The sequence below is a fragment of the Cervus elaphus genome, chromosome 22 (assembly GCF_910594005.1).
Source record: "Cervus elaphus chromosome 22, mCerEla1.1, whole genome shotgun sequence".
In the NCBI taxonomy this organism is placed as follows: Eukaryota; Metazoa; Chordata; class Mammalia; order Artiodactyla; family Cervidae; genus Cervus; species Cervus elaphus.
The window spans coordinates 21,274,571-21,346,659 of NC_057836.1; the positions used below are offsets into that span (position 1 = coordinate 21,274,571).

The 72,089-nt window shown below is 38.3% G+C and overlaps 6 protein-coding genes and 2 pseudogenes across 6 annotated transcripts; 1 reads left to right on the forward strand and 7 right to left on the reverse strand.

Moving 5' to 3' along the window:
- Window positions 1-2,387: 2,387 nt before the first annotated feature.
- Window positions 2,388-3,304, reverse strand: LOC122679849 (taste receptor type 2 member 19-like). The gene is given in 2 exon segments (XM_043880633.1): window positions 2,388-3,229; window positions 3,232-3,304. Coding segments are annotated over 2 exon segments (915 nt in total).
- A 3,441-nt stretch (window positions 3,305-6,745) lies between these two features.
- On the reverse strand, window positions 6,746-7,663 carry LOC122679871 (annotated as a pseudogene).
- Window positions 7,664-14,747: 7,084 nt separating this feature from the next.
- LOC122680801 lies at window positions 14,748-15,942 on the reverse strand (annotated as a pseudogene).
- An 8,131-nt stretch (window positions 15,943-24,073) lies between these two features.
- On the forward strand, window positions 24,074-26,253 carry SMIM10L1 (small integral membrane protein 10 like 1). Its single transcript, XM_043881716.1, has one exon. It carries the CDS (start codon window positions 24,277-24,279, stop codon window positions 24,472-24,474), a length of 198 nt encoding a protein of 65 aa, XP_043737651.1. The 5' UTR covers window positions 24,074-24,276; the 3' UTR covers window positions 24,475-26,253.
- A 9,288-nt stretch (window positions 26,254-35,541) lies between these two features.
- On the reverse strand, window positions 35,542-36,480 carry LOC122680596 (taste receptor type 2 member 42-like). The gene has a single exon (XM_043882143.1). It carries the CDS (start codon window positions 36,478-36,480, stop codon window positions 35,542-35,544), a length of 939 nt encoding a protein of 312 aa, XP_043738078.1.
- A 7,996-nt stretch (window positions 36,481-44,476) lies between these two features.
- On the reverse strand, window positions 44,477-45,415 carry LOC122680827 (taste receptor type 2 member 42-like). Its single transcript, XM_043882544.1, has one exon. The coding sequence runs from the start codon at window positions 45,413-45,415 to the stop codon at window positions 44,477-44,479; it is 939 nt and encodes a 312-aa protein (XP_043738479.1).
- Window positions 45,416-52,510: 7,095 nt separating this feature from the next.
- LOC122680826 (taste receptor type 2 member 42-like) lies at window positions 52,511-53,495 on the reverse strand. Its single transcript, XM_043882543.1, has one exon. The coding sequence runs from the start codon at window positions 53,482-53,484 to the stop codon at window positions 52,546-52,548; it is 939 nt and encodes a 312-aa protein (XP_043738478.1). The 5' UTR covers window positions 53,485-53,495; the 3' UTR covers window positions 52,511-52,545.
- An 8,703-nt stretch (window positions 53,496-62,198) lies between these two features.
- TAS2R42 (taste 2 receptor member 42) lies at window positions 62,199-63,128 on the reverse strand. The gene has a single exon (XM_043882545.1). The coding sequence runs from the start codon at window positions 63,126-63,128 to the stop codon at window positions 62,199-62,201; it is 930 nt and encodes a 309-aa protein (XP_043738480.1).
- Window positions 63,129-72,089: the final 8,961 nt, after the last annotated feature.

Below are 72,089 nucleotides of genomic sequence, written 5' to 3' on the forward strand. Positions count from 1 at the left end.
ACAGTATGCCCCACACCTTTTTCTCCCAGCTTTCTTGTATGGAAATAACCCCAAGTGGATCTTAGAAACCGCATGATAAAGATGGTAAACTTGATTGGCCTGATTCCTGTTATTCAACTGTCTAAAGAAGGCCACTCAGACATACCAGTACTCTTCAAAGGGCAAAATGAAATGTGCACTGTGTTTGAATCACTTTATGCTTGAGAACCTATTTGTGGCAACAGTTTGTCTACTCAGTCTAATTCAGAAACTGGAATTGAGATTGTGTAGATTTTGTAGAGGCAATTGAATGGTGAGGAACAGAACTAGGAAATCCATGTGACCTGCAGAGTTTGTGATCAGTTTCATTTTCATTGGTTTTCCACCCTCATAGTTTATTCATCCATTTAGTGACTAAAATATCATTTGGATGAATTCTTCTATAGACTGTTTTTTATGTCCTAAGATGGGGTAGGAAACAGATAAACATGATCCCCACATTGTAGGGTTTACATTGTCCTAGGACAGAGAGATAATTAAAAACAATGAATAAATCAGATGTGGAAATGATTTACCTTAAGTTTAGATCATGTTGTTATAATTTCACAACTAAGAATTAATATAGACATGTAAATTCAGTTGTTGATCAAGGTTATACATTTCTTTCCTCTAGTGAAAATTGTTATCAATACTGTGTCAACACACTTTTTCTATTTCATCATTTTCCATGAGATTACTATAAAACAGATCTTGAAGACATTTCCTATAATTATTGCATAAACAGCATAGATACTACTTTAATACATGCAGAAAAGCCATTCAATCATATAGCAAAAATTTTTACTATTCTTATACCAAATGTATTTTTTAAGATAGGGAAGATCTGTGTCTTCTTGTCTCAAGGTTAAAAGGAATTTTTAGGTAGGAGGAGATGATTAGCATTTCAGAGGAAGTCCCAGGTGGTTTAGGGGGAAAATGAATAATCTGACATCAGATCTCCATTTCAACATGTCTTCTTAGTTAAAAATTGTAAAAAGTGACTTTCCTTACTGCATGTGGAAATATAGCAGCACTGAAAACAAGTCATGATGAATATTTTCTTCTTCATCCATATAACAGAACTGATTCTTTTCTAAGTTTTTTTGTCTGTATATTTAATAGTCCTCTATAGAGTTGATTGTACACATATGTAAAATTTATCTAAATATGATTCTTGAATTTTATTGTGGGCATCTTTTCCTAACAATGTTGCTAATTACTCTTGAATAACCATAAAGTAAGTGATGGATGGAAGTAAGTGATGATGGAACAACATCTATCTCAAATATATATCCTCAATGTGTGATCTAGAATTGAAGATCATTACCATCCAAACAATTAGAGGCTCAAGCAATAAAATCTAAACACACTGTGGTGCCACTTAGAGTGGAAAATAATGATGAATTCCTAAGTTGTCGGTTCTTTAAAATTCATAACTGTAGATTATAAATTTTTCAATTGGAAGGCGATAACATAGAATATGTAGGTGAAACACACATTGCTTCATAATCCTGAGGAATTTCACATAATATTTTATACAGTTAGAATATTTATCTGAAATACATTGGTTAATAGTATGGTAATCTTAATATCTTCAGAGTCCCTTGGACTGCAAGGAGATCCAACCAGTCCATCCTAAAGGAGATCAGTCCTGGGTGTTCATTGGAAGGACTGATGCTAAAGCTGGAACTCCAATACTTTGGCCACCTCATGCGAAGAGTTGACTCATTGGAAAAGACCCTGATGCTGGGAGGGATTGGGGTCAGGAGGAGAAGGGGACGACAGAGGATGAGATGGCTGGATGGCATCACCGACTTGATAGGCATGAGTTTGAGTAAACTCCGGGAGTTTGTGATGGACAGGTAGGCCTGGCGTGCTGCGATTCATGGGGTTGCAAAGAGTCGGACACGGCTGAGCGACTGAACTGAACTCAACTGAATCTTAATATCAGGGCTTCCCAGATGGTGCTAATGATAAAGAACCCACTTGCCATTTCAGGAGACGCAGGAGACTAGGATTCAATCTCTGGGTCGGAACGATCTCCTGGAGGAGGAAATGGCAACCCATTCCAATATTCTTGCCTGGAAAATTCCAGAGACAGAGGAGCCTGGCGGGCTACAGTCCACAGGGTCTCAACGAGTCAGACATGAACGAAATCACTTAGAATGCATGAATGCAATTTTATCATCTTTCTTATATCTTTCATAAACACACACAAAGACACTTTTTGTGATTAGCTTGGGTAAAAGACTTTTCTAGGTAAACCATTGGGTATTTACAAAATTATAACACATTTTTTCAAAAAGCAGAAGAAAGTATAAAATGTAACAGACTTCATCCTTTAATTTTCTGTGAGAAGACATATGTCTCTACCTAGTTCCTTTTATTTTTAGCAAGCATCTTGGCTGCCACAGAAATGACAGAAAGGTCTGTTTTAATTTCCTGTTTGTCCAAATCAGGAAAAATGAGTGCATTGAAGGATAGGTGATTGCAAAAGCCTGGAAAAGCATTCGGACCAGTTCCTTCTGCAGCTCATTAGAATTCCAAATTGTTAAAATTACAGTCAGAGTGTAAATGGCAAACAGGAAAAGAAAGGAGATGACAGTTTGCATGGCTTTTATGTGGACCTTGGTGCTGGGATCTTGGGACCCTTTGTGGTTGAGCTTCATCTTCCTGAGATGTTTCCACAGGGAAAAGATTAGCAGCAGAAAAGATGTCAGGGACACAGTGAAGGGTAGGAAGTTTGTTAGTGTGAGCAGGGTCATATTTGAAAGGTGTAAAATGTCCCTTAATTTGGTCTTCTCAGTGATGTTTCTCTCATATTCACTTGTCTGAATAGTCTCATCTATACTTGACACTGCAACTTCAAAAAGCAAAATCACTGAAGCCCCCAACATCATCATGAGAACTACACTTTTAATTCTTCACTTTAGGTGAGAAAAAATTAGGCTGGAGAAATTAGCTATCTTGAGCAAATAAAATATACTGAGGCTAGTAGCAAGCCAGTTACTAAAATGGTTGCTTACTGTCCAGGCAACATGGATAATAATTCTTAAACTATATAAAGCTGGATTATACATAGTTGCATACCAATTTATTAATATTTTCCAGAGCAAAAAAATTCTGCAGACTGCCAGAGCAGTGAGAAGCCCATCAGCTGAGGAGATCTTTTGTCTCCTGACCCAGTCATTGCAGTTCACCAGTGCTATTCGCCATTCGCGAAATTTCCCAGAACAAATTCTGTCACTGATAGAATGGAAAGAATGCTCAATACTAAAGTTATCATGTCTAAAAAAATCCAAGTCTAATGTCACTGTTGTGATTCCTTCAATATTCTGACCTTAAATTCTTTATGAAGTTGATTTCTGGATGTGCAGTGAAGTTCTTATTTCTTTCAAACTCTGTGATGAATGTCAAGCAGAAAAGCACAAGGAAATAATATTGGAAGAGTTCAATGACATCTTGATGAAAAACACTGCTATTCCCTAGCAGCTCAAATTAGCTCTCTTCATATACTTTGTGCCCTCCCATGGGATGGATCACTTCATAAGTGACTTTGAAGTAAAATACGAATTCTCATCATTTGCCAGATGCAAATAAGGACTCATCGTTTTACAAAATTTCCCGTCTACCTCTTCATAATTTGTGTTCATCAACTTTTGTTGTTAGTGAGGAAAACTTTGAAACCCAATGCAGAGGAAGCACAGTGAAAGCTTAAATGATTTGATCAAGCTTGATCATAACTATGCTCTATGTTATTAGGATAATCACTAGGATCTTGAGGTGATTTGTAATGCAAAACAGACACCTAACATAGTGTTGGAAACTTTCTTTTTTTAGACAGAATCAGGACTTTTTGTAAATTTTACATGTGGAATAAAGGATAGACATTGGAGAGCTGAATAAGTGGGCAATATTGGACAATTGCTTCTATTTTTAGTCATCCAGGAACTGAGTTCTATTCCTGAAACCATGCACTATGAGATCTAGCTCTCATTTTAAGAAACTAAATTGAAATACTTTCTGAGCCTGCCTTGAAATTACAAAAGCTGCCACTTTAACCACAGAATAAGAGGTTGGGAAAAGTAGCTATCTTCAGGAAAGACAAGATGCTGAGACATATGTCAAACAAGACACTCAAGTGGAGGATCATTACACAAAACTGAATATTATTTTTCCCAGTTTGACCAGTGTTATGTAGCTCTGCATAAAGCATCAAAGTAGATATTAATCAATCAGTACTAAGATTAGGAAATATATCCTAGTTATGGGTAAGCTGGTGAGAATGAGATTAATGAAGTTGATTTCCCAGTGTCTTCCCAGTTGGTTCAGTTCTTTATTCCAGTCAATGCATTTCCCCTAGTGCCAACTATGAATTTCATAGATTAAAAAAAATAGAGTCCTTATCTTGTGTGCTTCACATTTCTTCTGAGTGAAAAAAAACTCCCATCCCAAATACCACTATTGATGATTAATGGGTTGAAAACTATTCGTTTCGAAGTACTTTTTTGTTTTTATTGTGGTTTCCTTTCCATTTCAATAAATGCCATTTTCTATTATCACACTAGTCCTTACCTAACATTGTGAAAAACATTTCAATTCCTTTAAAATGACTTACTATGTGATTTTTCTGCCAACAAGAGTGACTATTTCTTCTTTTATTGTAATATCTGATATGCTCTTTTATTATAATATGTATAAAAGAATAGAATTCAGTTTGCTTAAATGGTGATCAAGAAAGATTCTCTACCAAAGTTTCACCTCTGAGTTCCCTAAAATAATTTTAAGAAGCATGAAAACCTCTAAGAGCCATTTTTCAGAATTAAAATTGTGATTTTAAGAATGAAATTTTATCATCATCTTTAAAATCAGCAGCCTCAATTGACTATAGAACCAAAGAAGAAAACAGATAAAGAGTAACAATAATTGAACTTGGTCTAGATGAAGGAAGGTAGGTAACTGAAAATAATTCATAAATTAAAAATAAATTTGTACAAATGAATGGCAGTAATTGAAGTTTAAAGGAAACATACTATTTTTACCAGAATAATCTTCATTTTGATGATTATAATAATAGTAATCAGTATTTGCTAGATATATCCCTATATATTACAAGATATTCTTGTCTTTGACATCATATTTGCTTCTCAAAAACCTCATTTACTGGAGATAATATGAGTAACTTTTCTTGGATAACAGCTTATCTGTTATTATGGGGAAAGTCAAGGAACAAAACTTGATCTCAAAACACCATTCAAATGAGCAAACTATAGTACATCAATGACAGTGACACCATCCAATATGCATACTTCACTTGCTCAATTGTTTCGGTCATGTCCAACTCTTTGCAACCCTATACACAATACAAAAATTCTCTAAGGTACCAAATTTCTATTATATATTACATGTATTAATATTTCATTACATAGTTTTAATCATAATACAAAAATTGTAAGAAATGATTTTCTTAACTGAGTGTGGTAATGCTACAGCATTAAAAACAAGTCATGATTATTTTTTCTGCTTCACCCCTATCGTGGAACTGTTAGTCACTCAGTCATATTTGACTCTTTGCGACTCCATGGACTGGGGCCCGCCAGGCTCCTCTGTCCATGGAATTCTCCAGCCAAGAATACTGGAGTGGGTTGCCATTTCCTCCTCCAGATGATTTTCCAGACCCAGGAATCAAACATGGGTCTCTCTGCATTGCAGACAGATTCTTTACCATCTGAGCTACCAGGGAAGCTCACCCCTATCATAGGACTTCATTTTTTTCTAAGGTTTTAGCCTACTTATAAAAATCTAATATTCTTCAGTGAAATTTATTACACACATATATAATATACACAAAATCCGTTTATTACATTTGAATTTAAGGTGGTTCTTTCTTAACCACATTTCTAATTACTCTCTATTGACTATGAAATAAAAATCCATGATGAAATAATATCTATCCCAAATATACATCAGTTCAATTCACTTCAGTCACTCAGTCGTGTCTGATTCTTTGCGACCGCAAGGACTGCAGCACACCAGGCTTCACTGTCCATCACCAACTCCCAGAGCTTACTCAAACTTATGTCCTTCAAGTCAGTGATGCCATCCAACCATCTTATCCTCTGTTATCCCCTTCTCCTCCTGCCTTCAATTTTTCCCAGCATCAGGGTCTTTTCAAATGAATCAGCTCTTCCCATCAGGTGGCCAAAGTATTAGAGTTTCAGCTTCAGCATCAGTCCTTCCAATGAATATTCAGGACTGATTTTCTTCAGGATGGATTGGTTGGATATCCTTGAAGTCCAAGGGAATCTCAAGAGTCTTCTCCAATACCACAGTTTAAAAGCATTAATTCTTCAGTGCTCAGCTTTCTTTACAGTCCAAATCTCACATCCATACATCCTCAGTGTGTTTAAAATTCAGAGTCATTACCATACAAACAGTGGATGTATGTGAAAAACACAATGCTTCATCATCCTGATAAATTGCACAATATTTTGTAAAAATATATTGTTTACCTGAAAAATCTTAGTTAATGGTAAAGTAATCACCATTTTCTTAAACACATACACATATACACTTTTTGTGACAAGCTTAGGTGAAAAACTTTTCTAGGTAAACCTGTGGGCATTACTCAACGACATAAGAATTAAGAATTAAGAAAGGAGTAGAAAGTATAAAACGTTACAGATTCCATCCATTCATTTTTTTCTAGAAGACACATGATGCCCACCTATCTCCCATCTTTCAGCCAGCACCCCAGTTGCCACAGAAACAACAGAAAGGCCTGTGTTAACTTTCTGTTTCCCCAAATCAGGATAAATGAGTGGACTGAAGGATAGAAGACTTCAACTGTTGGGAAAAGCAAGAGAAACAGTTCCTCATGCAACTTTTTCGGACTCCAGATTGATATAATTAGAACCAGGAAGTAAAATGCAAATAGCAAGAGAAAGGAGATGACCGCTTGCATGGCTTTTATATGGACCTTGGTACTGGGATCTTGGGATTCTTTGCCATTGAGCTGCATCTTCCTGAGATGTTTCCACAGGGAAAAGATTAGTAGCAGAAAAGATGTCAAGGACATAGTAAAGGGTATGAGGTTTCCTAGAATGAACAGGGTCACATGTGAAAGTCAAAAAATATCCCTCAGTTTGGTCTTCTGTGTGAAGTTTCCTTCATATTCACTTCTCTGCATAGTCCCACTTACGCTTATAACTACAACTTGTAAAACCAAAATGAATGAAGCTCCCAGAAGCATCATGAGAACTACACTTTTAACTCTCAACTTCAGGTGAAGAAAAGTTCGGCTAGAGAAATTAGCTATCTTCAACAAATAAAATATACTGAGGCTAGTAGCAAGCCAGGTGCTATAATGATTGGTTATTGTCCAGGTAACATGAACAATAGTTCTTACTTTTAAACTATATAAAGCTGGATTAAGCAAAATTAAATACCAATGTATTACCATTACATAGAGCAAAACAATTCTAGATACTGCCACAGCAGTGACAATCCCATCAGTTGAGGAGATCTTTTGTCTTTTGACCCAGTCAATGCAGTTCACCAGTGCTATGAAGCCATTGGCAAAATTTCCCAGAACAAATTGTATTATTCCTAAGATGGAAAAAATGGTCGATAGTAGAGTTATCATGTCTGGAAAGAAAAAAAAAAAAAAAGCCAAGTCTAATATCACTGTACTGAATCCTTCAATATTCTGACCTTAAATTCTTTGTGCAGCTGATTTTGGGATGTGCAGTGGAGTTCTTGGTTCTTTTAACTTCTCTGACCAATGTCAAGCAGGAAAGTACCAGCATATGTAAATGAAAGAGCTCAGTGCTGTCTTGATGTAATAATTGCTATTACCTAACAGCTCATATTGACTCCTCCTCATGCATATTGTGTCCTTGCACTCACATTTGTGGGATGGGTTTTCTCTTACCTGATGTTGAAATGAAATAAGAATTCTCATTTGCCAGCATGCAAATAAGGACATATTGTGTTGCAAGTTTTCCCTATTTAACCTCCCCATAATTTGTGTTCAACAGATTTAGTTGTTGGTGAGTAAAATTTTTAAACCCAATACACATGCCAGATTTACAAAGAAAGAATTCATGATTTTCTTATCAAAAACATCTAAGATTTTCTTGGGGACACCAGGAAAACCAACACACCATAAAAATTGGTTGCTGATAACCAATACAAAAATAAGACCAAGAGCTGACTGTGACTCAGATAATGAACTCCTTATTGCCAAATTCAGACTTAAATTGAAGAAAGTAGGGAAAACCACTAGACCATTCAGGTATGACCTAATCAAATACCTTACAATTATACAGTGGAAATAAGAATAGATTCAGGGGATTAGATCAGGTAGACAGAGTGCCTGAAGAACTATGGACGGAGGTTCATGCCATTGTACAGAAGGTAGTGATCAAGAAAAGAAAAAGGAATGCAAAAAGACAAAATGGTTGTCTGAGGAGGCCTTACAAATAACTGAGAAAAGAAAGGATGCAAAAGGCAAAAGAGAAAAGGAAAGATATACCCATTGAATGCAGAATTCCAAAGAATAGCAAAGAGAGATAAGAAAGCCTTCCTCAGTGATCGATGCAAAGAAATAGAGGAAAACAATAGTATGGGAAAGACTAGAGATCTCTTCAAGAAAATTAGAGATACCAAGGGAACATTTCATGCAAAGATGGGCACAATAAAGGATAGAAATGGTATGGACCTAATGGAAGCAGAAGATATTAAAAAGAGGTGGCAACAATACACAGAAGAACTGTACAAAAAAGATGTTCATGACCCAGATAACCACGATGGTGTGACCACTCACCTGGACCAGATATCCTGGAATGTGAAGTCAAGTGGGCATTAGGAGGCATCACTGTGAACAAAACTAGTGGAGATGATGGAATTCCAGTGCAGCTATTTCAAATTCTAAAAGATGATGCTGTTAAAGTGCTGCATTCAATATGCCAGCAAATTTGGAAAACTCAGATGTGGCCACAGGACTGGTAAAAGTCAGTTTTCATTTCATTCCCAAAGAAAGGCAGTCCCAAAGAATGCTCAAACTACTATAATTGCACTCATCTCACACACTAGCAAAGTAATGCTCAAGATTCTCCAAGCCAGGCTTCAACAGTACGTGAACCGTGAACTTCCAGATGTTCAAGCTGGATTGAGAAAAGGCAGAGGAACCAGAGATCGAATTGTCAACATCTACTGCATCATCAAAAAAGTGAAAGAGTTACAGAAAAACATCTACTTCTGCTTTATTGACTATGCCAAAGCCTTTGACTGTGTGGATCACAACAAACTGTTGAAAATTCTTCAAGAGATGGGAATACCAGAGAACCTGACCTGCCTCTTGAGAAACCTGTATGCAGGTCTAGAAACAACAGTTAGAACTGGACATGGAACAATAGACTGGTTCCAAATAGGAAAAGGAGTACCTCAAGGCTGTTTATTGTCACCCTGCTTATTTAACTTATATGCAGAGTATATCATGAGAAACTCTGGGCTGGAGGAAGCACAAGCTGGAATCAAGATTGCCAGGAAAAATATCAGTAACCTCAGATATTCAGATGACACCACCCTTATGGCAGAAAGTGAAGAGGAACTAAAGAGCCTCTTGATGAAATTGAAAAAGGAGAGTGAAAAAGTTGGCTTAAAACTCAACATTCAGAAAACTAAGATCATGGCATCTGGTCCCATCACTTCATCTCTAATAGACAGGGAAACAATAGAAACAGTGACAGACTTTATTTTGAGGGGCTCCAAAATCACTGCAGATGATGACTGTAGCCATGAAATTAAAAGACACTTGCTCCTTGAAAGAAAAGTTATGACCAACCTAGACAGCATATTAAAAAACAGAGACATTATTTTGCTGACAAAGGTCCATCTAGTTAAAGCTATGTTTGTTCCAGTAGTCATATATGGATGTGAGAGTTGGACTATAAAGAATGTTTTGAGTGAGCTCTGGAATTTGGTGATGGACAGGGAGTCCTGGCATGCTAAAGTCCATGGGGTCACAAAGAGTCAGACTTGACTGAGCGACTGAACTAAACTGAGCTGAACTCCTGTACAGTGTTACGAACCTCTGTTCATAGTTCTTCAGGCACTCTATCAGATCTAATCCCTTGAATCTATTTGTCTCTTCCCCTTTATAATCATAAGGGATTTGATTTAGGTCATATCTGAGTGGTCTATTGGTTTTCCCTACTTTCTTCAATTTAAGTCTGAATTTGGCAATAAGGAGTTAATGATCTGTGCCACAGTCAGCTCCTGGTCTTGTTTTTGCTGACCATATAGAGCTTCCCCATGTTTGGCTGCAAAGAATATAATCAATCTGATTTTGGTATTGAGCATCTGGTGATGTACATGTGTAGAGTCATCTCTTGTGTTGTTGGAAGAAGGTGTTTGCTATGACCAATGGGTTCTCTTTGTAAAACTCTGTTAGCCTTTGCCCTGTTTCATTTTGTACTCCAAGTCCAAACTTGCCCTTTACTCCAGGTATCTCTTGACCACCTACTTCTGCATTCTAGTTCCCTATGGTGAAAAGGATATCTTTTTTTGTGTTAGTTCTAGAAGGTCTTGTTAGTCTTCATCGAACCGTTCAACTTCAGCTTCAGCATTAATGGTTGGGTCATAGACTTGGATTACTCTGCTGTTGAATGGTTTGTCTTGGAAACAAAGATCGTTCTGTTGCTTTTGAGATTGCACCCAAGTACTGCATTTCAGACTCTTCTGTTGACTATGAAGGCTACTTCATTTTTCCTAAGGAATTCTTACCCACATTATGAGATACAATGGTTATCTGAATTAAATTTGCTCATTCTGGTCCATTTTCGTTCACTGATTTCTAAAATGTCAATTTTCACTCTTGCCGTCTCCTGTTTGACTACTTGCAATTTACCTTGATTCATGGACCTAACATTCCAGGTTTCTATATAATCTTGTTCTTTACAGCATTGGACTTTAGCTTTATCACCAGAATCATCCACAACTGGGCATTGTTTTCACTTTGGCTCAGCCTCTTCATTCTTTCTGGAGCTATTTCTCCACTCTAGTAGCATACATATGTGGAAAAAGCCCCACTGTAAATTACCCACAGTTGAATGAATCTGGCCACAGCCAAGCAGAAAGGATGAAAACTGCTGATGAGATATTCCCATTCTTCACCCACTCGATGCAGTTTACAGTTTACCAGTCCAGTGAGCCCATTTCTCAGCACTCCTAAGACAAGTTGCCACTGCCAGAAAGAGACCTTAATTCCAATTGACATTTTGATGAAATTGTGATATTGTGCTTCACTGAAAACTTTATGATCAAACAGCTTCAGACTGAAATCCATTTGTGATGCCTTCTTTAAAGTGTTCATCATAATTCCAGAAAGTACAGCCAAAATTCTGCTTTGATATAGTTTCAGATCTTCACTAAAACAGTAGCTTATTCTACTTATATTGAAATTTCAGTGTTAAAGCAAATAATTCTGTTAACAGATACAAAGCTTCATGAAGTCATATCTTTCTTATGTAAGTCATAAGAAAGTCAGTTATGATATAATTTCTATAGTAAACATTAACAATGTCCACTTATCCTTGATACCAGTGCAGTTTGCCATTTCTGAACATGACTAAAAGGATGAAGTCAGTACGTAAACAGGCAAAAATGAGACAAACTGGTTTCCACTAATTTGTACTTTCGTCTCCTCTGAGCCGTATGTGCTGCGTGTGTGCTGTCACTACAGTCATGTCCAACTCTTTGCAAACTAATGGACTGTAGCCCACCAGGCTCCTCTGTCCATGGGATTCTCCAGGCAGGAACACTGGAGTGGGATGCCATGCCCTCCTCCAGGGGATCTTCCTGACCCAGGGATTGAACCTGTGTCTCTTATGTCTCCTGCATTGGCAGACAGGTTCTTTACTACTAGCACCACTTGGGAAGCCCTGTGAGCAGCATATTTGAATGCAAATATTTAAGATTTTGACTAGTAATTGCTAGAAAAAATTATATAATCCAGCCTTTATTTGTCACTCATCAATAAGATCCTTCTACCTAAAAGGTATTTTGTTGATTTAATTTCACTTATAGAAATAATGTGGTGGTTCAAACAGTAAAGAATCCACCTGCAATGTGGGAGACCTGGATTCAATTCCTGGGTTGGGAAGATCCCCTGGAGAAGGAAACGGCAACCCATTCCAATATTCTTGCCTGGGAAGTCCCACTGACAGAGGAGGCTGGCGGGCTACAGTCCATGGGGTCACAAAGAGTTGGACACAACTGAGTGACTAACACACACACACATAGAAATAATGTAAGGAAGTTATTTATAGTTCAAACTGCACACCCAAGTGCCAGGAAATATAGCTAGAAATATTAGTACAGAATGTCATTAGTAGTTAAGTCAAAAACTGTAAGCAAGTTAGGCTGGAAATACACATTAGGAGGCTACAAGTACTATAGTGCAGAGTCAGTTATGACTTTATGAAGATATAAATATGAAGTGTGAACTTGAATCCTTTGGAATTTATGAAGAAACAAAAAAAAAAAACTCAGGACTGATGTAAGGGTGTATGCATATTATCAAAATGACATGAAGATACATCATGCTTCTAAAGTGAGGAACTTCTTTTTCTTTTACAGTAACTTGTTGCTATTTCAGGTGAAATATGACTAAATGCTCTCCCACTTCCATGTCCTCAATTCCATGTTCTTCTCTTATTTCTGGGCTAGAGAGTGAGCACATTTCCCAGCCTCCCTTACATTCGGTTGTGGCAAGGTGATCAAAACCTGAACAATGTTATTTAAGTGAAAATTTTGTGCAATATTTTAGGCCCATCCCCAATACTCTCCTCAGGGACAGTCCTTCCTATGTCTTTTTCTCCCAGCTTTCTTGAATGGAGAAAACACCAAGCAATCGTCCAAAACCACATGTTAAATATGACCAACTTCTGATCAGCCTGATTCCTTGGATAACTACCTAGAGGAGTGTGCTCACGCATATCAGTACCCTTAAAGAACAATATTAAATGTACACTGAATTTGAGTCACTTTATGCTTTGGAACCTATTTGTCTACTCTGTCTAATGCAGAAACTGAAATTGAGATTGTGTAGATTTGTGTAGAAGCAATTAAATGTTGAGGAAACAGAACTAGGAAATCCATGTGACCTGCAGAGTTTGTGAAGAGTTTCATTTTCACTGGTTTCCAGCTTTCATGTAATTTTTTTTATCCAATTAATCATTAGAATATCTTTCATATAAACTCTCCTGTAGACTGATTTTTATGTCATGGAAAGTTAGCATAAATCAGGATAAGCATGATCCTCACATGATAAGGCTTATGTTCCACCAAGCAGACAGATGATTAAAAATAATAAGTAATTCTGATGTGGAAATGATTTATCTTAACATTTAGATAATGTTGTTACAATATCATAACAATATCATAATTAATAGAGTCATAGAAATTCAGTTGTTGAACAAGGTTATAAATTTATTTCCTATAGTGAAGCTTGCTATCAATCCTACTATATGTCAACACACTTTCTATTTCATCATTTTCCACAAGATTGTAATAAAACAGATCTTCTAGACATTTCCTATAATTATGACATAGACATCATAGATACCATTCTATCTATGCAGAAAGATCATTGAATTAAGCATCATTTTTTTTTTTTTTTTTACCATTCTTACACTGAATGTATTTTTAAGATTGGGAAAACCTAAGTCTTTTGTCTGAAGTTTAAAATGAATTTTTAGGTAACAAAATGGAGGAGAAGATTGGCAATTCAAAGGCCCAATTTTGGTTTTGGGGGAAACTGAGCAATTTTTTAAAAAATATTTATTTGGCTGGGCCGGGTGTTAGTTGCAGCATGCGGGATCTTCAGATCTTCCTTAAGCTATGTCAAATCTTTAGTTGTGGCTTGAGTGCTCTTAGTTGTGGCAGGCTAGATGTAGTTCACTGACCAGGGATGGAACCCAGGTCCTTTGCTTTGGGATCACAGAGTCCTAGCCACTGGACCACTAGGGAAGTCCTGAAAACTGAGTAATTTGACACCAGATCTCAACTTGAAAATAGGTCTTCTTAGTTTGAAACCTCTAAGAAATAATTTTCCTAACTGCATGTGAAATATAGCAGCTATGAAGACATCATGATTATTTTTTTTCCTTCATCCTTACTGTAGTATTTGATTTTTTTCCTAAATTTTTTTACTACTAGTAAAAATCACATATTCTTCAGTACAGTTAATTATACACATATATAAAATTTAATCTAAAAATATTTGTTACATTTGAATTTCACTGCAGGCATCTTTGCTAAGCACATTGTGGTACTAATTTCAGTGGAAAATAGAAATAATGTCCTGAGATAAGCTCAATTCTTAAAAAGACACAAATACAGATTATAAATACTTCATTTGAAGATAATAGCTTAGAATATACATGTGAAATACACATTGCTTCATAACCCTGAAATTATACAACATTTTGTAAAATTAGATTGTTTATCTGAAAAATATTGGTTAGTAGTATCATAATCTTATCATCAGTTTTATAATATTCATAAACACATATATACTTTTCATCATAAGCTTGAGTGAAAGACTTTGCATGTTAACCTTTGGAAATTACTCTGTTATATTCACATTAGAAAAAGCAGCAGAAAGTATAAAGTTTTATAAACACCATCAGCTTATATTTTGCTAGAAGACACATGATGTCCACCTATTTCTTTTCTCTCAGTCAGCACCTTAGCTGCCGCAGAAATGACAGAAATGCCTTTGTTAACTTCCTGTTCCCCCAAATCAGGATATATGAGTGGTTTGAAGGATAGAAGAATCCAAGAGCCTCAAAGAACAAAAAGACATGTTCCTTCTGCTGCCTTTTAAAACTCCAAATGGATCCCATTAGAGTCAGGAAATGAATGGCAAGCAAGAGAAAGGCTATCACAGTTTGCATGGCTTTTATATGTACTTTGGTGCTAGGATCTGGGGATCCTTTACCACTGAGCTGCATCTTCTTGAGATGTTTCCACAGGGAAACAATTAATAGCAGAAAACATGTCAGGGACATAGTAAAGGATATGAGGTTTCCTAGCATAAGCAGGGAGAAGGCAATGGCACCCCACTCCAGTGTTCTTGCCTGGAAAATCCCACGGATGGAGGAGCCTGGTGGGCTGCAGTCCATGGCGTCGCTAAGAGTCAGACATGACTGAGCGACTTCACTTTCACTTTTCACTTTCATGCATTGGAGAAGGAAATAGCAACCCACTTCAGTGTTCTTGCCTGGAGAATCCCAGGGACGGCGGAGCCTGGTGGGCTGCCGTCTATGTTGTCGCACAGAGTCGGACACGACTGAAGTGACTTAGCAGCAGCAGCATAAGCAGAGTCACGCGTGGAAGCCATAAACTGCTCCTCAATGTGGTCTTCCGAGGACTGTTTCCTTTGTATTCATTTGTCTGGATAGCCTCATCGTCTCATATCACTGCAACATGAAAAACCAAGAAGAATGAAGTTCCCAGAAGTACTGTGTGCAGTACACTTTTAACTCTCCACTTCAGGTGAAGAAAAATTAGGCTGGTGAAGAAAAATGGCTATCTTCAACAAATCGAATATACTGAGACTAATAGCAAGCCAGGTGCTATAATGGTTGCTTACTATCCAGGCAATATGAACAATAATTCTTTTACACTATATAGAACTGGATTCAACACAACTAAATACCAATTCATTAACATTACCCAGAGCAAAACAATTCTGCAGACTGCCAGAGCAGTGAGAATCCCATCAGCTGAGTAGATCTTTTGTCTCTTGACCCAGTCAATGCAGTTCACCAGTACTGTGAAGCTGTTCGCAAAATTTCCCAGGACAAATTCTGTTAATACAAGGATGGAAAAAATGGTCAATGGTAAAGTTATCATGTCTAGAAAAAAGCCTCGTCTAATATCACAGTTGTGATTCCTTCAGTAGTCTGACCTTAAATTCTTTGTGCAGCTGATTTCTGGATGGGCAGTGAAGTGCTCCTTTCTTTTAACTTCTGTGACCAATGCCAAGCAGGAAAGTACTAGCATATGCTAATAGAGGAGCTCACTGCTATCTTGATGAAATAATTGCTATTCCCTAACAGCGCAAATTGACTCCTCTTTATGCACTCTGTGTCCTTGCCATGGGATAGATTACTTCATAATTTTCTTTAACAGAGAGGTGAAATCTCATTTGTCAGCATGCAAATAAGGACATATTGTGTTGTAACTTTTCCCTGTTTAACCTCTCCATAATTTGTACTTAACAAATTTAGTTGTTAGTGAGTAAAATTTTAAAAACCAACACCTAGAATGTACAGAGAAAGCCTAAACTATTAGATGGAGCTCAATCATAACTAGGACCATCATCACAATGGATTTTTTTCCTAATACTGGATTTATGTAGAAAAAATTCAAGCTTTTCTTATCAAAACTATTCAAGATTTTCTGGGGAAACCGAAGAAGACCAAAACACCCTATAAGCTGGTTGCTGATAACTAGCACTTATATATAACTTTATTGCTTATAAGCTTATAAACACATTAACTCAACTAAACACACATCCATCTCACTGATGAAATTATTTTCCTATAATTTCCAAAACTGAAGTGAGTTGTGGGGAGGTCATCTGGTTGTAATCCCTTTTCCCAGTAGGCTTTTCCTTCCACCATTTAAAGCTGTCAAAAATAACTCTCATGCTTAGGTCTTTAATAAAGTTAATATATTAACTATTTAATATAGTTAATATTTAAATATTAATCTTTAAATAAAATATTAATTTCGTCAATATTTCTTGGGTACTTCAAAAGAACATGTGTTTTTCATTGCACATTCCAAACTTTTCCATATACGAATAATCAGTCTTATTTTTCTCATTTAATTCATTTTTGACTGCTGAAATTTTTTTAGGAAGAACAGATGTTGAAATCAGATGTACTTTTGGATTCTCTTGTTTCAGTTTTTATAGTAGAAGTTTTTCAGGAGAGGATCCTGGAGTCGGACTGACAGGATGGAAAATCCAGATTCCCTGCTACCGATCTCTGATTTTTTACTCTGTTTTAAAACTACTGTCTGCTTCAGTATACTCCTCAGCAAAATGCAGATAATAACGATATCCTCTTCCAGAGATTGTTACTTATTCATTTGATCCTGTGTCATTTGATACTTCACAGTTAAGCCGTTAGAACTTCCACTTATGAGTAGAAGAGAGCAAGTGCAAAAAGACAAGATTTTCTCCTACAATGACCAGGGTAAGGGGAATAAATTGCCAAATTACATTTTAAATTGATAAAAGAGCTGTACAAGGAAAGAGGACAACTGAACTAAAATCTGGAGTGAGGAGACTCTTTCCAGGTCAAGAGATTATCTGTATATTCAGGACAATCTCTATCAAATCCCACAAATCCTTGCAGAAAGCTGAAAAACTATTCTTAAAATGTATATGGAAATACAAAGCTCCCAGAAGAGACAAAGCAATTTTTTAAAAAAAGGAACATAATTAGACAATTGCAGTTCCTGATATCAAAGCTAACCACTAAATGACATCAATGAAAATAGAGTGGTACTTTCATGAAGACAGACATATGTAATAATGAGGCACAATTGAGAATCCATCTTAACATTTACATTCATGGGCAATTGATTTCAAAAAAGGTATCAAGGCAATCAAGGGAGAAATAACCTTTATTTTTCCAACAAATGAAGCTAGGACTTCATTAGATACCCACATTCATAAAGAGGCATTTATACCATTATTTCTTACCACATAAAGATTAAGTCTAAATTGATCTTAGACCTAACTACAAATGCTAGAACTACAAACTTTAGCAAAAAAAAAAAAAAAATAGCAGAGAACTTTTGTAAACTTGAGTTAGACCTTTTAGACATAACACCAGGAACATGATTCAGAAAATTCTAAACTAATCAATTAGAATGCACCAAAATTGAAAACATACTCCCCATGAATACTGCTCCCTGATTGTCATACCCTATATAATTCCCTCCACCTCAGTGTGGTGGCTCAGATGGTAAAGAATCTGCCTGCAGTGTGGGAGACCTGGGTTCAATCCCTGGGTTGGGAAGATACCTTGGAGAAGGAACTAGCAACCCATTCCAGTATTCTTGCCTGGAGAATCCCATGACAGAGGAGCCTGGCAGGATTGAGTTCATGGGATCACAAAGAGTGAGACTTAGTGACTAACATACACACACACACACACACAATGTGAAACAGACCTGCGACTTATAATTCTCTCCCCTTCAGTTTGACAAAGACTTTCTAACTTGCAGTATTTGGCAAGAATGAAGGGCTTTTGCAGTTGACTTCAGTTCAGTTGCTCATTCGTGTCCGACTCTGCCACCCCATGGACTGCAGCACACCAGGCCTTCCTGCCCATCACCAACTCCCAGAGTTTGAGTCGGTGATGCCATCCAATAATCTCATCCTCTGTCGGCCCCGTCTCCTCCAGCCTTCAATCTTTCCCAGCATCAGGGTCTTTTCAAATGAGTCAGCTTTTTGCATCAGGTGGCCAAAGTATTGGAGTTTCAGCTTCAACATCAGTCCTTCCAATGAATAATCAGGACTGATTTTCTTTAGGATGGACTGGTTGGATCTCCTCGAAGTCCAAGGTACTCTCAAGAGTCTTCTCCAATACCACAGTTCAAAAGCATCAATTTTTCGGTGCACAGTTATCTTTATAGTCCAACTCTCACATCCATGCATGACTAGTGGAAAAATCATAGCCTTGACTAGACAGACCTTTGTTGACAAAGTAATGTCTCTGCTTTTTAATATGCTGTTGCTGTCTAGGTTGGTCATAACTTTTCTTCCAAGGAGTAAGCGTCACTGCAGTCACCATCTGCAGTGATTTTGGAGCCCCCCAAAATAAAATCTCCCACTGTTTCTCCATCTATTTGCTTTGAAGTGATGGGACCGGATGCCATGATCTTAGTTTTCTGAATGTTGAGCTTTAAGCCACCTTTTTTACTCTCCTCTTTCACTTTCATCAAGAGGCTCTTTAGTTCTTCTTCACTTTCTGCCATACAAGTGGTGTCATCTGCATATCTGAGGTTATTGATATTTCTCTTGGCAATCTTGATTCCAGCTTGTGCTTCCTCCAGCCCAGTGTTTCTCATGATGTACTCTGCATATAGGTTCAATAAGTAGGGTGACAATATACAGCCTTGATGTACTCCTTTTCCTATTTGGAACCAGTCTGCTGTTCCATGTCCAGTTCTAACTGTTGCTTCCTGGCCTGCACACAGGTTTCTCAAGAAGCAGGTCAGGTGATCTGGTATTCCCATCTCTTTCACAATTTTCCACAGTTTATTGTGATCCACACAGTCAAAGGCTTTGGCATAGTCAATAAAGCAGAAATAGATGTTTTTCTGGAACTCTCTCCCTTTTTTGATGATCCAGTGGATGTTGGCAATTTGATCTCTGGTTCCTCTGCCTTTTCTAAATCCAGCTTGAACATCTGGAAGTTCGCGGTTCACATATTGCTGAAGCCTGGCTTGGAGAATTTTGAGCATTACTTTACTAGTGTGTGAGATGAGTACAACTGTGCGGTTGTTTGAACATTCTTTGGCATTGCCTTTTTGGGATTGGAATGAAAACTGACCTTTTCCAGACCTGTGGCCACTACTGAGTTTTCCAAATTTCCTGACATATTGAGTGCAGCACTATCACAGCATCAACTTTGAGGATTTGAAATAGCTCAACTAGAATTCCATCACCTCCACTAGCTTTGTTCATAGTGTTGCTTCCTAAGACCCACTTGAATTCACATTCCAGGATGTCTGCCTCTAGGTGAGTGATCACACCATTGTGATTATCTGGGTCATGAAGATCTTTTTTGTACAGTTCTTCTGTGTATTCTTGCCACTTCTTCTTAATATCTTCTGCTTCTGTTAGGTCCATACCATTTCCGTCCTTTATTGAGCCCATCTTTGCATGAAATTTTCCCTTAGTACCTTTCTTGAAGAGATCTCTAGTCTTTCCCATTCTATTGTTTTCCTCTATTTTTTGCATTGATCATTGAGGAAGGCTTTCTTATCTCTCTTTGCTATTCTTTGGAACTCTGCATTCAAATGGGTATATCTTTCCTTTTTTCCTTTGCTTTTCACTTCTCTTCTTTACACAGCTATTTGTAAGGCCTCCTCAGATAGCCATTTTGCTTTTTTACATTTCTTTTTCTTGGGGATGGTCTTGATCCCCGTCTCCTGTAGAATGTCATGAACCTCCATCCATAGGTCATCAGGCACTCTGCCTATCAGATCTAGTCTCTTAAATCTATTTCTCACTTCCACTGTATCATCAAAAGGGATTTGATTTAGGTGATACCTGAATGGTCTAGTGGTTTTCCCCACTTTCTTCAATTTAAGTCTGAATTTGGCAATAAGTTCATGATCTGAGCCACAGTCAGCTCCTGGTCTTGTTTTTGCTGACTGTATAGAGCTTCTCCATCTTTGGCTGCAAATATAATCAATCTGATTTTGGTGTTGGCCATCTGGTGATATCCATGTATAAAATCTTCTCTTGTATTGTTGGAAGAAGGTGTTTGTACTGCCCAGTGCCTTCTGGTCAACTGCTATGACCAGTTGGCAAAACTCTATTAGCCTTTGCCCTGCTTCATTCTGTACTCCAAGGCCAAATTTGCCTGTTACTCCAGGTGTTTCTTGACTTCCTACTTTTGCATTTCAGTCCCCTATAGTGAAAAGGACATCTTTTTTGGGTGTTAGTTCTAGAAGGTCTTGTAGGTCTTCATAGAACCGTTCAACTTCAGCTTCTTCAGCATTACTGGTAGGGGCATAGCCTTGGATTACCATGATATTGAATGGTTTGCCTTGGAAAGGAACAGAGATCACTCTGTCATTTTTGAGACTGCATTTCGGACTTTTTTGTTGACTACAATGGCTAATCCATTTCTCCTAAGGGATTCCTGCCCACAGTAGTAGATATAATGGTCATCTAAGTTAAATTCACCCATTCCAGTCCATTTTAGTTCACTGATTCCTAGAATGTCGACATTCACTCTTGCCATCCTGTTTGATCACTTCCAATTTGCCTTGATTCATGGACCTAACATTCCAGGTTCCTATGCAATATTGCTCTTTACAGCATCAGACCTTGCATCTATCACCAGTCACATCCATAACTTGGTGTTGTTTTTGCTTTGGCTCCATCCCTTCATTCTTTATGAAGTTATTTCTCCACTGATCTCCAGTAGCATATTGGGCACCTACTGACCTGAGGAGGTCATCTTTATGTGTCCTATCTTTTTGCCTTTTCACACCACCGTTATGGAAGAAAGTGAAGAAGAACTAAAGAGCCTCTTGATGAAAGTGAAAGAGGAGAGTGAAAAAGTTGACTTAAAGCTCGACGTTCAGAAAACTAAGATCATGGCATCCGGTCCCATCACTTCATGGCAAATAGATGGGGAAACAGAGGAAATAGTAGCTGACTTTATTTTCCTGGGCTCCAAAATCACTGCAGATGGTGATTGCAGCCATGAAATTAAAAGACACTTACTACTTGGAAAGAAAGTTATGACCAACCTAGACAGCATATTAAAAAGCAGAGACATTACTTTGTCAACAAAGGTCCGTCTAGTCAAGGCTATGGTTTTTCCAGTGGTCACGTGTGGATGTGAGAGTTGGACTATAAAGAAAGCTGAACACCAAAGAATTGATGCTCTTGAGCTATGGTGTTGGAGAAGATTCTTGGGAGTCCCTTGGACTGCAAGGAGATCCAACCAGTCCATCCTAAAGGAGATCAGTCCTGGGTGTTCATTGGAAGGACTGATGTTGAAGCTGAAACTCCAATACTTTGGCCACCTGATGCAAAGAGCTGACTCATTTGAAAAGACCCTGATGCTGGGAAAGATTGAGGGCAGGATGAGAAGGGGATGACAGAGGATGAGATAGTTGGATGGCATCACTGACTCGACGGACATGGGTTTCGGTGGACTCCTGCAGTTGGTGATGGACAGGAGGCCTGGTGTGCTGCCGTTCATGGGGTCACAAAGAGTTGGACATGAGACTGAACTGAACTGACTGTTCATGGTTTTCTCAACATAGTATAGAAAAGTCCTAGCCATAGCAATTAGGCTAGATAAAAAATAAAAAGTGCCCAAATTGAAAAGGAAGAAGCAAAACTGTCTTTATTTGCAAATGGCATATGTTAAAAAAAAAAAAAAAAAAAAACCTAAAAACTCCACACACAAAACAAGAACTGCTAGAACTAATAAATTCAGGAAACTTACAAGATATAAAATCAATATCCAAAATTCAGTTGCATTTCTGTACATTAACAATGAAACATCAGAAAGATTAGAAAAACAATCTCATTTATAACTGCATCAAAAAGAATAAAACACCTCAGAATAAATTTAACTAATCAGGTGAAAGATCTGTACACTGAAACCTGCAAGACATTCAAAGAAACTGAAGAAGGTGAAGAAAATAATAAGTAGAAAGCTATTCCATACTCATGGATTGGAAGAATTAATATTGTTAAAATATCCATACCACCCCAAGAGAGCTATAGATTGAATGCAAGCTCCATAAAAATTATGAGTTTAATTAAAATATTAAATAAATTAATTAATATAAGAATATTCTTATAAATTTATAATTTAAAATTTTTTATTTTTTTATTTTTATTAGTTGGAGGCTAATTACAATATTGTAGTGGTTTTTGCCATACATTGACATGGATCAGCCATGGATTTTCATGTGTTCCCCATCTTGAACCCCCCTCCCACCTCCCTCCCCACAAGAATGGTGGAAGAGAATGAGTCCACATAGATAGTCGATAGTTTTAGATAGTTGGAAGAGGAAGATTCAGGGATTTAATGATTTGTGTGACACTAATACCCACTATTGTTCTTTCAATTTTCAGAAAAGACAAATTTTACTTCTATACCAAAAATTTACATCTTCTCTTGGTTCTGAATTGTCATTATCTTACACTTCTCTTCAGTCTCCAAATCAGCATTTTATAAGTTTCCCTAAGTGAGCAGTAATAAGTTCCTTTAGGTGCTGTCTAGTTGATGGGTTGGTACTGGCCTAGCAAAATAGCAAAAGAAACTAGTTGGGGATACACAATTCAGCTTTACAAATTGCACAATGGCACGTTATTTGTACCAATCTTATCGTCAGTAGGCTGTACAAAAACAATAAATAAATAAATTGTGCTTTGAACAGTTGCTACAGTTATTCAGTGCAGGGTGAATTCTGAGATATTGAAAGAACGCTTTTCAGAACTAGACCATAATCTGAGCTATAATCAGAGTTACATGTCTGAATAACTCACGAATGTAGAGGTTGTGTATGAGGAAAAATACAGTGCTTACTAGTTAAAATAGATTACAGAAGTTACTGAAATGGGCATCACTTAAACACCAGAATACGGACGATCCATTAAGACGCTACCTTAAGGGTATTCGGGGCTTGGAAGTAAATGTTAATATTCCAAGCCTTCCCCTCCTAACCACATATTTCACAGGTGCCCATGAAGAAATGATAGAGGCCTTCATACCTAATCTGAACGTTTCATGGGTTTACATGAGGGAGAACTTGATATTTGCATATAATATGTACCTCCAGAAATAATAAACAATGTGTTTGCTTTATGTGTGTTAATTTCCGGCACTTGCAACTGAAATAGTCCTAATACATAGGAAATTCATTGCCTGAGATTGTGACCCTTTAAGTTTTAGTAGTATGTTGTGAATACAGAGACTCTGTGCCCTAATTGGCTTATTTAAACAGATAAATGTTATGAAATCGAACGGACCAGGCCAGAGCAGACTAACCCGAGCTTTAACGCAAGCTTTGGACGGGGCTCTAGGGCAAATTACAGAATTTTACTTAGTTTCTTTTCTTCATTTTAAAGTGAAACGAGTATCTGTAAGGCTGTGTGTAATTGCTGTATAAAATAACTGTGTGGCATATACGTAAACAAGTAACCCGTTCCGGAGCTACTAAGAGTTAAACTCTAAACGCTGAATGTCATTTTAAGCAGCAGACAGGAAGGGGCGGAGCGCCAGCCGCAACCCCAGCCCCACCGCGGCACAGAAACAAGTGGCGGCTGCGTAAAGCTGGAGTGCGCGCCCGGCGGCTGCTAAGCCCCCGGCCCCTCCAGGTCATCGCCATCAGTTGGGGGTCCTCGGGGTCTGCGATCACCCTCGGTTCCAGGCACCGCACCGGGCGAGCGGCAACTTCGCGTCCATGGCCACCGCGGCGGCTCCGTCATCTTTGGCCCTCAGGGCCTCGAGCCCGGCCAGCTCGTACGGGGTCTTCTGCAAGGGGCTTTCCCGCACCCTGCTCGCCTTCTTCGAGCTGGCCTGGCAGCTGCGCATGAACTTCCCGTATTTCTACATCGCGGGCTCAGTGGTTCTCAACATCCGCTTGCAGGTACATTTTTAGAGCCCTCGGGATGCCGCTGGCGTACCGGGCCTGCATTATGGCCGACTCCCAGGAGGCGCCGCGGCGTCGTGGAGCTCCGGGCGAGGAGTCCCTCTGTCTCGCGAGAGTGCTTGGTCTGCCTCCACCGCTGCCCTCTCGCCTCTCCGCCGTCTGCTCTCCTCCCAGCCCCTGAACTGGCACCGAGACCTCCCGAGTTTAGGAAGAGGAAATAACGCGATTCCGGGAACCGAGAACTTCAGTTAAGACCCACGACAATATTTAAGAAGCTGTGTATCCTTAAAAACGTGGCGAACAGGATGTATTATAACAACGGATGGCTATCAGAACTTTCAGGACAGACGTGTACAAGCTCATGGTCCGTGTTAAATTTCGGGAAATGAGACTGGGTTATAAACAGGATGAGTCAGAAGCTGACGCTCTTAAGGATATGCATGGAAGGCAAACATCTCTTCACTCCGCAAGAGAAAACTATGACGATCAGAAACTTTAAGTCAAAAAACAAACAAAAAAACGTTGTAAGAGAAACACATCCTGCAGATAACCAAACAGTGTAAAATACTGCAGGGTTTTGACAGAGGGTTGGAGTGTGAGAAGGTGGACTCAATTTCAGCGTCGCTGTAATTAGCATGTGGTTCAGAATCTTGGAGCCAAAGAAAAGGAAATCCAATGATAGCACAAAGCTTGGCCGTTTATTGAATAACATTAATTATAATGTAAATGCTGTTATGGTTTTCATCTTTCTAAGAGAATGCTTAATTACGGTTACAGAGTTGAGTGCCAATATTATCAGCCCTGATGGCATAAAAGTGCAATTTACAAGGTAGGATGATGGGGAGGGTGCCTGGAAAAGTAATGGTGTCTTTTAAAGTGGGAAGTTGACAGGTAGACTCTGTTGTCAGTGGGGGAAGAGGTCATTTTATTTTACTTAAAGAGTAATGATAAAGTTGCTAAAATATAACCATATGAAAGAGAGAAGGGAGAACAGCATGAGGTCAACAAGAAATGCCTAAAGATGATAGTTAAGGTGGAATGTCTCAGAAAGAAAAACGGATACATTATCATGTGTTTATAAATATTGGGTCAAGAGGTTTTTAGGTTTTAAAGAGTCTGGAGACGAATTAGTGGTCTGCATATTTTTTTCTAATTAAGGAAGCAAAATTGAGGCAATTATGAGCCTCAGGAAAAATAAAAGTTTTCAGCAGTTACACTGCATTAACTCAACTGTGAATACTCAACATCATAGTCATCATATAAATTCAATCATATTTATGTAAACAATACAAATAACAAATTATTAGATAACCCTAGGAGAATTGGAAAGGAGTGTATATGTAATGGAGAATACATCAAGATCTGATACAGAAATGTCGATTTAAAAAAAGCAGTATAACTTGTCACTTAGAAGTACAATAACAAATAGCTAAAGACTTAAAATTGGTAGTCTCTGGTGAAGGAAAATCAGGGATGGGCAGAGAAAAAATGGAGAATTTCTGTTTTTTACTACTGGCTAACAGTAACTGTTTTTTCTTAGCCCTGTGTGTATGTGTATATCAGCCAAACCTCTGTTAAAATACAAACTAATTTTGTGGTCCAGGTGAACCCAACAGTCTGCCTAAATCCCTGTTTTCTCAAGCCTATTAAATGAGAGTAAACATACCCAATGGATAGGTCAGTCCGAGAGTTAAAAATAAGCCTGCCTTAGTGCTTGATAAATACACAATAAAAGTATTTGTTTTTATAGAATATCTCATTAACTTGTGAATAAACGTTAAAACTCTGTGGAGTGCTTGCTTTACCAGTGGAAGGTTTTAGTACTGAAAGATATTTGTAGCTTACTGACAGTAGGGTAGCAGGAAGCCCTTCCAGAAAGATATTAGGTGAGACATTTGAGCAGAAAGGGACAGTCATTCGTGAAGGTAAAGATTGAAACTGTAATGTTCTGTATTCCACATTTCACTAATTGTGTCCAGCAAACAAGTGTACTCTAGAGTTGTAAAATACGTGCCCCCTTCAGCAACATGTCTGGCTTTGAGTAATTGTTCTGCCTACCCTTCATTCCTTGTCTCCAGCTGAACTGGAGCACAACTTCCTCTTTCTTCTTAGAGTTTCAGGGCCGAACTTGGACATCACTTTTTCCACTAAGTTTTTCCCAGATGCTCCTGATCATGTTACAGTTCATTTCTTTTAGTCCATCTAAAAGGCTGTGTTAGTATCAACCTATGCCAGTATCATAGGCTTCTTTATTCATTCTTAATTGTGCATTAATTAGTGTATGTAGTTTTTTTGTTTTTGTTTTTTTAATGTTCAAGAAGACAGGCTTCCTATACTATAATCTCTTCCCTTGGTAATTATATGTTGCTATGAAAGTACAGGGACTAAAACATCTTAGTCTAAACTGTCAGAAATGTAATTAGATCAGTGAAATAATTCAGTAATGCCAATGGGCTGGCAAATGGTGGACAACACTATTTCATAGAGGCACTAATATCCCAGTTTGTAACACATAAGAATGTGGCTGCCATTAGCCCTGGAATGGTGACATACAGGAATACTCCATTTGGGTGGCTCAAGAACATAAGCTTTCCTCAGCCTTTTCTCTTCTGCTGCCCTGAAGAAGGGCTTCCCAGGTGGTTCAGTGTTAAAGAATCCGCCTGGCAGTGGAGACACAGGTTCAGTCCCTGGGACTGTCCCCTGAAAGAGGAAATGGCAACTCCAGTATCCTTGCCTGGGAAATCCCATGGACAGAGGAGCCTGTCAGTAGCAGAAGAGTTGGACATGACTTAGTGACTAAACAGTAACACTGAAGACAGTAAAGTACTTTAACAGATTTATTAGTATATCATCCAACTAGATTAGAAGCTCTGTGAAGGAAGATACTATATCCTGTCGAATTTTACAGCTAATACTGTCAGGTGTATAGTAGGAATTGAATGAAAGCTCTGTGATTTACCACTTATTCTTTTTTTAATTTATTTTTAATTGAAGGATAATTGCTTTACAGTATTGTGTTGGTTTCTACCAAACATCACCATGAATCAGTCATAGGTCTCCACTTATTCTTAACAATTGCTCTTAAAATCAGATATCTGTTTTTCTTCCTATGTATTACAGCTCAGTGAAGTTTCCCACAGAAGAAAACAAGATTTTTGCCTTAGCTATTAACCACTTACTATTCCACTTTACAAGTAATTTTATTCCTCCCAGCATCCATGAAGCCAAAGATTTTGTCTGTTACTCTGTCTCCAGCCTAGAGCTTTGCCTAATGTGAGTAGATAAATAGTGTTGAATGAATGCCAAATTTGTTGATTTTCCTACACCTAATCAGCAGTCAATAAAAGAAATAAGGATATATGTGTCCCTGTTACTAAAGGAATCTATATTGCCCATAATTAAGTTTTTACAGGCCATGGTGAATATTATTTTGCCCAGAGAGCTCTCAAACTTCAAGAAGCAAAAAGGTGGCATAATTCTGATCAATAAAGGAAAAAACTTGTTTATGCAGTGTAGCTGAAAAAAATTCTAGGGAGTGGAGACTGTTAAAATTTAACTATAAAGGGGGACATGATGATCATAGTAAACACATAACCTAATTGATTACTTGGCTAAAAAAGCATAGCATCACTATCAATATTTTTTAAATTTATTAACATTTTTTAAAATTTTATTGAGCTTTTAATACCAGAAACCATGAAAACTTATTTACTTATATGGTCATAATCCTTGTGTGTACCCTATGAGGAAGATACTTTCACCATCATTTTTCAGATAAGGAAACTAGGATTTAGTGAGGTTGAGTATGTTTCCAAGGTCATAGTAACTGGCCAAACTACAAGTGAATCTCAAGTTTATCCCTAAAGATACATTTGATAAGGAATTCTTTTTTTTTTTTAACTATAAGTAATTATTTTCATTGGAAAAGACCCTAATGCTGGGAAAGATTGAGGGCAGGAGAAGGGACAGCAGAGAATGAGGTGGTTGGATAGCATTACTGACTCAGTGGACATGAGTTTGAGCAAACTGGGAAATTGTGAAAGATAGGGGAGCCTGGTGTGCTGCAGTCCATGGGGTGGCCAAGAGTTGGACATGACTTACTGACTGAACAACAACAGCAATTTTGAATAATCCCATTGCTTTTCTCATATTCTCAAACAAAAGTATTACCTAAGTAATACTTCAGGCCATCTTTTTAAAAATATAATTATTGAGGGCCTTTTGTATTAGAATATATTTAACATTATTTGAGAGCTTCCCTTGTGGCTCAACTGGTAAAGAATCTGCCTGCAATGCGAGAGACCTTGGTTCAATCCCTGGGTTGGGAAGATACCCTGGAGAAGGGAAAGGTTACCCACTCCAGTATTCTGGCCTGGAGAATTCCATGGACAGTAGTTCATGGGGTCACAAAGAGTCGGACACGACTGAGCTACTTTCACTAATAATATTTGATTGGCTCAGATGGTAAAGAGTATGCCTGCAATGTGGGAGACCCAGGTTCTATCTCTGCTTGGAAAGATCCCCTGGAGAAGGGAATGGCAACCCACTTCAGTATTCTTGCCTGGAAATATGGGGTCATAAATAGTTGGACACAATTTAGCAACTGAACAATAACAACAATTTTGAATAATCCCATTGCTTTTCTCAGATTCTCAAACAAAAGTATAACCTAAATAATATTTGAGGATATCTTTTTAAAATATAATTGTTGAGGGTCTTTTGTATTAGAATATATTTAACATTATTTGATAGGGCTTCCATGCTGGCCCAGGCATTAAAGAATCTGTCTGCAATGTGGGAGACCCGAGTGTGATCCCTGGGTCAGGAAAATCCCCTAGAGAAGGAAATGGCAACCCACTCCAGTATTCTTGCCTGGGAAATCCCATGGAGAGAGGAGCCTGTGGGCTACAGTCCATGGGGTCACAAAGAGTCGGGCACAACTGGAAGACTAACACTTTGACTTTTGAACATTATTTGATAAGTAAATTCAAGTGTTTTATACTCTGATGCCTAGAGCCATTTGGCCTATTTGTGGAGAAGAGGGGTGAAGATGATGGAAGAGATAGAGGAAAGGACATTTCCCCTAGGATGGAAAGGAAACACTTTCCTTCCCATGATGTAGTAGAGATCAGTTAAAAACAAATTTTGAAGCTGAATCATCAGTGTCCTAAGAAAACCTAACTATAATTTCCTGTTAATGGGGACTTGTCCTGTTTTAATGGGGACTTTTCCTGGTGCATCAGTAGTAGTTGATAGAGTCAAGAAAAAAATAGGACTTATACATGGAGACATACAGGGGGTGGCAGAATAGAAAGCTTATGAATATAGGGACAAAAGAAGGAGAGGGAAGTCCTAATGCCTGGAAGGTAGTCTAAGGAGATTTGAAATGCTCCAAACAACTGGACCAAGAAAAGAACCCCTGCAATAACTGTCAGAATTTTCAACACTTGGGCTGGATTGAGTCACATCAAGTCTACTTTTTGAATTACCCTGAGTGTGGGAACTACCTGGAAATTTCAACAAGAGCCCTTGATGTTTCCCAGCAGGGTTTCTACCAGATCAGGTCATGAATCTTTTTGCAACTGAAGCCAACTCCTCCCCACTTCTGCTTCTCACTAATAGGGATCTCAGCATTGCTCTCAGAGGAGCTGAAAGGCCGAAGGACATTCCTGAGTGCCTACAACTAAGGACGAAACAATGGAATTCTTACAAAGTATATCAGAGGGCACTCCTGCCAGTTTCTGTCCTAATTAGGGATCTACAGAGAGCATTAGAAATTCCTGGTCATCCTTAATGGCTTTCAAGCACCAAGTGAGTTTATTCACAGCAAGATGGGTGAAGTGCCATCAGTGAACAATAAGGAGGAATAGAGGCCTTTCACATATTGAGTGAGGGAGAGTGGGTACACTTTTTCATGCCAATCAAAATGAGGAAAAATAAATCATCACACCACCAAAAAGCAAAAGCCACTAAGGAAATGCTGTACTAAGAACATCTGACTCTGAAATCATTGGCATGGTAGTATAGATTGTGTCCAGCTGATAAAGAAACAAAAAAGATGTTTAAAAAAAAAAAAAAAACGTTTAAAAGTCTATTTTAGCTTTTTAACTGATAAGAAAAAACATCTCAAACCGCAGTCAAAGAGGAATACAATTAATAGAAGCCTTAAAATTTAGGGGTTAGGCTAAATCTATATAGAAGGAAAAGAAGATATTTTAAAACTCATTTAAACTTGTGACTAAGAAATAGAGGTACTAATATACAAGTTAAGATAGTGCCTTAGTCTTCTGAAACAGTATCTATGTTGGTATCCCTCCAAAATTGAAATAACCCATCTATCACCTGTGCTTTTCTTCCCTCCAAAAATATATAGTCTAACTTTTTTTAAATTGACCAATTTTTTAGATGAAGGTTTGTTACAGGCAGTCCAGCCCAAAGCATAGATCTCTTTACACAGCACTAACCAAGGTCACAGTGGGTGGACTGTGGAAGAATGGGTTTTGCAGGTGTCCCTCTGGTTTCTGTATTTCAGTTTGAAAGTTATAAAAGTCTCTGGCTCAAAGGACCTGAGATTTAACCAACAGCAGCAGACGAAATACCTGAACAATCAGAGATTCAGCATTGTCACATTCTGTATTAATCTGTGTAGATGGGATCTCTCAATAAAGTTCAAGACAGCATGACTTAAACACTAAAATACCTTTTCAGTTTAAGTTCTAGCTTAGTTTGACATTGGGGGCTTCCTTGGTAACTCAGCTGATAAAGAATCTGCTTGCAATGCAGGAGACCCCTGTTCAGTTCCTGGGTCAGGGAGATCCTCTGGAGAAGGCATCAGTTACCCACTCCAGTATTCTTGGGCTTCTCTAGTGGCTCAGCTGGTAAAGAATCCACCTGCAGTGTGGGAGACCTGGGTTCGATCCCTGGGTTGGGAAGATCCGCTGGTGAAGGGAACGGCTACCACCTTCAGTATTCTGGCCTGGAGAATTCCTGAACTGTATAGTCCATGGGGTCGCAAAGAGTCGGACACCACCGAGCAACCTTCACTTTCACTTGATACCAGAAACAGCCTATGTGCAACACTCCTGATCTTAGGTGTGGGCAAACAAAACAAAACAAAAAACCAAAATTCTCTACACCAAGACTATAAAAAGTTTATTTTGGAGGGAAGTGATCAGCAGGCAAACATTGACAATCATTTTATATGATTGTCATTTAAACCATTGACAATCCCAATAATTTGGTTCCAGTATAGGATCCAGCACTCTCCAAATTGCATGAGACCAGCTCTGAATGTGATACTAGTAGCTTTTCTTGGGTCAAGGCTGGGGTCGCTAATGCAGGCTGTGCTGTGGAAAGGAGGGGCAAAGAGTTGTGTTTTGTTTTTAATTTTTTGGACTATAATTGGTTTACAGCATTGCATTCATTTCTGCTGTACAACAAAGTGAGTCAGCTGTAATGTTTATAATGTATTTCCTCTTTTTTAAATTTCCTTCCCCTTTTTTGATTTCCTCTCCTTTGGTGATATATAGGTTGCCACAGAGCATTTACTGGAGTTCCCTGTGATATCCCATAGGTTCTTGTTATCTGTTTTATAAATGTGTGTGTACTAGTCTCTCAGTTGTGTCTGACTCTTTGCGACTGCATGGACTGTAGCCCGCCAGGCTCCTCTGTCCTTGAAATTCTTCAAACAAGAAAACTGGAGTGGGTTGCCGTTCCCTTCTCCAGAGGATCTTTCTGACCCAGGGATGGAACCCAGGTCTCCTGCATTGCAGGTGGATTCTTGTACCATCTGAACCATCAGGGAAGACCATTTTATACATAGTAGTGTGTATATGTCAAGCCCAATCTTCCAGTTCATCCCACCCTACTCCCCGCTTGATATCCATTTGTTGTTCTCTACATTGAGAGGCACAGAGTTTAATCTCTAAATGCCAGTTTAATAGGGAGAAGACATGAAATACATTGGTAGCCACTGTCTGACCTATTCTCCAGGCTTCATCTTTATAGTCATTTTTCTGCACGCCTATTATTTGAAATAGGCTCCTACTTCTTACAGCTTATCTCTCCAAGATTCGTACATGAGAAGGGAGGATTTAATCTTAATGAGACATTTGCTGTTAAATCACTTCATAAGCATCAAGGGCTATGCATAGTGGCTTGAATCTATTTTTTAATCTTAGTCATTAAAGAAAAGTTTAGTAACACTGAAATGCAAATCTAAAAAACTAAAACTTCTCGTAAGTACAAAGGAATTTTTAGCTTTTTTACTGAAAGGGATTCTAAATCAAATTATCCTCCATATTGAATTTAAATATAACCTGTATAATTAGAATTTCACCTTTCCTAAAACAAGGTAATCCCAGTGACAATCATTAGGAAATTTAAGCTTTCTTTCACTTTTATTGAAATCTAATTGACACAGCACTCGGTAAGTTTAAGGTATACACATAACAATCTAACTTACATATATTGCAAAATGATTACCACAATAAGTTAGTTAACATCCATCATCTAGTAAGAATACCAAAAAAAAAAAAAAATATTTTCTCCTGTGATGAAAACTTTTGTAATCTACTCTCTAAACAACTTTCAAATTTACCATACAACAGTGTTAATTATAGTTATCATTTTATACATTACTTTCTACTTATTTATCTTACAACTATAAGTTTGTACGTTTTGACCATCTTCCTCTACTTCCCCCACCCAGGAGACTTCTTATATAGTGTCTAACATAATGAATGCAGCTTAGAAATCTAAATCTTTATAGACCTGCGTATACATGTATCATCATCTCATCACCCTTAAGATCAGAGCACACCATAGCTCAGCTCCCTGGAGTAAGGGTACAGTTAACAAAGCCCTTACGGTTCTTACAGTCTTCCTAGTGTCGTCAGACCTGACCTACTGCTCCATCAAAATTAACTTATAACCACATAGTTTCATATAGTTCATAAATATTTTCAACATTTATTTTGTAGTTTGCTGGGGGAGTGTTTTGCTTCTACCACTTAAAATTTATGGCAATTCTAGCAAAGATTTCTTCTTATGGTTTTTGGGAGGGTTTCCCAGGTGGCCCAGTAGTAAAGAATCTGCCAGCAAATGCAGCAGACACAGGAAACTTGGTTTTGATCCTTGAGTCAGGAAGAATCTATAGAGTAGGAAATGGCAGCCCACTCCAATATTCTTGCCTGGAAAATTCCATGGACAGAGGAAACTGGTGAGTTATAGTCCATAGAGCCACCAAGAGTCAGACATCACTGAGCAACTGAGCACCACCACCAATGTCATTAGGAAGCATGAACTTGCCACCTGCTGGTCTTAAGATGCATATACATTTTCAGCTGCTTTTATTTTATTTTAGTTATTATAAACATCAATTCAGCACTATATATATATAGTATATATATACACATAAAAACACACACACACACACACACACACACACACACCCATAAACATGTCCGAAAATTCTACAAATAGGTGACATTCTCTTGTAAATTTCCCTTTCTGTTTTTACCCCTGGTGAATTGTTTCTGTTCTCTTTGACAAGGGACATTATTGTTCATACAATGCTTACACACACACACACACACACACACACACACATACACAAATTTGATATCAAAGTATGATCTTGATCCATGTAAAGTAGATGTAAAAATATTAAGTAGACATAAAAGTATTATTATACACTTAGGATAATTATGCAGTCTCTTTTTATAGGTTCAGTTAATTTTTTTCTTATTCTACAAAGTACTGGCTAGTCTAGCTTGGATTCCTAATAATAGTCTGCTCCTTTTTCTAAAAGCTATGTTGGCCAAGTCAGCTACAAAATGACACTTGCCACCTATCCTCCTTAAGGATTAAATCATCTACTGTTGCAGCTGCTGATTTTTGAGACTCCCTAAAGGAGTTCAGGGTGGAGAATAGATATAAGGTACCCTGAGCTCAGGGAAAAACTGGCAGAACAGGTCTTCAGATAGTTAGATATTTTCAGGAGACAACTTTGTGAGAGCCTAGTACTTGTATCTCCTCATATCTAAAAAGCACTGAAGTCCGTCATGGTGACAACTGCTCTTTGTGACTAGCAGAAACATTCTGTGCAAAAACCTGCTTGATTGCATATATTGCCCCTTTACCAAAATCACCTTTATACTGACTTTCTCCCCTGCCTCTTTGGAACACTCTCTCGGAGCTACCTGAGGTGCTGAATCCAGGGCTGCTGTCCTCATTTTGCCCTAAGAAAAACTTAACTTGCAAAATTCACACTGTGCATTTTTTTAAGTCGACAGCCATTTTAAGGTTCTGTGCTTCCAACATTTTTAGCCCTTCATTTATCTATTTTTTTTTATAATTTAACTTCTTTATTTTCCATTTGGGGCTTTCTTGGTCTTCATTGCTGTGCAGGCTTTACCCTGGTGCAGAGAGTGGGCTTCTCCTTGTGGTGTCTTCTCTTGTTGCAGAGCACGGGCTGTAGGGCACACAGGCTTCCGCAGTTGCAGCACATGGGTTCAGTAGTTGTGGGTTCCAGGCTCCAGGGCACAGGCTCAATAGTTGTGTGCAAGGGCCCAGTTGCTCCATGACATGTGGGGCCTTCCCAAGTCAGAGACTGAACCCGTGTCTCCTGCATTGGCAGGCAGACTCTCCACCACTGAGTCACCAGGGAAGCCCCTTTGATTTATTTTTAGCTTAATATTATACAAATATTTCACATGCTCTACCTTGGAAAGGATGGGCATGTTCAAATGATCGTGTATTTGTCCTTATATATTCTGTGGTAAACATATACCAACATATATAAAATGAATGCATATTGCATTATATATTTTATATTTATATTGCTCAAATATTTTTCGATTAGTAGAAACTGTTAAGATGACCATGAGGCTTGCTTTTTAAAAAAATCGATTTACCTCTGTGAGTAGATTGTTAGTTTATAGGCCGTTCTAGGAAAAGTTTCTGATGCTCAGTGGAATTTAAAGGAATAAAGTGACAAAAACAGAAATTAAAATGTATCTTTACTGTATCTTGATTAATTCAGTGCTTTTGGAATATAGAAAATTCTGGATAAATCTATGAAGCTAAAGATTTCACTCTTTTTGGGTGGCAGTTAAGATACCACAGCAGTCCTATGGCACTTTGTCTCAGCTTGCTATTTCCCAAAATTAGGATAAAGGAGTGACTTGAAGGAAAAACAGTCGAAGTTAACACAACCACCAATCTGACCAGATGTCCCTGCAGTTTAAGGAAAACCCAATCTGTTAATAGGATGGAAGAAACATGAATGATGAAGAGGAAGAGGAAAGACATCACCATTTTCATGGCTCTTTTATGGGCCTCTGTGCTGAGATCCTTTGAGCTGGGGTTGAGCTGCAAATTCCTGATGTGTCTCATCAAGGAGAGAAATAAGAGGAGCAGTGAGGTCAGGGACAGAAGAAAGGGGATTAAGTTGATGAAGTTAAAAGCAATCAAATGGTGAAGATAATGAGTTTCACTTACATCTGAGGACCACGTTGAGTTTCTTGCATATATTTTGTAGCCACTAGTCCAGACACTATTAAACATATCTATTAATTTGAAGTTCAAAAACAGTAAGGACAAAGACCCCAAGAGAAGCACCAGTACCACACTACGAATTCGCCACTGCAGCCAAGTGAAGCAGCGGTGGGAGAAGCTGGCTACTTTAAAGAAGTAGAAAACACTTAGACAGGTGGCAAACCAGGTAGCTAGGTGATTAGACAATGTCCAAAAAATACTAACAACTTTTGTTAGTTTATCAATGGCATATAGGTGTGGCCATAGTACCAATAAAAATGAATCACATAGTATTACCCAAAGTTGACTGATTCTGGAGATAGCCAGGCCTGTGAGGATGCAGTCAGCTGATGAGAGCTTTTGTCTCTTCACCAGGTCGATGCAGTTAACTAGTACAATGAACCCATTCCCCAACATTCCAATCACGAATCCTCCTATTGTTGCTACCAGAAAAGTATTTTCAATTCCAGATGGCATTTCTCTAGAAAGAATCCAGAAAGCTGATACTATTTATCAGTGATTTCTTTTTGTTGTTGTTGCTGTCCAAGTGTTGTAGAATGATACCCAGTTTGATCCTTTTCAAAAATGCTTAATGAAACTCAGATACCATCTCACATATCTTCATAAAGATCTTTCTCTTATTCCAACCTTTTATTCCTGGTAGTTCTGAAATTTATGCAAGGAGATCCACTCCCGTAGCTCTAAATGGAAAACTTGAACATTGCTTTCAATCGGCTACTGATTTCCAGATAAAACAGTAAATGTTCACACTCATCATTGGTGCTGGCAGCAATTTTCCACTTGTGGAGACATCTGGAAAGGAAAGTCAGGTATGCAAACATGCAAATGTGAGACAGATTTCTTTACATTTTTTACATTTCTTTACATTTGTACTTCCTTTCTCAACCAAAACTCGATACCATTTGGATTCAAGTTTCTTAATTTTCATAGTATTCTCAGAAAATAACCTCTGAAATAGAAGCATTATTCATCGATTTCATTTAATAAAATCCATAACATTTCAGATACTGTTACAGATGAAATAAACCTAATAAAGAGAAGCAATATTAGGACCTCACAGAGTCATGGAAAAAGTCAGTTTAAATAAACTATTACTGTTGAATAAGACAAAAATTTGATCAAAATATAATTGCAACACTGAGGATGATGCTACAAAATCTATAGTTGATAGTTAATTATCACTTCCTTAGGACAAAGACAACTGGCTTAGGGTTTGAAGCATTTTAAGATTTCTTGAAGATAGATTAAAAGGGAAGTGATCTTCCAGAATAATGTGAAAAGGTACCAAAATCATACCTCTATCTGAGCTCCTACTGTGAATTTTTGAACTTTGTTTCCAGTGAACTACTGCCCATTTGATTCTGAATTAGCAATTATTAACTGAGAGGTAAAAATACTAAGCAAAAAGGCAAAAGAAAAAAAAGCAGGAGATGGATGAATAGGAGGGAGTTTCTCCTTTTCATTAATTCTGCTTTTGATAAAATTCTTCATCTCATAAAAAATTGATTTACAAGCAAAATGTATTTTCACTTCAACAAACAGGTAACTAATACAATGGTTTTTGAACTTGACTGTAAACTGCAGTTATGTCATATATATATGCATATGAGCTAGTCCTTTGGACTGCAAGAATATCAGTTAATACTAAAGGAAATCAACCCTGAGTATTCGTTGGAAGAACTGATGCTGAAGCTGAAGCTCCAATACTTTGGCCACCTTTGGCAACTCATTGGGAAGGCCCTCATCTGGGACAGATTGAAGGAAAAAGAGAAGAGGGTGGTAGAGGATGAGATGGTTAGATAGCATCATGAACTCAATGGTCATGAACTTGAGCAAACTCTGGGAATTAAGGAGGACAGAGGGACCTGGCTTGCTGCAGTCCATGGGGTGGCAAAGAGTGAGACATGACTGAGCAACTGAGCACCATCACCAATATCGTTCAGTTCAGTTCAGTTCAGTTCAGTTCAGTTGCTCACTCGTATCTGACTTCTTGTGACTCTATGGACTGCAGCCAACAGGCTTCCCTGTCAAATCACCGACTCCTGGAGCTTGCTCAAACTCCTGTCCATTGAGTCGTTGATGCCATCCAACCATCTCATCCTCTGTCGTCCCCTTCTCCTCCTGCCTTCAATCTTTCCCAGCATCAGGGTCTTTCCAAGAGAGTCAGTTCTTTGATTCAGGTGGCCAAAGGATTGGAGCTTCAGCATGAGTCCTTCCAATGAATACTCAGGACTGATTTCCTTTATGAGGGACTGGTTGGATGTCCTTGCTATTCAAGGGACTCTCAAGAGTCTTCTCCAACACCACAGTTAAAAAGCATCAATTCCTTGGCGCCCAGCTTTCTTTATAGTTCAACTCTCACATCCATACTTGACTCTGGAAAAACCATAGCTTTGACTAGATGGACCTTAGTTGGCAAAGTAATGTCTCTGATTTTTAATATTATGCCTAGATTGGTCATAACTATTCTTCCAAGGAGCAAATGTCTTTCAATTTCATGGTTGCAGTCACCATCTGCAGCCAAAGTAATAAAGTCTGTCACTGTTTCCATTGTTTCCCCATTTATTTGCCATGAAATGATGAGACCAGATGCCATGATCTTAGTTTTATGAATGTTGAGCTTTAAGCCAAATTTTTCATTCTCCTCTTATCAAGAGGCTCTTTAGTTCCTCTTCACTTTCTGCCATAAGGGTGGTGTCATCTGCATATCTGAGGTAATTGATGTTTCTCCTGGCAATCTTGATTCTAGCCTGTGCTTCATCCAGCCCGGCATTTCTCATGATGTACTCTGCATATAAGTTAAATAAACAGGCTTAAAATATACAGCCTTGATGTACTCTTTCCCCAATTTGGAACCAGTATGCTGTTGTATGTTGGGTTGTAACTGTTGCTTCTTGACCTGCATACAGTTTCTCAGGAGGCAGGGCACGTGGTCTGATATTCCCATCTCTTGAAGCGTTTTCCACAGTTTGTTGTGATTCACATAGTCAAAGGCTTTGGCATAGTCAATAAAGTAGTAGGTGTTTTTCTGGAGCTCTCTCACTTTTTAGATGATCAGGTGTTGACAATTTGATCTCTGGTTCCTCTGCCTTTTCTAAATCCAGCTTGAACATCTGGAAGTTCACATTTCACATACTGTTGAAGCCTATCTTGAAGAATTTTGAGCATTACTTTGCTAGCATGTGAGGTGAGTTCAACAATGCAGTAGTTTGAACATTCTTTGGCATTGCCTTTCTGTGGGATTGGAATGAACACTGACCTTTTCCAGTCCTGTGGCCACTGCTGAGTTTTTCAATTTGCTGGCATTTTGAGTGCAGCACTTTCACAGCATCATCTCTTAGGATCTAAAATAGCTCAACTGGAATTCCATGACCTCCACTAGCTTTGTACATAGTGATGCTTCCTAAGGTCCACTTAATTGATTATATTCTTTGTAGCCCAAGATGGAGAAGCTCTTTACAGTCAGCAAAAACAAGACCGGGAGTGGACTGTGGCTCAGATCATCAACTCCTTATTGCCAAATTCAGACTTAAATTGAAGAAAGTAGGGAAAACCACTAGACCATTCAGGTATGACCTAAATCAAATTCCTTACAATTATACAGTGGACATGACAAATAGATTCAAGTGATTATATCTGATAGAGTGCCTAAAGAACAATATATGGAGATTTATGACATTGTACAGGGGGCAGTGATCAAGACCATCCCCTAGAAAAAGAAATGCAAAAAAACTGTCTGAGGAGGTCTTCCAAATAACTGAGAAAGAAAGAGAAGCTAAAGGCAAAGGAGAAAAGGAAGGATATACCCATTTGAATGAAGAGTTCCAAAGAAGAGCAAGGAAAGGAAAAAAAGCCTTCCTCGGTGATCAGTGCAAAGAAATAGAGGAAAACAATAGAATGGGAAGGACTAGAGATCTTTTCAAGAAAATCAGAGATACCAGAGAACATTTCATGCAGTGATGGGCCAATAAAGGACATAAATGGTATGGACCTAACAGAAGCAGAAGATATTAAGAAGAGGTGGCAAGAATACACAGAGGAACTATACAAAAAAAATCATGACTTATTTAACCATGATGGTATGATCACTAACCTAGAACCAGACATGCTGAAATGGAAAGTTAAATAGGTCTTAGGAAGAATCACTATGAACAAAGCTAATGGAGGGGATGGAATTCCAGTTGAGCTATTTCAAATTCTGTAAGATGATGCTGTTAAGTACTGCACTCAATATGCCAGCAAATTTGGAAAACACAGCAGTGGCCACAGGACTGGTAAAGGTCAGTTTTCATTCTAACCCCAAGAAAGGCAATGCCAAAGAATGTTCAAAGTACCACCCAGTTGCACTCACCTCACATGCTAGCAATATAATGATCAAAATTCTCCAAGCCAGGCTCCAACAGTATGTGAACCATTAACTTCCAGGTGGATTTAGAAAAGGCAGAGGAACCAGAGATCAAATTGCCAACATCTGTTGGATCATCAAAAATGCAAGAGAGTTCCATCAAAATATCTACTTCTGCTTTATTGACTATGTCAAAGCCTTTGACTCTGTGGATCATAACAAATTGTGGGGGAAAAGGTATATCAGACACCTTACCTGCCTCCTGAGAAAGTTGTACACAGGTCAAGAAGCAACAGTTAGAATCAGACATGGAACAGCAGCCCGATTCCAAATTGGGAAAGGAGTACAGAGAGGCTGTATATTGTCACCCGGCTTATTTAACTTATACGCAGAATACATCATGTGAAATCTGGGGGAAATATCAATAACCTTAGATACACAGATGACACCACCCTTATTGCAGAAAGTGAAGAAGAACTAAAGAGCCTCCTGGTAAAAGTGAAAGAAAAGAGTGAAAAAGCTGACTTAAAAGTTAACATTTAAAAAACTAAGATTATGGATTCTGGTCCCATCACTTCATAGCAAATACAAGGGGAAACAAAGGTAGCAGTGAGAGACTTTATTTTGGGGGCTCCAAAATCACTGCAAATGGTGACTCCAGCCATGAAATTAAAATACTCTTGCTCCTTGAAAGAAAAGCTATGACCAACATAGACAGCATATTAAAAGGCAGAGATATTTCTTGGAAGACAAAGTTCCATCTGGTCAAAGCTATGGTTTTTGCAGTAGTCATGTATGATGTCAGAGTTGGACTATAAAGAAAACTGAGTGCTGAAAAAATGATGCTTTTGAACCAAAAAACTGATACTTTTGAACTGTGATACTGGAGAAGACTCTTGAGAGTCTCTTGGACTGCAAGGAAATCAAACCAGTCAATGCTAATATTCATTGGAAGACTGATGCTGAAGCTGATGTTCCAAGAGTCTGGCCACCTGATGGGAAGACTGACTCATTGGAAAAGACCCTGTTGCTGGGAAAGTTTGAAGTCAGGAGCAGAAGGGGACAACAGAGGATGACACAGTGGATGGCATCACCAACTCGATGGACATGAGTTTGAGCAAGCTCTGGGAGTTGGTGATGATAGGGAAGACTATCATGCTTCATTCCAGGGGGTCACATAGCATAGGACATGACTTAGCCACTGAACTGAAATGACTGGCCTTAAGATAGAAATCTGTATGCAGGTCAGGAAGCAGCATTTAGAACTGGACATGGAACAGCAGACTGGTTCCAAATAGGAAAAGGAGTACGTCAATGATGTATATTGTCACCCTGCTTATTTAACTTATATGCAGAGTACATCATGAGAAACGCTGGGCTGGAAGAAGCACAAGCTGAAATCAAGATTGCCAGGAGAAATACAAATAACCTCAGAATGCAGATGACCCCAACTTTATGGCAGAAATTGAAGAGGAACTAAAGAGCCTCTTGATGAAAGTGAAAGAGGAGACTGAAAAAGTTGGCTTAAAGCTCGACATTCAGAAAACTAGGATCGTGGCACCTGATCCCATCACTTCATGGCAAATAGATGAGGAAAGAGTGGCTGACTTTATTTTTCTGGGCTCCAAAATCACTTCAGATGGTGATTGCAGCAATGAAATTAAAAGACGCTTGCTCTGTTTAAGGAAAGTTATGAACAACCTAGAAAGCATATTAAAAAGCAGAGACATTACTTTGCCAACGAAGGTCCATCTAGTCTAGGCTATGGTTTTTCCAGTGGTCATGTACGGATGTGAGAGTTGGACTGTGAAGAAAACTGAGTGCCAAAGAATTGATGCTTTTGAACTGTGGTGTTGGAGAAGACTTTTGAAAGTCCCTTGGACTGCAAAGAGATCCAACCAGTCTATCCTAAAGGAGATCAGTGCTGGGTGTTCATTGGAAGGACTGGTGTTGAAGCTGAAACTCCAATACTTTGGCCACCTGATGCGAAGAGCTGACTCATTTGAAAAGACCTTCATGCTGGGAAAGATTGAGGGCAGGAGGAGAAGGGGATGACAGAGGATGAGATGGTTGGATGGCACCACCAACTCAATGGACATGGGTTTGGGTGGACTCTGGGAGTTGATGATGGACAGGGAGTCCTGGCATGCTGTGGTTCATGGGGTCACAAAGAGTTGGGCACGACTGAATGACTGAACTGAACTGAACTGACGATGTATATACATTTTCAGCAGCTTTTGTGATGGTAAATGAAGTCCCTAGTCTTGTCTGTCTCTTTGCAACCCCATGGACTATACAGTCCCTGGAATTCTCCAGGCCAGAATACTGGAGTGGGTAACTGTTCCCTTCTCTTGGAGATGTTCCCACCCCAGGGATCAAACCCAGGGCTCCCACTTACCAGCAGATTCTTTATCAGCTGAGCCACCAGGGAAAACCTGCTTTTTTAATTTTAATTACTATAAGCATCAAGTCAGCACTAAACATAAACATGTACACACACACACACACAAACACACATAAACATGTCTGAAAATTCTACAAATAGGTGATATTCTCTTGTAAACTTTCCTTTCTGTTTTTGTCTGTGGTGAATTGTTTTTGTTCTCTCTGACAAAGGACATTAAGTGTTCATACAATTCTTACACACACACCACACACACACCTTTGATATCAAAGTGTGATTTTGATCCATGTAAAGTAAACATGAAAATATTAAGTAGACATAAAAGTATTATTATACACTTAGGGAATAATTATTCAGAATCTTTCTATAAGTTCAGTTGATTTTTTCTTATTCTGCAAAGTAGTGGTTAGTCTAGCTTGGATTCCTAATAAAAGTCTACTTCTTTGTTTTAAACCTCTTTTGGACATGCCAGCTACATAATGACACTTGCCATCTACCTCTATAAGGATTAAATCATCTACTGTTGCAGCTGCTGATTTTCGAGACTCCCTAAAGGAGTTCAGGGTAGAGAGCAGAAATAATCACTCTGAGCTCAGGGAAAAAACCGGCAGAACAGGTCTTCAGATGGTTAGATATTTTTAGGAGACAATTTTATAAGCTCAGTTTTTGTATCTCCTAAAAAGCACTGAAGTCCTTCATGATGACAGCTCTTCATGACTAGCAGAAACCTTCTGCAAAAACATGTGCTTGATTGCATATACTCCCCCATCACCAAAATCAACTCTATACTGACCTTCTCCTCTGCCTCTTCAGAGCAGTCTCTCAGAGCTATCTGAGGTGCTGAATCCAGGACTGCTGTCCTCATTTTGTCCTAAGAAAAATTAACTCACAATGTTTACATTGTGAACTTAAGTCAACATTCATTTTAAGGTTCTGTGGTTCCAACATTTTTATTCCTTGATTTATCTATTTTTTATAATTTAATTTCTTTATTTTTTTTCATTTTTAGCTTTGCTGGTCTACATTGCTGTGCAGGTTTTTCTCTAGTTGTGGCTAGTGTGCTTCTCCTTGTGGTGTCTTCTCTTGTTGCAGAGCACGGGCTGTAGGGCACACAGGCTTCAGCAGTTGCAGCACATGGGTTCAGTAGTTGTGGCTTCCAGTCTCCACGGCACAGGCTTAGTGGTTGTGTGCAAGGGCCCAGTTGCTCCAAAACATGTGGGGCCTTCCAGGGTCAGAGATGGAACCCAAGTCTCCTGCACTGGCAGGCAGACTCTCCACCACTGAGCCACCAGGGAAGCCCCTTTGATTTATTTTTAGCTTAATTTTATACAAATATTTCACCTGCTCTACCTTGGAAAGGATTTGCATGTCTAAATATTCATGTTTTTTCCCTTACATATGACTATAGTACATATTTTCCAATGTATATAAAATTAATACATATTGCATTATATATTTTATATTTTTATTGCTCAAATATTTTTTCACTAGTAGAAAGTCTTATGATGCCAATGATGCTTGTTTTTTAAAAGAATCAATTCACCTCTGTGAGTAGATTGTTAATTTATAGACCATTCTAGGGAAAGTTTCTGATGCTCAGTAGAATCTAAAGGAATCCAGTGAGAAAAACAGAAATTAAAATGTATCTTCAATGTCTCTTGATTAATTCAATGCTTTTGGAATATAGAAAATTCTGGTTAAATCTATGAAGCTAAAGATTTCACTCTTTTCAAGGGGCAGTTAAAATACCACAGCAGTCCTATGGCATTTTGTCTCAGCTTGCTATTTCCCAAAATTAGGATAAAGGAGTGGCTTGAAGGAAAAACAGTTGAAGTTAACACAACCACCAATCTGACCAGATGTCCCTGCAGTTTAAGGAAAACCCAACCTGTTAATAAGATGGAAGAAACATGAATGATGAAGAGGAAGAGGAAAGACATCACCATTTTCATAGCTCTTTTATGGGCCTCTGTGCTGAGATCCTTTGAGCTGGGGTTGAGCTGCAAATTCCTGATGTGTCTCATCAAGGAGAGAAATAAGAGGAGCAGTGAGGTCAGGGACAGAAGAAAGGGGATTAAGTTGATGAAGTTAAAAGCAATCAAATGGTGAAGATAATGAGTTTCACTTACATCTGAGGACCACGTTGAGTTTCTTGCATATATTTTGTAGCCACTAGTCCAGACACTATTAAACATATCTATTAATTTGAAGTTCAAAAACAGTAAGGACAAAGACCCCAAGAGAAGCACCAGTACCACACTACGAATTCGCCACTGCAGCCAAGTGAAGCAGCGGTGGGAGAAGCTGGCTACTTTAAAGAAGTAGAAAACACTTAGACAGGTGGCAAACCAGGTAGCTAGGTGATTAGACAATGTCCAAAAAATACTAACAACTTTTGTTAGTTTATCAATGGCATATAGGTGTGGCCATAGTACCAATAAAAATGAATCACATAGTATTACCCAAAGTTGACTGATTCTGGAGATAGCCAGGCCTGTGAGGATGCAGTCAGCTGATGAGAGCTTTTGTCTCTTCACCAGGTCGATGCAGTTAACTAGTACAATGAACCCATTCCCCAACATTCCAATCACGAATCCTCCTATTGTTGCTACCAGAAAAGTATTTTCAATTCCAGATGGCATTTCTGTAGAAAGAATTCAGAAAGCTAATACTATTTGTCAATGATTTCTTTTTGTTGTTGTTGCTGTCCAAGTGTTGTAGAATGATACCCAGTTTGATCCTTTTCAAAAATGCTTAATGAAACTCAGATACCATCTCACATATCTTCATAAAGATCTTTCTCTTTTATTCCAGCCTTTTATTCCTGGTAGTTCTGAAATTTATGCAAGGAGATCCACTCCCATAGCTCTAAATGGAAAATTTGAACATTGCTTTCAATCAGCTACTGATTTCCAGATTAAGCCTTGAATGTGCCCAGTCACCATTGGTGCTGGCAGCAATTTTCCACTTGTGGAGACATCTGGAAAAGGAAAATCAGGTATGCAAACATGCAAATGTGAGACAGATTTCTTTACACTCATTTGTACTTCCTTTCTCAACAGAAACTTGATACCATTTGGATTCAGGTTTCTTAATTTTCATAGTATTCTCAGAAAATAACCTCTGAAATAGAAGCATTATTCATTGATTTCATTTAATGAAATTCATAACATTTCAGATACTGTTACAGATGAAAGAAACCTAATAAAGAGAAATAAGGACCTCACAGAGTTATGGAAAAAGTAATTTTAAATAAATCATTGCTGTTGAATATGACAAAAGTTTGACCAAAATGCAGTTGCAACACCGAGGATGGTGCTACAAAATCTATAGTCAATAGTTAATTCTTGTTTTCTAAGGACAAAGACAACTGGCTTAGGGTTTGAAGCTTTTTAAGATTTCTTGAGGAAATAGATTAAAAGGAAAGTGATCTTCCAGAATAATGTGAAAAGGTACCAAAATCATACCTCTATCTGAGCTCCTACTGTGAATTTTTGAACTTCGTTTCCAGTGAGCTAGGGCCTATTTGATTCTGAATTAGCGATTATCAACTGAGAGGTAAAAATACTAAGAAAAATTTTTTTAAAAAAGCAGGAGATGGATGAATAGGAAGGAGGGTCTCCTTTTCATTAATTCTGCTTTTGATAAAATTCTTTGTCATTATAAATTGATTTACAAGTAAAATGTATTTTCACTTCAACAAACAGGTAACTAATACAATGGTTTTCAAACTTGACAGTAAACTGCAGTCACCTAAGAAATCATACATATATATATGCCTATGACTATGGACATATATATACTATGGACATATACCATATATACATATATGCCTATGTACTGCAAGAGTATCAGTCAATCCTAAAGGAAATCAACCCTGAATATTCAACGGAAGGACTGATGCTGAAGCTGAAGCTCCAATACTTTGGCCACCTGATGTGAAGAGCAACTCATTGGAAAGACCCTAATCTGGAATGGATTGAAGACAAAAGAGAAGAAGGTGGTAGAGGATGAGATGATTAGATAGCATCACCAACTCAATGGACATGAATTTAAGCAAACTCCAGGAATTAAGGAGGACAGAGGAGCCTGGATTCCTGCAGTACTTGGGGTGGCAAATAGTCAGACACGCAAATGCTCAGACTGAGCAACTGAGCACCATCACCAGTGTCATTCAGTTCAGTTCATTTCAGTTGCTCAGTCATGTCTGACTCTTTGCGACCCCATGGTCTGCAACACGCCAGGATTCCCTGTCCATCACCAACTCCTGGAGCTTACTCAAACTCATGTCCATTGTGTCAGTGATGCCATCCAACCATCTCTTCCTCTGTCGTCCCCTTCACCTCCTGCCTTCAATCTTTCCCAGCATCAGGGTCTTTTCCAATGAGTCAGCTCTTCCCATCAGGGCGCCAAAGGATCGGAGTTTCAGCTTCAGCATCAGTCCTTCCAAAGAATATTCTGGACTGATATCCTTTAGCATGAACTGGTGGATGTCCTTGCTGTCCAAAGGACTCTCAAGAGTCTTCTCCAACATCACTGTTCAAAAGCATCAATTCTTCGGCACTCAGCTTTCTTTATACTCCAACTCACACATCCACCCATGAATACTGCAAATACCATAGCTTTGACTAGATGGACCTTTCTTGGTAAAGGAATGTCTCTGCTTTTTAATATGCTGTCTAGGTTGGTTATAGCTTTTCTTCCAAGGAGCAAGCATCTTTCAATTTCATGGCTGCAGTCACGATCTGCAGTGATTCTGGAGCCCAAATAATAAAGTCTGTCATGGTTTCCATTTTCCCCCATATATTTGCCATGAAGTGATGCCATGACTAGATGCCATGATCTTGGTTTTCTGAATGTTGAACTTTAAGCCAACTTTTTCACTCTCCTTTATCACTTTCATCAAGAGTCTCTTTAGTTTTTCTTCACTTTCTGCCATAAGGGTGATGTCATCTGCATATCTGAGGTAATTGATATTTCTCCCGGAAATCTTGATTCCAGTTTGTGCATCATCCAGCCCAGCATTTCTCATGATGTACTCTGAATATAAGTTAAATAACCAGGGTAACAGTATGCAGATTTGATGTACTCCTTTGCCAATTTGGAACAAGTCTGTTGTTCCATGTTTGGTTCTAACTGTTGCTTCTTGACCTGCATACAGATTTCTCAGGAGGCAGGTCAGGTAGTCTGGTATTCCCATCTCTTGAAGAATTTTCCACAGTTTGTTGTGATCCACACAGTCAAAGGCTTTGGCATAGTAAAGCAGAAGTAGATGTTTTTCTGAAAATCTCTTGCTTTTTTTGATGATGCAATAGGTGTTGGCAATTTGATTTCTGATTCCTCTGCCTTTTCTAAATCCAGCTTGAACATCTGAAAGTTTGTAGTTGACGTACTCCTGAAGCCTGGCTTGGAGAATTTTGAGCATTACTTTGCTAGCATGTGAGATGAATTCAACAGTGAGGTAGTTTGAACATTCTTTGGCATTGCCTTTCTTCTGAATTGGAACACTGACCTTTTCCAGTCCTGTGGCCACTGCTGAGTTTTCCAAATTTGCTGGCATATTGAGTGCAGCACTTTCACAGCATCATCTTTCAGGATTTGAAATAGCTCAACTGGAATTCCACCCCATCCACTAGCTTTGTTCATAGTGATGCTTCCTAAGGTCCACTTGATTGATTGTGTTCTTTGCAGCCAAAGATGGAGAAGCTCTATACAGTCAGCAAAACAAGGCAGGAGCTGATTGTGGCTCAGATCATGGACTCCTTATTGCCAAATTCAGACTTAAATTGAAGAAAGTAGGGAAAACCACTAGACCATTCAGGTATGACCTAAATCAAATCCCTTATGATTATACACTGAAAGTGACAAATAGATTCAAGGGATTAGATCTGATAGAGAGAGTGCCTGAAGAACTATGGCTGGAGGTCAGTGACATTGTATAAGAGGCAGTGATCAAGACCATCCCCAAGAAAAAGAAACGCAAGAAGGCAAAATGGTTGTTTGAGGAGAGCTTCCAAATAGGTGTGATAAGAAGAGAAGTGAAAGGTAAAGCAGAAAAGGAAAGATATACCCATTTGAATGCAGAGTTCCAAGGGAATAGCAAGGAGAGATAAGAAAGCCTTCTTCAGTGATCAGTGCAAAGAAATAGAGGAAAACAATAGAATGGGAAAGACTAGAGATCTCTTCAAGAAAATTAGAGATACCAAGGGAACATTTCATGCAAAGATGGGCTCAATAAAGGGCAGAAATGCTATGGACCTAACAGAAGCAGAAGATATTAAGAAGAAGTGACAAGAATACACAGAAGAACTATACAAATAAAGATCTTCTCAACCCAGATAATCATGATGGTGTGATCACTGACCTAGAGCCAGACATGCTGAATTGCAAAGTGGTCCTTAGGAAGAATCACTATGAACAAAGCTAGGAGAGTAGATGGAATTCCATTTGAGCTATTTCAAATCCTGAAAGAAGATGCTGTTAAGTACTGCATTCAATATGCCAGCAAATTTGGAAAACGCAGCAGTGGCCACAGGACTGGTAAAGGTCAGTGTTCATTCCAATTCAGAAGAAAGGCAATGCCAAAGAATGTTCAAACTACCATACAATTTCACTCACCTCACACACTAGCAATGTAATTCTCAAAGTTCTCCAAGCCAGGCTTCAACAGTACATGAACCGTGAACTTCCAAATTTTCAAGCTGGATTTAGAAAAGGCAGAGGAACCAGAGATCAAATTGCCAACATCTGTTGGATCATAAAAAGAGCAGGAGAGTTACAGAAAACCATCTACTTCTGCTCTATTGACTATGCCAAAGCCTATGACTGTGTGGATCACAACAAATTGTGGAAAAAAGTATACTGGACACCTTAGCTGCTTCCTGAAAAATCTGTATATAGGTCAAAAAGCAGCAGTTAGAACCAGACATGGAACAGTAGACTGGTTCCAAATTGGGAAAGGAGTAGGTAGAGGCTGTATATTGTCACCCTGCTTATTTAACTTCTATGCTGAGTACATCATTTGAAATGCAAGGCTGGATAAAGCACAAGCTGGAATCAAGACTGCTGGGAGAAATATCAATAACCTCAGATATGCAGATGATACCACCCTTATGGCAGAAAGTGAAGAGGAATTAAAGAGCCTCTTGATAAAAGTGAAATAGAAGAGTGAAAACTTGGCTTAAAAGTCAACATTCAATAAACAGATTATGACATCTGGTCCTATCACTTCATGACAAATAGATGGGGAAACAATGGAAGCAGTGAGAGACTTTATTTTGGGGGGCTCCTAAATCATTGTAAATGGTGAATGCAGTGATGAAATTAAAAGACACTTGCTCCTTGAAAGAATAGCTATGACCAATATAGACAGCATATTTAAAGGCAGAGATATTTCTTTGCTGGCAATGGTTTGTCTAGTCAAAGCTATGGTTTTTGCAGTAGTCATGTGTGAATGTGAGAGTTGGAGTATAAAGAAAGCTGAGCACTGAAAAATTGATGCTTTTGAACTGTGTTGCCAGAGAAGACTCTTGAGAGTCCCTTGGACAGCAAGGAGATAAAACCAGTCAATCCTAAAGGAAATCAGTCCTGAATATTCATTGGAAGGACTGATGCTGAAGCTAAAGCTCCAATACTCTGGTCACCTGATGACTGTCAGGTCACCTCTGACTGACTCATTGGAAAAGACCCTGTTGCTGGAAAAGTTTGAAGATAGGAGGTGAAGGGATGACAGAGGATGAGATGGTTGGATGGCATCACCGACTCAATGGACATGAGTTTGAGTAAGCTCCAGAAGTTGGGGATGGATAGAGAACCCTGGTGTGCTTCAGTCCATGGGGTCACAAAGAGTGGACATGACTGAGTGATTGAACTGAACTGACTGGCCTTAAGATGTATATTTTCAGCTGCTTTTGTGAAGGTAAACGAAGTGGAAGTCCCCCAGTCCTGTCTGACTCTTTGCAACCTTGTGGACTATACAGTCCCTGGAATTCTCCAGGCCAGAATCCTGGAGTGGGTAGCCCTTCCCTTCTTAGGGGATCTTCCCAACCCAGGGATCAAACCCAGGTCTCCCGCATTGCTGGCAGATTCTTTGCCAGCTGAGCCACCAGGGAAGCCCTGCTTTTTTAAATTTTAATTATTATAAGCATCAAGTCAACACTAAACATAAACATGTCCACACACACACACACACACACACACACACACACACACACGTAAACATGTCTGAAAATTCTACAAATAGGTGATATTATCATGTAAACTTTCTTTTTTGTTTTTGTCCCTGGTGAATTTTTTTTCTCTCTAAGGACATGAGTGTTCATACAATTCTTACACACACACAGACACACACACATTTGATATCAAACTTTGATTTTGATCAATATAAAGGAGACAGAAAAATATTAAGTAGACATAAAAGTATCATTATACACTTGGAATAATTATTCAGAATCTTTTTATAAGTTTGGTTAATTTTTTCTTATTCTGCAAAGTCGTGGCTAGTCAACTTGGATTCCTAATAACAGTCTGCTTCTTTGTTTTAAAGCTCTTTTGTCTATGTCAACTACAAAATGACACTTGCTATCTACCTCTATAAGGATTAAGTCATCTACTGTTGCAGCTGCTGATTTTTTCGGCACTCCCTTTAGGAGTTGAGGGTAGAGTGCAGAAATAAGGCCCTCTGAGCTCAGGGGAAAACTGGCAGAACAGGTCTTCAGAGTGTTAGATATTTTCAAGAAACAACTTTATGAGCTCAGTTCTTGTATCTCTTCATATCAAAAAAAAAGCACAACAGTCCTTCATGGTGACGACTGCTCTTTGCAACTAGCAGAAAACTTCTGCAAAAATATGTGCTTGATTGCATGTATTTCCCCTTCACCAAAATCACTTCTATACTCACCTTCTCTCCTGCCTCTTTGGAGCGGTCTCAGAGCTATCTGAGGTGCTGAATCCAGGGCTACTGTCCTCATTTTGTCCTAAGAAAAATTAACTCGCAAAGTCGACAGCCATTTTAAGGTCCTGTGCTTCCAACATTTTTAGTCCTTGATTTGTCTATTTTTTATAATTTAGCTTCTTTATTTTTCATTTTGGGCTTTCCTGGTCTTCATTGCTGTGCAGGCTTTCCTCTAGTTGCGGAGAGTGGCCTTCTCATTGTGGTGTCTTCTCTTGTTGCAGACTGGGGGCTGTAGGGCTCACAGGCTTCAGCAGTTGCAGCACATGGGTTCAATAGTTGTGGCTTCTAGGCTCCAGGGCACAGACTCAATAGTTGTATGCAAGGGCCAAGGTGCTCTGTGACATGTGGGGCCTTCCAGGGTCAGAGATGGAACCCGAGTCTCCTGCATTGGCAGGCAGACTCTCCACCACCAGGGAAGCCCCCTTGATTTATTTTTAGCTTAATTTTATACAAATATTTCACCTGCTACCTTTGAGAGGATTTGCATGTCTAAATACTCATTTTTTCTCTTACATATGACTATAGTAAATATTTTCCAACATATATAAGATTAATACATATTGCACTATATATTTTATATTTATATTGCTCAAATTTTTTTCACTAGTAGAAAGTCTTATGATGCCAGTGATGCTTGCTTTTTTAAAATATCAGTTCACCTCTGTGAGTAGATTGTCAGTTTATAGGCCATTCTAGGGAAAGGTTCTGATGCTCAGTAGAATCTAAAGGAATCCAGTGAGAAAAACAGAAGCTAAAATGTATCTTCAATGTCTCTTGATTAATTCAATGCTCTTGGAATATAGAAAATTCTGGATAAATCTATGAAGCTAAAGATTTCACTCTTTTCGGGTGGCAGTTAAGATACCACAGCAGTCCTACCACATTTTGTCTCAGCTTACTATTTCCCAAAACTAGGATAAAGGAGTGGCTTGAAGGAAAAACAGTCGAAGTTAACACAACCACCAATTTGGCCAGACATCCCTGCAGTTTAAGGAAAACCCAACCTGTTAATGAGATGGAAGAAACATGAATGATGAAGAGGAAGAGGAAAGACATCACCATTTTCATGGCTCTTTTATGGGCCTCTGTGCTGAGATCCTTTGAGCTGGGGTTGAGCTGCAAATTCCTGATGTGTCTCATCAAGGAGAGAAATAAGAGGAGCAGTGAGGTCAGGGACAGAAGAAAGGGGATTAAGTTGATAAAGTTAAAAGCAATCAAATGGTGAAGATAATGAGTTTCACTTACATCTGAGGACCACGTTGAGTTTCTTGCATATATTTTGTAGCTGTTAGTTGAGATATGATTAAACATATATATTGATTCAGAGTTCAAAAACAGTAAGGACAAAGACCCCAAGAGAAGCACCAGTACCACACTACGAATTCGCCACCGTAGCCAAGTGAAGCAGGGGTGGGAGAAGTTGGCTACTTTAAAGAAGTAGAAAACACTTAGACAGGTGGCAAACCAAGTAGCTAGGTGATTAGACAGTATCCAAAAAATATTAACAACTTTTGTTAGTTTATCAATGGCATATAGGTGTGGCCATAGTACCAATAAAAATGAATCACATAGTATTACCCAAAGTTGACTGATTCTGGAGATAGCCAGGCCTGTGAGGATGCAGTCAGCTGATGAGAGCTTTTGTCTCTTCACCAGGTCAATGCAGTTAACTAGTACAATGAACCCATTCCCCAACATTCCAATCACGAATCCTCCTATTGTTGCTACCAGAAAAGTATTTTCAATTCCAGATGGCATTTCTGTAGAAAGAATTCAGAAAGCTAATACTATTTTTCACTGATTTTTCTTGCTATTGTTGTTGTCCAAGTGTTGTAGAATAGTACCCATTTTGATCCTTTTCAAAAATACTTAGTGAAATTCAGATACCATCTCACATATCTTCATAAAGACCTTTCTCTTTTATTCTAACCGTAGTTCTGAAATTTATGCAAGGAGATCCACTCCCATAGCTCTAAATGGAAAATTTGAACATTGCTTCCATCGGCTACTGATTTCTAAATTAAGCCTTGAATGTGCCCAGTCACCATTGGTGCTGGCAGCAATTTTCCACTTGTGGAGACATCTGGAAAAGGAAAATCAGGTATGCAAACATGCAAATGTGAGACAGATTTCTTTACACTCATTTGTACTTCTTTTCTCAACAGAAACCCGATGCCATTTGGATTCACGTTTCTTAATTTTCATAGTATTCTCAGAAAATAACCTCTGAAATAGAAGCATTATTCATCGATTTCATTTAATAAAACCCATAACATTTCAAATACTGTTACAGATGAATGAAACATAATGAAAAGAAGCAATGTATAGGATCTCACAGAGTCATGGAAGAAATAACTTGAAATAAACTATTACTGTTGTATATGACAAAAATTGGAGCAAAATGTAGTTGCAACACCAAGGATGGTGTTACAAGATCTATAGTCGATAGTTAATTCTCATTTCCTAAGGACAAAGACAACTGGCTTAGGGTTTGAAGCTTTTTAAGATTTCTTAAAGAAATAGATTAAAAGGGAAGTGATCTTCCAGATAATGTGCAAAGGTACCAAAATCATATCTCTATCTGAGCTCCTACTGTGAATTTTTGAACTTTGTTTCCAATGAGCTACTGCCTATTTGATTCTGAATTAGCTATCATCAACTGAGAGGAGAAAATAATAAGAAAAAAGCAAAAAAAAAAGCAGGTGATGGATGAGTAGGAGATAGGTTCTCCTTTTCATTAATTCTGCTTTTGATAAAATTCTTCTTCTCTTAAAAAATTGATTTATAAGTAAAATGGATTTTCACTTCAGCAAACAACTAACTCTAATGCAATGGTTTACAACCCTGACTGTAAACTGGAGCCTCCCTCCCACTGCCCACCCCCATCTCATCCCTCCAGTTCATCACAGAACCCCGAGCCCATTGAGCCAACTGTGACTGTGGTTGACAAAAAACCATCTCAGCCTCTCTATGTGATGCTTAGGCACTCACCTGGGCTGAAACTACCTGTGGAAGTCCTCACAGACACATCCCCACCACCCAGTGTTGTATCTGAACTGGCTGTTTTGGTTATTATTATGATTGCAAGACCCACTTCAGTAGCAACCATCAGGAAAAAAGCAGTTTATTACTCACAGATCCAGAGAGTACATGATACACCCAGGGCCATACAGTGAAGTCATGAGGAGAGAGGGAGAAAGCACCTGGGACTCTGCCTTTTAAGGTTTGAGGGTAGGGTGCCTAGGGTTTCACAAGTTCACTCTTTAATGGTGAAATTAAATGTGAGAGGGGGAATTAGAGCTCTTGAGGGGAGAAACGGAGTCACTTGAGTGAACGGTCAGTTATCTAGTTTACCTGGCATATTCTAAAGGGGAAACTTCATGGGTTGGGGGCAACCTGGCATCTTATCTAGGTGTTTATTAGCAGTTAGACAGCTGGCAATATGTCCTGTCAAGATGGAGGCCTTTAGGAATTCCTTGGTGGTCCAACAGTTTCACTGCCGAGGGGGTGGTTTCAATCCCTGGTTAGAGAACTAAGATTCCACAAACCACATAGCCCAGCCAATAGAAATAAAAGACAGAGGTCCTAGAGATGGATGCCTTGGCAATCAAATGCTTATTGTTAGGCACTTATATTATATGACCTTAGTCACCTTGGTAGTCACCTACACTCCACGAGGAAGGGAACTATTTTCTGTCATCCACTGATCTCTTTCCAATTCCTAGAATAAGGAGGGTTTGGCAAATAGAAGACCCTCAATAACTATTTGTCAAGTGAATGAGTGCTAACTCGGTTGGTAATCTTATTGAGAATACAGAAAAAGAAAATGAGTTAAGACTTGATGGTGAAACTAGTATTAGAGCAAGAAAAGATGGAAACCCTTTAAAACTAGAGACAGTTTTATAACCTATGAACTCATGAAAGATTTATGTACTCACCTGAAATAACCAACACTGCTCTCTAGTCTTCTGGTTCAAATCAGAAGTCATACCAAATCATCAAGATCATTGTACACATCTGACAACCAAGATGTGAGAGTCTTTGAAAGAGAACTACTTTAAGCCCAGGGAGTTGAAAATGTGTAGAAAACTCTAGATTTTGTGGCAGGGGAGCAAGAAAGCTTAGAGATCACTGATGTTTTCAGAAATGCTCTGACCTGGTATAGAAGGCTACCTGAGAAGTAGACTTCGCTGATAGGTGTGGTTTAGCAGAGACCAAAAACAGGCAGCAAATCAGCCAATAGATGCTCAGTCATGAAAAAACACTTGAGTTCATAGTTACACACTTTACACTAAAGGAGAAACTCAGTCTAAAGGATATAAGAACAAATTTAAAATCACAAGTGCCATATGCTATAAGTTAAATTCAAAGTCCAAGTTAACAATCACAGTTTAAAAAAGTCTACATAACTGCAGAACTATCTCAGTTCCTGGGGAACTGTCTTTATATCCTTTATTCTTACAATGATTGATTTATACATGCAAAAAAAGTGCTATTGTATGTTTAAATGAAAAGCATATCATTGCAAAAATTTTAGGTAGATAATGATTCATTAAATTTATGTATATGCTATAATAACAATCCAAACAAATCAGTCTAAACTTGTAATAATGACTATAATTGAAGTCAGAAAATTTGTGAACATTGATTTTATAATTGTCAGTAGGAAGAATTACATTTCCTCCAAGAAATAGTGAGAAAACACATTGAGAGAAGTTCACTTTGGCCTAATTCAAACAAAATCCTGAATCTGGAGTGATACTGAATAATACTAATACAGTAACAAGCTACTGCTTATGTGAATGTAAATGAAGGTGACTCAACTGAAGATCTTAATCATTAAACTTTAAACCTTCTATCACTAATACTATCTTTCTTTTGACTTGAATTCTTCCTGTCTCCTCTTTTTGTCTGTTACATCATCAGAGACCTTTCTATTTGCCTCTTTCTGTTACCTTTCTGTTAATGCAAGTTCCTGTGCCCTAGGCCACACAAACCGGAACAATGGAGTTTAGGGCAAAGAAAGGTTTACTGCAGGGAGACAGGTGGCTCCTATCCTAAAATGTTCTGAACTCCCAGGGTTGCAGCAGAGCATTTTCAAAACCCAGGTGAGGGGAATGTCCCAGATTGTTCACAGTTCTCTGATTAGCCGATGGTGAGGTAGCCAGGTGATGTCACAGGTGTTAACATTATTAGGCCTCAGCTCTAGGAGGCCTGGGGCTATGTGCTCACCAGTCATCAAGCAGATACCACCTTCCATTTGATGGGGGTTTTCACATCAGCAAAACAACTCAGGAAATGTGCATCAAGTACTATTATCTCGGTACTTCAGAGAGGAGCTAAAGCAGAGGATACGAGGGAAGGCCTGTAGGGAAGGTCCCGTGGGGGCCTGCTCAGTTACATTTCCCTTCCCTGAGCCCACATTTTTAAATTTCCCAATAGTCTCAGGCATGAGGCAGAATTAGAGGAGAATAAAGTTTATTAGAGTGGGAGATGCTGTTAGAACAGTGGGGAGAACCAACGGAGTTGGACAGAGTCGCAAAGAGTTAGACACGCCTGAGCCACTGAACTAAATAGTCTCAGAGAAGCCAGCAACAAATGCTCCCCTAGTTGTGATGCTCTCTGATCCTGTTAATAGAAAGATTTCCCATTTATTTGCAAGCAAAGATATAACCCCTCATTCTTTTCTTGAATCACAACTTAGAACTTCCACATATTGATCTTAACAACAATTTCTTTTCTAGTTGCTAAATGAAAGCTCTAGCCTTTGTGTTTTTCAGGTAAAAGGGATTTTCAGTGTTTCATTGGCTTCAGTGTTTCTAGGTCAAGAAGCAGTCAACTGGGACCCGGGCCACAGAGTGAAGGGACAAGGATTTAATCATTCATACCTGAAGGATATTTGCTCAGCTTAATCACTGCTAGGGGGCTTCCAAGGTGGCACAGTGGTAAAGAATCCACCTGCCAGTGCAGAAGAATCAGGAGATGCATGTTTAATCCCTGGGTTGGGAAGATCCCCTAGAGAAGGAAATGGCAACTCACTCCAGTATTCTTGTCTGAGAAATTCCATGGACAGAGGAACCTGGAGGGCTACAGCCCATAGGGTCACAAAGAGTCAGACACAACTGAGCATATGGTACAAGCACAGACTCCCTGCTGTCTGTGAACACTTCTGTTTCATGGTACATTTTTGTTTCACTTAGAATTCTTTTCATTTTTGTAACTGAGAGCTATTAGGTTTCTGTTCTCCCCAAAATCCTTAAAGAGAAGATATATCCTCTGGTTCCTCCTCATGACAAAACTAAGACAATCTAACTTACCAACGTAAATTCCCACACTGGTAAGCATTAGTGTCTCAAACTCAAAGTAAGAATAGCTGTGCTTTTTTTTCTTTTTTCTTTTTACTTTTCTGAACTTGCATTTATATTGGTGTTCAAGGAGATTAAAAAAGGCTCCCCTACATGTGTTCCTCAAATAAATCAAAAAAATCTTTCAAATCAATTTGTTTTTGTAGTGATTGGTCTTAAGGTTCTTAATAGAACATAGAATAATCTAGACAACATATCCAGTGTCTTATATGACAGAACTGAGAATGTGTGAAAAGCAAGCACCCCTTCAAAGGATATCCCTGGCTCAGAGGACATGGGGTCTAATCAGGATCTTGCTAGGAGAAGCCACCTATTGAGAGAGAATAGATAAATGACATGAGACATTAGGAAATCTGTACACCTCTTTCTCAGACATCAGTGAAGTTATGTGTTTCTATCTGATCTGCACATTGGGGTTCAAGAAAACATGCCCTGATGTGCTTGATTTATGTCTTATCAGATAGGCTTTCCAGGTAGTGCTAGTGGTGAAGAATCCACCTGCATGCAGAAGACTTCAGAGATATGGGTTGGATCACTGGGTGGGGAAGATCCCCTGGAGAAGAAAATGGCAACCCACTCCAGTATTCTTGCTGGAGAATCCCCATGGACAGAGGAGCTTGGCAGACTACAGTCCATGGGGTTGCAAAGAGTCAAACACGACAAAAATGACTAAGAACGAGCTGACTTCAACACTAGTCTTAAGGATCAATGATAACACTCTTCCATCCATAAAAAGTTTATTTTTTCCCCTCCTACAAGTTGCCTGAGTGAACAAACTGAAATGAAAATGATTACACCCAGATTCTTAAAATGAACATTTATTTGGTGGATGAGAAAAGGGTGGTTAGTGAGAAATCAGTGTTAATCTCCCTCTTACTCCAACATTTTTTGTCCCAGGGTAGGTTATTATCTGGGGAAGGAAATGGCAATCCACTCTAGTATTCTTGCCTAGAGAATCCAGTGGGCAGAGGAGCCTGGTGGGCTGCCGTCTATGGGGTTGCACAGAGTCGGACATGATTGAAGCGACTTAACAGCAGCAGCAGCAGCAGGAGGTTATTATCATTCAGTCTTTCTTCTCCAGATTTCATGGGACGGACCAGCAACATATTTGTTGGGAGTGGCTCTTCTTGTATTGTGGCTTGTCTGCCACTGAGTCACCCACAGAGTCTCTTTTTACAGGGCTGCAGAGCTTGATCTCCGATGCCATTCAAGCATACAGCTTATAATATCTATACATCAATTGTAATTACTCTAGCCTATGGCCTGGTCTTTTATTAGTCCTTTGGTATACTTCTTTGACAAGAATAGGGCTCTATTCCTTATAATTCCATCTTCCTAAGGTTGCTGCAGAAGTATGGACTTACTCCTAGTTAGACATTTACCCTGAAGTTTCACTTATTAGAAGCAAAGTTTGCTTATTACTTTATATACTTTACCAAAGAGAAATTTAGTAACTAAATTTAGTAACTAAAAAAAACTAAAGTAAAACTTTAGTGTTACTTTTGGTTATTATCTTATAAAGAGTGCAAGATTATCTTTAAGTCATTTGTATGAAAGACTATCCAAGACAAAACAAACTCAGCTAAATGTATTCAACTTGATTTGCACATTATTTTTTACCAATCCAAGATAACTACAATGATAATTTTTGTAAAATACTAAGTTAATGTCCAAAACAATATATGTACATTTTATTTTGTAAAATGAAAGTTACTTTTTATAACAGACACTATTTTTTTTAACTTTTTATTTTGTTAGACTATAGCTGATTAATGTTGTGATAGTTTCAGGCAGACAGCAAAGCGACTCAGCCATACATATACATGTATCCATTCTCCCCCAAACTCTCCACCTATCCAGTTTGCTACATAGCATTGAGTAGGACACTCTATTTCTTATCCTTAAAACCATCATCAGAATCATTATTGTAACTGATACACAAAAGCACCACAGAGTCTAGATGTACTAGGCATTTCAGTTCAGTTCAGTTCAGTTCAGTCTCTCAGTCGTGTCTGACTCTTTGCAACTTCATGGACCACAGCACGCCAGGCCTCCCTGTCCATCACCAACTCCCGGAGCCTACCCAAACCCATGTCCATTGAGTCGGTGATGCCATCCAACCATCTCATCCTCTGTCGTCCCCTTCTCCTCCTGCCCTCAATCTTCCCCAGCATCAGGGTCTTTTCAAGTGAGTCAGCTCTTCACATCAGGTGGCTGAAGTATTGGAGTTTCAGCTTCAACATCAATCCTTCCAAAGCACATTCAGGACTGATCTTCTTTAGGATGGACTGGTTGGATCTCCTTGCAGTCCAAGGGACTCTCTAGAGTCTTCTCCAACACCACAGTTCAAAGGCATCAATTCTTCTGTGCTCAGCTTTCTTTATAGTCCAACTCTCACATTCATACATGACTATTAGAAAAACCGTAGCCTTGACTAGACAGACCTTTGTTGGCAAAGTAATGTCTCTGCTAGCCGTTTAGTTTCCTACATATGGTGTTTGAGGGTGGACAAAAATATTAATAATTTAACATCATTCCTAGCTTCAGGGAACAGCCCTAAAGCAGTGCCCTTACCTATGGCTTTATTAAGGTTAACTTATAGATCACATATTTATCACCATCTAATTGCAACTTTTTGTTTCTTTACTCTAATACAATCTAAAGATTAGATCAAAGGTAAACATTAAAAAGGATTATTTCTAATAATTTCCATGATATATACAAGTATAGCATCTGTGCAATATTAAAATTCATACCATCATTTTGAAACTTTATAAACTTTCTTATCCTTAACCTTATTTACAATTTGTAGTCACCTTATATAAATTCAGATTTTTTTAGTCCAAACAACACTATACATACACATGCATGACCAAAATTTACACTAAACATGTAATGTTCTATTAAAAAATTTCTGTGTCTTTAGTACTGACCTGTTTCCATTTGTTTCTCTAAGAACTCTACTGATCAGATTACAAGAAAATGTATCCTCACAGACAAAAATATATTCTCAAACTGTAATTATGATATTTTTGTAAGAGCAGTAGTGTGATTTTGAATTAAGGATAATTCTTCCATATATGTTTACTTCTATTACATAACATGATAGAAATATTGAATTCTACCACTCTTAAAATACATACTCCATGTCCTGGAATTTAGCAAAATTAGTAAGTGCCCAGATACATCATTTATGATTTGGGGTTTCAAATTAAGATTACTATTATAAGCATATTTTGAACTTCTACTTAAAGATAATTTATTTAATTTTGTACTATGAATACAATTCTTTTTTCCAAGGAAATAAAAGTAATATATTGGATAGATGTCAAAAAGACTTCTGATAAAATTTCACCCTCAATCCAGATAGAACCATTAATAGGCTTGGTCTAGGAGAACACTTCTTTAACGTGATAAAAACTATTGAAACCTCAAGATGGAGATGCCTGGTAACCTTGCTGTTTTGCAGTAGTGTTCTTATAACACGGATTGATGTAGGCATAGAAGATAAAGAAATATGGTAATTGATACAACGTTGTAATATGAAAACAAATATTGGAAAGGAAGAGGTCTTTTTCATTTTTTTGCAGATAACGTCTATATTGGCAGCGGCACTATGAATATCACTGTTATTCCGAAACATCTTATTTCTTTGTTATCAATAAGACTCCCAATAACAATGCAAAGCCTTTTTGTTTTTAAGACTTTTGAGCTATGAGGTTATGTTTTTACCACCCATGACTTTAGCTGCTTAGTTAACTTTTCTATCAATATTTTATAGATCTTCTACTTTGTCAAGTTTAGGATTTATCTTAATTTCTAAAGAGTTACAAGCCTCATCTCCCATATACGAGTTGAAAGTACACACATCTTTTTCAGAGATCTAATTTGACTCTCTTTAAAAGAATATTTGAAACTTTTAAACATTGGTAACCAATGACCATGTGTTAATTATCATCAAAAGCAACCCGTTCTAGGGAAAATTTCAGTTATGCTCAACAATAACTAAAGGAACCCAAGAGAAAAAACAAAACAGTAGAAGTGGAAATTAACCCTCAAAATCTCCTCATAAAGTTTTCATCTTTGAAAAGACTCTGAAAATTGTTTCTATAAATCCAATGGATTTTGTCTTTTCAAGAAGCTTTTAAGATGCTTCAGTACCTTCAAGGCTATTTGTCTCAATTGGCTGTTTCCCAGAATCAACATGAACGAGTGGCCTGAAGGAAAGACATATAGTACTAACATGATGAACTTTGTTAACTTATTGTCCAAGAACCTATGAAACATCCAATTTGTCAATTGTGTGAATAGAAAATGAACCATGATAAGGAGGAGGAATGATGTCACCATTTTCATGGCTCTTTTATGGGCCTTTGTGCTGAAGTCCCTGGAACCCACAAAATTGAGCTGCAAATTTCTGGTGTGTTTCACCAATGACTGAAATAAAAAAAACAATGAGAGCAGGGACAGAACAATAGGAATGAAATAGGAGAAACTAAGAAGAATCTCACTTTTAATATAATGAGTTTTACTTTCAGCTAAAGTCAAATTGCCTTCATTTATTAAATTCCAGAAGAGATCACTAAATGTTTCTAGCAATAGAATGTCCAAAATCAGAAAGACCAAAGAAAATGCAAGCATCACAAGAATGACTCTGTTCATTCTCCACTTCAGCCAGAAAAAAAGAGAGTGGGAGAAATGAGCTATCTTAAGGAGATAGAAAATACTTAGGCAGGTGATAAGCCAGGTAGTTAAATGATTAGATATTCTCCAAAGTAAAGAAATGGGTTTTGCTAGTTTAAAAATGGCAAATACCTGTGGATCTAGTCCCATTATAAGTGATTGCAAAAAATACACCAACAGTTGGCTGATTCTGGAGATAGCCAAGCCAGTGAGGATGAAGTCAAATAAAGATGTCTTTTGGTTCTTAATGCATTCAGAGCAGAGTACCAGTCCAATGAACACATTGCCTAGAATTCCGATTAAGAATTCCATTCCTGACAGTATCAGAAAGAGTGTACTCAACCCAGGGAACATTTCCACTGGACGAAATCCAGATTACTAATACTATGTCTCAATGAAAAATTTAGAATAAAGCTACAGCAGAATACGATCCATTTCTGATCCTTATCTTCAGTGCTTTTATTGCAGTTCCAGTCTGAAGAAGAATTCTTGCTGTTGGATACAGTCTCATACCTAGAGAACCTTTCTGCTTTGATTGTGATGCCAATATCAATCCAGAAAGATCTGCTAAGTTTTACAGTCTTAAGTACTTTCATGGAAATGGTTTTATTTCTTTGAGAGAGCTACTAATTTTCAAGTCAAATAGTTTGTGTGTCCATTTATCATGGGCAGAGACTGAAATTTTCCCCTTGTGGTGGTGATGAAAATGTTAAAGGCAAATATGCATGCAAATATGGAAAGGTTCTTTTTCACTGATTATACTTTCCTCCTCACCAGAAGTCCTATACCATTTGGATCAAAATATCTTAGCTTGCTTCAGAAATAAGCTAAGTAATTTAGGTATTATTCAATGATTATATCTTACAAGTGCCTACTTTGTGTCAGAGTTTTTTCCAAATGCAGAATAGGTTAATACAAAAAAGAACAAAGAAAGCATTAGGAAATCTATAAGATAGTCAAAACACAGAAAGAAATAACAATATAGAAGTAAAAATAGAGTGTAATGTGAACATGGAAAAGGTAACTACAAACATTTTCAGGAGAGAAAGGGAGGTGATATCTGCTTTGGATTTTTAAGATATTTAGAATTTCATGAGGAAACTGGCAAGTAATTTGGACTGGCTGAACAACTACAAAAAGACACTAAAACCCACACTTCTCTGAAATAAAAGTCTAACTGAAAGTTCAGTAACATGCACAATTAAATAGTAGGCAGAGAATAGGTAGAAAACCGTTATAGTGTAAATAAGAAAATAGTGAACAAATGTATCAGTTCTGTATTCTAGGAACAGTAATTTTGACCAAAGCCATTAATGCATCAGAAGTGAGCTTTACAGACTTTGTATCTTGGTGTGTTTGCAGGTATTCTATTGTTAGTGTTAGTTATTCAAGCATTTAAGTATTGCCAGATAACATCCCCCCAGAATGAATAAAATCATTTAAAAATTCAACCTTTTCAATGCTGCTGTCACACTCCTCAGTTAAATTCTACTAATTTTTAAAGGGTATTTTTCAAGAACAATGATGTGTAATGAACTGTTGGTAGGTTATTTTGTACAAAATATATTTTTATTTAGGACAAATACTTAAAATTGTAAGAAGAAAGAAAGAATGGAAGAAAGGGGGAAAGAACGAACAAGAAGGAAAAAGGGAAGGAAAAAAGAGAGGAAGCAATTTATTGGCTAGAGCAAGAAATTTGGTTCTGTTTTCAAGAGGAGAATGGTACATATAGCTATTAATAAATTAATATCTAGAGGTAGAAATTCACAACAATGAGAAGCATCCAGGAAGTAGAATCAGTAAGGCTTGGTGATGGATTTGGGGGTTATAGAAAGGAAGAGAAGTCAACAACGACAGCATGCTTGTTTTGCACCTGGATATGTGGAATATAGTGACCTGAGGGAATCGTTGGAGAAATAACAGGTTTAGAAGCCATTAGGGTAGGAAAAAGAAGAAAAAGGTGGGAGATGACAAGTTCTGTTTTGAACATTTTGGACTATCTGTACATCACCCAAGAGGAAACATGGGTAGGCACTTGGGTATTTATGACTGCAGCTCAGAAAAGGAATTCGGGCTCCAAGCAGACTGCGAAGTATCATCAGTATATACTTGATTCATAAGACGTGATGAGCTCCCAGGTCCATGAGGAACACTAGACAATGAAAACACCAAAGAAAGATGAAAATACAGGCAAATGGAGGATGGAAACCAAGAGACTACAGTTTCAGAACAATCAAGAGCAAGGAGTATCACAAGGAAAAGTGTGTGGTGTGTGCTTAGTCATGTCTGACTCTTTGCAACCACGTGGACTATAGCTCTCCAGGTTCCTCTGTCCGTGGGATTTTTCCAAGAATGCTGGAGTGGATATTCCATTTCCCACTCCAGGGGATATTCCTGACCCACGGATCAAACTGACATTTCTCGCACCTCCTGTATTGGTAAGTGGGTTCTTTATTACTGCACCAACTGGGAAGCCATTACAAGGGAAGTGTAACCAATATTTCCTGATATTAGTAAAAAGCCACTTACAGGGAATCACCAAGAGGGTCCTTAGTTAACATAGCAAGAACATCTTAACTAAATAGAAACCAAACTGCCATCAATTACATAGCCAATGAGACCTCAATAATGAAGCATTAGGAAATCAATTAATATAATCAATAAATTAACAGATTAAAGGAGAAACACCAAGACGGGAAAAAAAGTTTGGTAGAGTTCTACATGTATTCACAATAAACATTCTCAGAAAGCTGGAGACAATATGAAATATTCTTTTTTCTGATAAAAAGTTGTCTATAAATACCTAGACAAATATACTATACCTATCAATGGTACATAGAAATCATTCCCGTTGAGTCTGAGACCAAATCAGCAATAAACATCTAAGTTTATTTTTTGGAAGTTTTCACCAATCTCAGTAAGATCAGAAAATTTTATAAAAGATACAAATTGTAAAGCTTGAAATAAAACTATCTTTATTCATGCATTATGAAAATCCAAACATATTCTTTAATATGTTGTTAGAATAAGATCAAGAGACACAAACAAACATGTAAAAATCCATTCCATTTCTTCGTACCATCAAGAGTTCAAATGAATTATTCTTTTAAAAGAAAAAATTACCATTATCTCAGCAAAAAATCAAGTATCTAAGAAAAATTCATATGCAAAACCTTTATGGGGAATACTAATGGATGTAATCAAACCTAAATTTTTTTAATATAAATCATTATCATACTCATTTTCCTGTTTTTAGTATGTGATCCAAGGACATTAAATTCTCTGTGTTGCTGAATATATTAAATTTTCCTGCTTGGTATCTAGATCATAGATCTGGCCCAGGTCTAAAAGTAACCACTGCTAATAATATAGTAATGGCCATTCCTTCTCCATGAATACCAGCTTTGTTCCTTTCTTCTAGTCCAGTCACTTGCTGTGTATATTATTATATATATATTATACATATATTACCATAGCTATAGGTTGCAATTTTCCATGTGAGGTGATTGATGGGTGACAAGATAATCTCTTGTTTGCTGACATGCAAATACAAGTACCGATACTCCATCACTCCTTTTGTATTTTCATTGCCTACCAAATTTGTGTCTATACCTTTAGCTGTGGAAGATAATCTAAGGTAAGAATCTATAGACTGTAAGTTTTGGAAATCAACCAAAGTGTATCCTCATCCAAGTGTGTGAGAAAATCATTGATCAGAACATGGCCCACCACAGAGAATGGACTTGTGGACACAGGAGGAAGGAAAGGGTGGGATGAATGGAGAGTGGCACTGACATATATACCCCACTGTGTGTAAAATAGATAGCTGGTGGGAAGCTGCTGTATCGCACAGGGAGCTCAGCTCAGTGCCCTGTGATGATCTAAGGCGTGGGATTGGGGGTGGGAGTGGGAGGGAGGCTTACAAGAGAGGGGATATATGTATCCATATAGCTGATTCACACTGTCATATAGCAGAAGCTAATAAAATATTGTCAAGTAATTATCCTCCAACTAAAAAAGAAATAAAATTAAAAAAATACAAATTAACAGTTTCATTTAACAAAAAAGAGCACTGTCCAGAATGGGAAGAACAGAGTCTGTGGCATGCCCTATAGCCTACCATTAAACAGAATTATGAGATCGTTTACAAATATACTTAATTGCACTATATTAAAGTTCTTATTCTTTGTTTTGTCCACAAGTATCACAAGAATCTATATCTGAAGCTTTACTGGAATCAAGGTATAAGACATCAATTATATCCTCATGTCAGTAAGTCTACAAATTATAGCCCACAGGAAATAGTTTGCCAGAACTTTCTGCTTTTATTAGCATAAAGGATGCTTGTACTAATTTTGGTGGGTTTTGTCAAGCTTGAGAGTTGTTCTGTTTCTTATATGTGTCCTCCTGTTCAGGTATGTCTTTTAAAAAATATCACAATAATACTAGAAGTGAGCCAAGAAATTAATCAGGAAAAAAAATCAATATCTGATGAAGCAATTATAAACTGAATTAGTCATATATTTTGCTAATTATAAAAGTAATCACAACAATGTTAAACATAATAGGTTACATTTATAGAACTCTCACTATATGTCTGTGGTGGTTTAGTCGCTTAATCATGTCTGACTCTTGCGACCCCATGGACTTTAGCCTGCCAGGTTCCTCTGTCCATGGAATTCTCCAGGCAAGAATACTCCAGTGAGTTGTCATCTTCTTCTCCAGGGAATCTTCCTGACCCAGGGATCGAACCCAGGTCTCCTGCATTGAAGGCAGGTTCTTTGCCAACTGAGCTATGAGGGAAGTCCCTACTATATGTCTAGCTCTGGGTTAAATTTCTTATTTTGAATATTTTTGTATAGTCACTCAAGGCCATAAACAAGCATGTTTACAGCAGTGTTCAAAAGTGAAACAATTTTATTGTTTTATTTTAGAAAGGATGTCTTTTTCATTTGTTTTCTATTGTATTAGAAGAAAAGGACCCCTTCTCAGGATGCTCCAGTGATCACAACCACACTCGGTCAGCCCCTGCATGTCCACAGACAGAAATGTAAGGAAGCCCTGCGTGCTTCACGGAAGACACCAAGTTTCATGTCCAACACTAGCTACCACCACAGTTGGAGATATGAGGACTCACCACATCTTACTCGTTTTGTATCAGTTCCCATAGAAAGCCCAAGACTCTCAGCAGTGTTATTTTACATCCCTTGTGGTTCTGTAAACTCATTTGATCCCCTAAGAAGCATTGCAGTCTAACTAGTGTTCACAAACTCAAAAACGTTCAAGCACCATGGAACTGGTAAAAATTAATGGTATGAAGAATGATACAAGAGGCAAGGGTGGAGAGTATGACAAAACGGAGGATGCATGACCCACTCAGTTCAGTTCAGTTCAGTCGCTCAGTTGTGTCCAACTCTTTGTGACCCCATGGACTGCAGCACGCCAGGCCTCCGTGTCCATCACCAACTCCTGGAGTTTACTCAAAACTTCCAGTGAATATTCAGGACTGATTTCCTTTAGGATTGACTGGTTGGATCTCCTTGCAGTCCAAGGGACTCTCAAGAGTCTTCTCCAACACCTCAATTCAAAAGCATCAATTCTTTGGCTTCAGCTTTCTTTATAGTCCAACTCTCACATCCATACATGACTACTGGAAAAACCACAGCTTTGACTAGATGGAACTTGGTTGGCAAAGTAATGTCTCTGCTTTTTAATATGCTATCTAGGTTGGTCATAACTTTTTTCCCAAGGAGCAAGTGTCTTTTAATTTCATGGCTGTAATCACCATCTGCAGTGATTTTGGAGGCCAGGAAAATGAAATTTGTCACTGTTTCCACTGTTTCCCCATCTATTTGCCATGAAGTGATGGGATTGGGTTCCATGATCTTAGTTTTCTGAATGTTGAGTTTTAAGCCAACTTTTCCACTCTCTTCTGTCACTTTCGTCAAGAGACTCTTTAGTTCTTCACTTTCTGCCATCAGAGTGGTATCATCTGCGTATCTGAGGTTATTGATATTTCTCCTGGCAATCTTGATTCCAGATTGTACTTCATTCAGTCCAGCATTTCTCATGATGTAGTCTGCATATAAGTTAAATAAGTTTATTGTTAAATAAGCAATATACACCCTTGACATACTCCTTTCCCGATTTGGAACCAGTCTGTTGTTCCATGTCCCATTCTAACTGTTGCTTCTTGACCTGCATACAGATTCCTCAGGAGGTAGGTCAGATAACCCACTCAGAGACATTTAAATTTTTTTTTTAAAAATTAGAAAAACATTGTGGTGTAACAAAAACAAATTTGCTCACCCCATCCCAGTCATTGCCATTCCATGGACTGTAGCCTGCCAGGCTCCTCTGTCCATGGAATTCTCCAGGTAGGAATACTGGAGTGAGTTGCCATTTCCTTCTCCAGGAGATCTTCCTGACCCAGGAATCAAACTTGGGTCTCCTGCATTGCAGGTGGATTCTTTACCATCTGAGCCACCAAGGTCATGAAATCCAGGCTGAAAATGTTAATTTCAGTAAATCTATCCTAAGGAAAAAAAAAAAATTTCCTGAAGCCCATTTCTTTGGGCTTCCCGGGTGACCCAGTGATAAACAATCTGCCTGCCAATGCAAGAGACATAAGAGATGCAGGTTTAATCTCTGAATGAGGAAGATCACCTGGAGAAGGAAATGGCAACCCACTTCAGTATTCTTGCCTGGGAAATGCCATGGACAGAGGAGCCTGGAGAGCTATGGCCATAGGGTTACAAAGGATCAGACGTGACTGAGAACACACACAGATGCCTTTTAACCAATACACTGTCCCCACTGAGATCAAAGTTTATAATATGCCAAATAACGGCCATTCATTTTTATCTTTCTGCTCTCATATCGTTCTAGTGAACACAGAAACAGATACATTTTCAAAGGTAGTACTAATCATTTTACCTTTTATTTACCGTTAACTAGCCTCATAAAAACCACTGAAATAAAAATCTATTCATTCATATCAGCAAATATTTATTGAATGCCTACCATGTTCCTACCATGGAGAGGAAATGGCAACCCACTCCAGTATTCTTGCCTGGAGAATCCACAGACAGTGGAGCCTGACAGGCTACAGTCCATTGAGTCACAGAGTCAGACACGACTGAACTGACTTAGCACACCCGTAACATGTGTTAAATGTTATGCTATGTATATTATCTATGGTGAAACAGACCACCGGCCCAGGTGGGATGCATGAGACAGGTGCTCGGGCCAGGTGCACTGGGAGGACCCAGGGGAATCGGGTGGGGGGGAGGTGGGAGGGGGGATCGGGATGGGGAATACATGTAACTCCATGGCTGATTCATGTCAATGTATGACAAAACCCACTGCAATGAAAAAAAAAATGTTATGCTAAATCTGAGGCCTCTTTTCCTAATACTTTTGTTTTAATTAGCTCTGTGGTTTGTTGTTGTTGTTGTTGTTGTTGTTGTTGTTGTTGTTGTTTTTTTTTTTTCAGAAAATTGCATGTGTGGCATTTCTGGATCCTGGCATGTCCATAAAGGACTTGATTTTACCCTCACACTAGAGTAATAGCATGGCTGACAACATAAAGGTCACAACTGTTTCTCTTTGGAGATCCGTAAATATTACTTCTTTGTCTTCTAACTGGAGACTGTCTAGCTATCTTCCCTTGTTAGGCAACCTTTGTTTTCATCCAGAAGCATGTGTGGTTTTTCTCTTTATCTTTGGAACATGGTACATTTGCTAGGATGCATGAAAAAGTATGTCTATTTGTTTTTTTCAGTATGCTTATCCAGGGCTCAAAAGTCCTTTTGAATTGAAAATCAGTCTTTCTTTCCACTCAGGAATATTTTTTTTCTGCTTCTTTGATTATCCTCTAGCATTTATATTGTCTCCATTTTGATCCTTTCTTTTCATTCCCCACATCAGAACAAATGGCTAAGCCGAGGGATAAATAATCACCTAGCACAGCTATGTTCCTCTTGATTGTAAAGTAGCTTAAAGATGTTAGGAAAATTTCCAAATAGAAGAAAAAGAAGAGAAAGCAATCAACATGTTCATGGTCTCACATTGGCCTCTGTCCTTTGAGCCAGATGTCTGCTGTTTTTTCCACAGAGGGTTAACTGACAAGGAAGGCAAGATTTGAGAAATCCTAAGTGAATAGACTTCAGGTTAACAAGAATCTGCTCAACAGGAAACTGGGTTTCATTCACAATGACCTTCCAATTAGAAGGTCATTTAGAAGGTCCAGTTAGAGGAGAATACAGTTCTCTTGTGTTTCATTTTGATGAGAATGGAGTATTCACAGTTCAGGCACACACAAAGGGAGTGAAGTGACGATGGAGGATCTGGTCTCAGACACTTCTCAGTCTCACTGAAAACTGGAACATTCTTTGAACTGTACCAGATCCAAGATTATCACCAGTGGTATTCAGAACACCTGCCAGCTACAACCTTATGGTCTCACCATTAATAAGGAATGTGCCACAGATTCAGAATACTTTGGAAGTGGTTTATGAATTGAAGCAGTGTGTATGTTTACCATCAGTTATTCAGATAAATATCTTCCAGTGTTTATCTGGGTTTAAGGAAATACATATTTATTTTGAAAATATAGATCCAACGCCTACCATGTACAAGGCACTGTATGGGTATGGTTCAAAGTCTCATATAAAGGAAACAATATTCTGTCAGTTCTAAGCAGAATATTTCAGCCTGAAGTCCTGAAAATAATACTTAATCATTATTATCATTAAAATGCTTTCCCATGTATAAAAGCAATATCCTAAGAGTATGAGGGAAAATTACTCTATATCGTTAATTATAATGGTTGTCACATTTTTAAGCTTCTATCCAATAATAGCTGTGGGCAAACTTGAGTAGGTAGAACTCATATACCCTGTATGTGTGGCATGCCACATAAGAAGAGGATGGGAACTATCTGCTCCCATAAAGTGTGTTAGTCGCTCAGTTGTGTCCGACTCTTTGCGACCCCATGGACTCTACAGTCCATGAAATTCTCCAGGCCAGAATACTGGAGTAGGTAGTTTTTCCCATCTCCAGAGAATCTTCCCAACCCAGGGATCAAACCCAGGTCTCCCGCATTGCAGTTGGATTTTTTACCAGCTGAGCCACAAGGGAAGCCCAAGAATACTAGAGTGGATATCCTATCCCTTCTCCAGCGATCTTCCCAATCCAGGAATTGAACCAGGGTCTCCTGTATTGCAGGCAGATTCTTTACCAACTGAGCTTTCAGCTCCCATGAAAGGAGTTAAATTCTCTAAAAACAACCTTTTATTGTTTTTAGTAAGGACA

What these genes read in the sequence shown, in the direction of transcription:
- SMIM10L1 (XM_043881716.1), top strand. Translation starts at nt 24,277, where the DNA reads ATGGCCACCGCGGCGGCTCCGTCATCTTTGGCCCTCAGGGCCTCGAGC.
- LOC122680596 (XM_043882143.1), bottom strand. Translation starts at nt 36,480, where the DNA reads ATGCCATCTGGAATTGAAAATACTTTTCTGGTAGCAACAATAGGAGGA.
- LOC122680827 (XM_043882544.1), bottom strand. Translation starts at nt 45,415, where the DNA reads ATGCCATCTGGAATTGAAAATACTTTTCTGGTAGCAACAATAGGAGGA.
- LOC122680826 (XM_043882543.1), bottom strand. Translation starts at nt 53,484, where the DNA reads ATGCCATCTGGAATTGAAAATACTTTTCTGGTAGCAACAATAGGAGGA.
- TAS2R42 (XM_043882545.1), bottom strand. Translation starts at nt 63,128, where the DNA reads ATGTTCCCTGGGTTGAGTACACTCTTTCTGATACTGTCAGGAATGGAA.